General features: G+C 37.2%; 2 protein-coding genes across 2 annotated transcripts; one reads left to right on the top strand and one right to left on the bottom strand.

The window, feature by feature from the left end:
* The first annotated feature begins 16,714 nt into the window (after positions 1-16,714).
* On the top strand, positions 16,715-44,226 carry LOC144965796 (cyclic GMP-AMP phosphodiesterase SMPDL3A-like). Its single transcript, XM_078901522.1, has 7 exons — positions 16,715-16,934; positions 25,669-25,861; positions 26,686-26,933; positions 29,135-29,298; positions 38,298-38,478; positions 40,036-40,229; positions 40,546-44,226. Exons 1-7 carry the CDS (start codon positions 16,856-16,858, stop codon positions 40,879-40,881), a joined length of 1,395 nt encoding a protein of 464 aa, XP_078757648.1. The 5' UTR covers positions 16,715-16,855; the 3' UTR covers positions 40,882-44,226.
* Positions 44,227-48,352: 4,126 nt separating this feature from the next.
* Positions 48,353-68,765, bottom strand: LOC144965799 (uncharacterized). The gene is made up of 6 exons (XM_078901538.1): positions 68,622-68,765; positions 61,338-61,419; positions 60,553-60,680; positions 54,125-54,251; positions 52,799-52,946; positions 48,353-48,477 (listed from the first exon to the last, which is right to left on the bottom strand). The coding sequence occupies exons 1-5, from the start codon at positions 68,701-68,703 to the stop codon at positions 52,814-52,816; spliced, it is 552 nt and encodes a 183-aa protein (XP_078757664.1). The 5' UTR covers positions 68,704-68,765; the 3' UTR covers positions 48,353-48,477; positions 52,799-52,813.
* Positions 68,766-72,089: the final 3,324 nt, after the last annotated feature.

Raw genomic sequence — 72,089 nt, 5'->3', positions numbered from 1 at the left:
ACCACCATTACATCATCATCCCTACCACCACTACTATTACCACCACCACCACATCATCAACCCTACTACCACTACTACAACCACCACCAAACCATCATCCCTACCACCACCACTACTACAACTACCACCACATCATTATTCCTACCACAGCTACTACAACCACCACCACACAATCATCCATACTACTACTACAATCACTACCACATCATCCCTACCACTGCTATTACTACAACCGCCACCACATCATCATCCCTACTACAACCACCAAATGTTGTAATTACACTTTCAACTTTTGAAATTCCACCGAATTGTGTCAGAAATTGCTGCAAGACAAATTTTGGATCTCATCTCAGTAAATTTGAGTGAAATTCAAATTTATAGATTATGGTCGCATGGATGGGTCATGATCTTCACGATGAAAAATTTCCTCCTTTTTTGTGACCAGTCATTCTCACCCCTGTACTACTATTTACCACTACTACCACTATTACTACTACCACAACTACTACTACTACTACTACTACTACTACTACTACTACTACTACTACTACTACTACTACTACTACTACTATTACGACTACTACATCTACAACAACAACGACTACTACTACTACTACTACTACTACTACTACTACTACTACTACTACTACTACTACTACTACTACTACTACTACTAGTAATGGATGAAATAGAGGTTGCATATTTCTGTGCTTTACTACGTGGAAAAAAAAAGACAAATTGAAAGAGAAAACAATATTGGGTGCATCCTTTAATGACCCAAAGATTGCTCAAGGGTCAATTCCGTAGACTCTATGGTGATCTCCGATCTTATCTTATCTTAAAACGACTTTCTTGGAATCACCTCATTTTACAAAGGTGCAAATGAGTACCAGTTCGCTGATGAAAGTAATCTTTGACGGACTAGCATCATTCAAGAGGATAATAGAAAGTCAGCATGCTTCGTACCCGAAAGGCATCAGTTGAGTAAGTCACCTCGCCTAGCTCAATTTGCGGCGCTGCACTGCGGTTGACGCCTGGGTTATACCTCGTCCTAGCTAAATTTTCGGCGTTGCATTGCGGCTGACGCCTGGGTTATTCCAGTCTTCCTTGGAATAGACCCTCGAGAAAAATTTCCCCTATGGGATGAAAAAGGGAATTTTATTTTTTTAAAGTTTAAACTGTTATCTGTCTGCTCAACGCCACAGAAACATGGATAAGTTCCGGATTTATAAGCTTAGGAGGCAAGATGGCCCTTGGTTAGCGCGTTGTACTCTGGACTCAGAGGTTCTGTGTTCGATTCCGACCGAAGCCAATTTGTACTTTCTAGAGCAAGACTATTTACTCCAATTACTCACTCCATTCAGGTGTAAAAGGGTACCTGTCAAGCTGGGATAGTAATCTGCGATAGACTATAGACAAGCGTCCTGTTCAAAGGTTTTCAAACAAATAAGTTAATTGTCCGCTTCACGCTATTGAAACCGGAATAACTCCTGCACCATTGGCTACAAGGCTCTAAAGGACTTAATTTGTTTTACAATGAGTCCAAGTGGTTCTTGGCTTTTTAATTGTAATTCTAGAACTTTTTACTTTTACTATCCAATTTCTCCCTTTTTACTGGCGCTGATATGACCTAAATGTGTTGCAAGCGACTTAAAAAAACAAAACAATCCAAATATTCGTGGTCTTTGGGAGATTACAATTGTAGTCGCGATTGTTAACGTTAACAATCAATTTGCCCTCGCATAGATAAGAGTGTCTCTGTGTTGGAAGATTTATTTGATTTGCCATGTGCATGTTGCAAAAGATACATGCATGACATATCTACATTATATACCTTGCCATTTGCGGCCACGAAAAAGTGGGGGGAAAGGGAAATAATATGACTTTGGGCATTGAGCGTTTTATTTAAAAGGCAGTATGGGTCGGGCTTTGACAAAAGGCAGTATCTTAATTCTTTTTAAATTAAAAAATGTTGTTTTATTTCTAAATATAAAAATATAGGCGATACTTGGCAGCAAACCATGCAATAGAGCCCCGCCACTAGGGTAGGGGCAGAGTACCGTCAAATACTAATATTATTAGATAATACTGGACTAGGTGCCTGTTAATAAAATGAGCACTGGTTGAATACGGAGAGAAAATTAATGATCAACAAGTAATGGGATTGGGGGGTAACCAGCGACTTCTCATAAGTAGACGATGGGGGGTAACCATTAACATCTCCACAACCCACAAACGACCGAGGCGCTGGACGCAGGGAAGATCATGGTGATTCGAGATCAAAGAGAAAAAGCCGCCGGCTCTTGGGTTGTGGAAATGGTTGTTGTTGTTGTTGTTGTTGTTGTTGTTGTTGTTGTTGTTGTGTGTGTGTGTGTGCGTGTGTTTACGAAGACCGAATTGTCACGGGAAGCACTTCAGACTCGGGGTCCGAATTGCCATGGGAGGCAATTCAGACTCGGGGTCCGAATTGCCACGGGAAGCAATTCAGACTCGGGTCCGAATTGCCACGGGAAGCAATTCAGACTCGGGTCCGAATTGCCACGGGAAGCAATTCAGACTCGGATCCGAATAGCCTTTTTCTCCCCCCCCCCCCCCCCCCCCCCCCCGGATTTTCGCTGTTTTCACGTCGGATTCGTGATGAACGTCAAATTTACAATAAGCTTCATATCAAGAACTATGTTTTTACTCCAAATTTGATGAAATTAGAAATAAATTTTAATTAATAGTGAGGTTATGTGGTCGACAGAACAGTGCCCCTCCCTGTTCTGTGATGGGGCCTAGTGGTATGACTCGCTTTTCGATCGGAAGGTCCAGGTTTCGAGACCCGCTCTGAGTGGCGCAGAGTTGAGTCCGGAGTCCTTGGAAAAGGCTCTTTACTCACATTTTCTCACCGTACTCAGGTGTAAAATGAGTAAATGCTGTGTTATTATTTTTTTTACAAAAAATATTTTTATAAATTTTGAGTCAGGAAGAGGTAGATGAACAAAAGGTTTCGTTCTTGATCACCGTAAAATTTATAATGGATTTCATACAAAATAAAACAGTTTTCCGACTTTCGTAATTTCCAATGTAATTTCATAATATGACAGTTATTATCATTATTAACCTTTTTAATTTAATTTTTTTTTTTGGTTGTACTTCTTTTTTTTTTTTCTTTTCTCCTCGTTGACGCGACATCACGGTCGACCTTGACACAAACAAAATTTGGGATTGGCAGATGCTAAAAAAGCCTTGACTACGTGATGACAGGGGTGGGCATTGATACCAACGCACAAAATTGGATGTAACACCTTGAACAAACAACTGCCCCCCCCCCCCCCTCACCAAAAAAAAAGAGCTGCGTGCGTGTGTGTGTGTGTGTGTGGGGGGGGGGGGGGGGAGGGGGGATGCGAGTACCTGCCACGGGAGCACTGTCGAGTTTTTAAATAAATAAATAAATAATAAATAAATAAATAAATAAATAAATAATAATAATAATAATAATAATAATAATAATAATAATAATAATAATAATAATAATAATAATAATAATAATAATAATAATAATAATAATAATAATAATGATGATGATGATGATGATGATAAATAACAAATCTTTATTGTCCACAAAATGGAAAAATTTCCGTGGTCGACGTTGCTTTTAAAATTAAATCTGATTGCAAATTTATTGATGTTATGCGTATTGGAAAAATACTCACGACATCTCCATCGGGGTATAACATACTAACACACAAAACTGTGCAAAGTCGAACGTTTATAGTCTGATTGATATAATTTAGTGATAAGTTAATAATAAAAATGGCTGTCTAAAAGCAATCACAACGGGTTGACTAACGTCAAATTCATTGATGCTCTGTGTTAAATTAAAATACTCACAGAGTCCGCCAGCCGGAAATAACACCCCAGCCCAAAAATCTACATGGAACCTTGAACGTTTATAGTCTGATATATTTTGATGAGAACTAATCATAAAAATGGGTGTCTAAAAACAATAACAATGAGATGAGTGACGTCAATTTGGTTCCTTCTATAAATATCTAAGAACTTTACTCACTCCATCCGTTCTCTCCTCCTTCAATACATATGTATCTATTCTCTCATCACTTTCTTGTGCGGCTATGCATGTGGTCTTATGATATGACACTCGCCTTTGGATCGGACAGTACTGGGTTCGAGTCCCGTTCTGAGTGGCGCATAATTGAGTGATTGGAAAAGGCTCTTTACTCGCATTCTCTCACTTTGTTCACATTTAAAATGAGTACCTCGCTGTTTACAGCGTCGTCTCTGTCGGGAAACACTTGTAATATCGCTTTACAGTCATGTCTCGTCTAACATGTTTTTCTGTTGGCCAAAGACCCTTATAAAGTGATTTGAGCACCTTTATTGAATATAGCGGTATATATAGCGCAAATAATATCTCTCTCTCTCTCTCTCTCTCTCTCTCTCTCTCTCTCTCTCTCTCGACATGTTACATTATTATAGCTATTGCTACATATGATACGAATATCTTGGACGGTTATTGATTCTATGAGTTTAGATATAATGCTCACAACATTCGCCAGTCGGAAATAACGTACCGTCACACAAAACTACGAGTAACCTTGAATGTTAAAAGTCTGATTGATATAATTTAGTGAGAACAAATTACCAAAATGTCTGCCTTAATGCAATAACAAAGAGTGGAATGATGTCAATTTCGTTCCTTCAACAGTCTAATTGATATAATTTAGTGAAAAGAGACGAAAGATAGAATAGAGAGACAGAAACTGGGATCGGTTCTGTTGGCCTCATAGCCTCACTATTAATTAAAATTTATTTCTAATTTCACCAATTTTTGGAGTAAACACAGTTCTTAGTATCAAACCTATTGTAAATTTGACGCTGATCACGAATCCGACGTGAAAACAGCGAAAATCCGAAATAAATTGTCCACTTTTTTTCTACTGCCATGCCCCCGATCGCCGATCGTCTCAAAAAATATCTTACCGTGTGTGGGCAAAAATCATCTGCGATTAACGCAGGGAGCGGGTCACATCGACCCAGCAGTGCCTGTTCGGCGATCGACCCGCGATGAGATCTGTGCGTGTATGGGCCCATTTATAGTGTTTTCACCCACTAGTATCTCGTATGAAGATATTTTTGAGAGTTGATACCTATTACTATTACCAAAATTATAATTTGTCATTAAATTACATTATATCTAGACGGTCTAGTTGTGATTGTCGCAGATTGCATTAGACACTCAAACAATCCACATCTCCCCTCAAAATGCTAGGTGTATTGACTTGACATTATGGATGTGACGTCAGATCGGCTGTTCGGTGTCTCGTCTCATTGCAAAGCCAACGAATTTTGAACGTGCTCAGTGGCTGACGGGTTCCGAACAAAAAAACAAAACTGCTCCCGGATTCAGTGAAACTGAATGGGTACATATGTTATAAACTAACGAATAAAGGCTGAATTCCAAATGCAAAATTTGCCACACTTCACAAATTCAAGCAATTTTTGAGGCGATTACAAATGGATGCTGGAAGCAGAGTTAATTGTATAAAACATTTATTTTTATTAAAAAAAAAAATCATATAGCGCAATGAAATGCGGGCCACTAAACTTTCTCAACGCTATTTACAAGGGGTCCCAAGCCAACATCTGTACTTAGCATGTCGGACGAGACATAATGCCGATAAAGCAATCCTACACGCCCCCCCCCCTCCCCTCCAGGGACAAACAAATCTGTAAACGGCCAGTATTTTACACCCGGGTACGATGAGAGTGAGTAAAGAGATTTGGCGCTGGCTTCCGGCGACAACAGACGTGTTGTGAATGTTTACCTATTTTCTACACATATTTTTATTCATTTATCATTCAATCGTCGGAATTTACGCCTAATTTTTATTCAAAATCGATGTGAAGTATATATTGTTCCTGATTTTTATATTTATTAGTATATTTATAAGCATAAATGGTGTTTTAGCCTGTAATTTTGCTGCCAAAAGCCTATCGATAACTTATACTCCAGAGACTCTCCGATCCCTCCAACCCGTGTCACCCCCACCACCACTATTGACACATCGTTTATTAAAGTAAGAAAGAGGGGGAGAAAAGGAGGAATAAAAACAAAATTTAACAGACGGCCTTTTCGTCCATTTTTACCCTGTGTCGTGACAGGTAATGTAAGATCACTGAAAAATAAAATTGATGAACTGTTTTCACTGTGTCGTTTTAATAGTGACTATCGTCAAGCCTCCATAATAGAGTTAACAGAGACTTGGCTATCTCCTCACATACCATCATCATGTTTTAATATTGAACAATATTCACTATTTCGAGGAGATCGGACTAATGTAAATAAACGAACTGGGGGTGGGGTGTGCACATATATTAACAACAAATGGTGCCACCCAATAACTGTCAGATAAAGAAAATGTATTGTGACGATTATATTGAATTTATTACTGTTTCGTCACGACCATATTATCTACCCGGGAATATACTCATGTCATCATCATCAACGTCTACATTCCACCATCATCAGACAACACCACAGCGAAAAATATTTTGAGGAAAGAAATACAGGACATTCAAATTAAGTCACCCGATGCCGTATTGATGGTCACTGGCGATTTTAACCAATGTAACGATTTTACTCTCCCGGGACTTCATCAATACGTGGACTGCCAGACAAGGGACAAAAAAAACATTAGATTTATTCCTGTGTAATATTAAAAATAGTTATAAATGTTTACCCCGTGCCCCATTAGGTTTATCTGACCACTGCATGCTCTTGCTACTCCCCACCTACCGCCCTGTTTTTAAACGTGTAAAACCAGTAAAGAAAAGTGTACAGATCTGGAACGGAAGTGTGTGTGAAGATTTGCGTGGTTGTTTTGAATGCACTGACTGGAATGTTTTTATCGAATCATGTGATAGTGTGGATGAGCTGAATGACTGTGTGAGTGAGTATTTAAAATTTTGTGAACAGCTAGTGTCTTGTAAAAAAGAAATAAAATATTATCCTAACAACAAGCCTTGGATAACAAAAGATCTAAAACTCTTATTGAACCAAAAGAAAACTCTCTTACTAGTGGAAACAAAAAAGATCTGAAAACAAAACAAAAAGAGATAAAGAGGGTAATATCTAGTTGTAGAGACAAGTACAAAAATAAAATTGAAAAATGCTTTTCTTCTGGGGATATACGGGACACGTGGCGGGGGCTTAAAACTGCTGTTAACTATAATCCAAAGCCCACGATTATATCTGAAGATATCGAAATTGAAACTTTAAATAAATTTTATTCACCTTTCGACACAGCAAACAAATTTGATATTGAAAATGAAAAACATAAATTAGACAGGGCTTTGGAAGATGAAATGACTATTGAGGTCAGTGAAGAGGAAACGAGATTCGTATTTTCGAAACTAAACGAGAGGAAGGCTGCTGGGCCGGATGGATTGAAAGGAAAACTATTAAAAGAATGTGCCCATCAGCTTTCCCCCATTTATACACATATTTTTAACTGGTCCCTCCAATGCATTTCGATCCCTGAAATTTGGAAAACTTCAAAAATTATTCCTGTTCCCAAAAAAGAAAAACTTGAAACTATGAACGATCTCAGACCTGTTGCACTGACTTCAATAGTCATGAAATCTTTAGAAAAACTTGTTCTTGTTAAAATTAGGAATCAGTTTATGCCATTGAGTGATAGTCATCAATTTGCTTACAAACCAGGACGTGGCGTAGAGGATGCCATTTTGCTGTTTACAAACAACATCTACAGGCATCTAGATCACGCTAGGAGCTATTGCAGATTGCTTTTTGCAGATTTTTCTTCAGCGTTCAATACAATGCAACCTCAGTTGGTTGTTCAAAAATTGACTAGTCTGAATTTAAACAAGTATATAATTGCTTGGGTGCTCGAATTTCTTACGGAGAGAGCACAATATGTTCAATTAGGACAAAACAAATCTTCCTGTATAACTACAAATATTGGTGCTCCTCAAGGTTGTGTATTGTCACCTGTATTATTCACAATATACACGAATGACTGTAGAAGTCAAAACTTGAGTGTACCTTTAATAAAGTTTGCAGATGACACCACTCTTCAAGGCCTCATAACAAATGGCAACGAAGTGGCTTATAGGCAAGAAATTGATAGATTTGTGTCTTGGTGTGATGCCCACCACCTAGAGCTTAACATAAGCAAGACAAAGGAGCTAGTGATTGACTTTAGGAGAGTGAAGGAACCGATAGAACCGTTAAAATTAAAGGACCAATTCGTCCAGCGAGTTCCTCACTACAAATACCTTGGTGTAACGATTGATGACAGGCTCAAGTGGGATGAACACTTGAAAATAATTAGGCATAAGATGTGTAGACGTACATATTTTTTATCAAAACTCTCTCAGTTTAGAATAGATAAAACCCTCTGCACATTATTTTATAGAGCAGTAATCGAAAGTGTTTTGTCATTTTGTATAACAGCTTGGGGAGGCAATTGCTTAGCAGTGGAAAGGAACAAAATAAATTCAAATATTAAAAAATCCATTAAACGCTATATAAATGATGTTGACGATGTAGATCTTTTATACGAGAAAATTTGTATAAATAAAATAACTAAAATATTAAATGACCAGTATCATCCACTAAGACCATCAATTATTATGTCAGAAAGAAGTGGTCGCCCTTTCTCTATTTCAACGAAAACAGAGAGACACCGAAAATCTTTTCTGCCGTCCAGTATTAGGCTTTATAACAACAAGCAATAATCATTCTATATAATTATTTCTCATTTTTACTTTTTAAAAATAAAAATATTAATTTATTAATTTATTTGTTTTGCAATCTTTTCAATTTTCAATTTATAGTGACAGTTTTAACTATTTTACAGTGTTGAAATTATTCATATTATAAAGCGCAGCTCTGGTTATAGAGCTGCTCCTTTTTTATATCTATACATCCTATTTCCATTGTATTTTTATCTTATTGTGTAAATTATAACACGTCTGTACAAAAAATTTCCTTTTTGGGATGCAATAAAGTATTATTATTATTATTATTTTATATATTATTATTATTATTATTATTATTTATTATTTTTTTATTATTATTATTATTATTATATTATTATTATTATTAAGGACTCTACTTTGCGCCGCTCAGAGCGGTGACTCGAACTCGAAACCGAACCTTCTAGTCCGATGGCGAGTTGTTTCTATTGTTTCTATACACAAGCCCGGTATCGCGAGACATTTCCATTTAATACCAACATTTGGGTACAAAAAATTGCATTTTTATGGGTCACATAATTTTTAGACAGTCCGTTTGTGATATTTTTCAATAAATTATACCAGACTATGAACGTTAAAGGTTTCACACAGTTTTGACTGTTGGTATGTTTAATTTGGATGGCAGATTTGAGTATTTCACTTAAACGTATAGCATCAATTCCAGCATCCCCCCCTCTCTCTCTTTTTCTCTCTCTCCATGCCCATATCTCACCACACACACACACACACACACACACACACACACACACTATATATATATATATATATATATATATATATATATATATATATAAGAGAGAGAGAGAGAGAGAGAGAGAGAGAGAGAGAGAGAGAGAGAGAGAGAGCAATTTATCCTTCAATCACCTCGGGGGATATTAGAGATCAAGAGAGAGAGAGAGAGAGAGAGAGAGAGAGAGAGAGAGAGAGAGAGAGAGAGAGAGAGAGAGAGAGAGAGTCTGAATAATAGAATTTACTGAAAACTAGTGATAAAACATTGCTGTCTAAAAGCAATAACAAAGAGCTGAGTGACGTCCTTCTACGGGATTAGTGACACTCCCCTCACCCCCCCCCCCCCGGCCCCCTACAGAGCTCGCTCGGCAAACAATTCCGAAAATATTACAAAGATATTACGTAATTCCTATCTTTGTTTTACTTTTTTCTCTCTCTGTACTGTTTCTGTTCATTTGTTGTTCAATGACTTCTTGATTTCTTTGGGATGTTTATATTATACTATATCTATAATCTGCTGATTCAGTGGGTGTATGTCTAGGAAACACCCATGTGTGAGATAAGTTTTACATGCGTAGGAAACACACATGTGTGAGATAAGTTTTACATGCGTAGGAAACACACATGTCCGAGATAAGTAATACATCGAGGATGTAAAGCGGTGTGCCTGTATAGATTCACAATAAAACAATAATACGACATTACAGTAGTAAAACTCATAATGTTGCAATATTATTTTCATATTTTGTTGTTGTTAAATTGAATTCGTATCACGTTTCCTTCACACTTGTCTCACTGTAATATGTTTTTTTTTATATCAATGTAAAGCGCTTAGAGCCTGTGACAACGGGGTAAAGCGCTATATAAATGCCATTATTATTATTATTATTATTATTATTATTATTATTATTATTATTATTATTATTATTATTATTGGGACCATATTTATCGTAATCAAGGTTCATCTGATCAATTTTCAAGGAAATAACTTATCAAATCAAAATGAGTGACGGGTAAATGTCCAGTAGCCTCCCATGTCTATGAAAATTGACTGCGAGACTATCAATGATGTCTGCCTGTATAGATAAAACACGGCGCACGGAGATGGGGAAAGAAAGCAGTTTTTTTTTAAATCGTACCTATACCGAGTCATGTTTATTTAAATAGCTGGCGTACATCTAGAAAACAAAAACAAAACAGATAAACAAAACCCAAGACGGAAAATTAATCAAGCGAGTTTATCTTATCTGGAATCCATTTTGTCTTTATACATTAAATAACATATTATGATTTCATCATCGATAGTATGCGCTTGGCTCAGAATCTCACAACATTGCCATCCGGAAATATAACGTACCAATACACAAAACTATGTGTAACCTTGAACGTTTATCGTCTGGTTAATTCAGTTTAGTGAGAATTACTCATAAACGCGGATGGCAAAAAACAAAAACAAAGACCCGAGTGACGTCAACTTCGTTCTATCTATAGATAGAATGAAGATGACGTCAATCTGGTCTTTGTTATTGTTTTTTGCCATCCGCGTTTATGAGTAATGCTCACTGAACTGTATTAACCCGACTATAAACGTTCATGGATACACACAGTTTTGTGTGTTGGTCTGTTATACTTCCGGATGGCAATGTTATGAGCTTCTTCGCCAAGCGCATACTATCTATACCATCAGTGAAGAATGGTATAGAAGACAAAATTGATGTATCCCCATGTTTGTAGAAGGTGAAAAAAAAACCCAACCTAAAACAACTTGTATCTACAAGTAGTTCAAATGACGAATCGAAGAAGGGCACAAACGATCTTTGCAAGATTCATAGGAATCAGTGTAAAATTGTGCGAATCAAGGATGAAATCATCACATTTAGTACAAAGTATATTCGAACGAGATAGACTATTACTATGCTAAAACAGAGCCACCTTGGGAAATTTATCTGAATCCCTATAGATAGTATGCAGATGACGTCACTCAGGCCTTTGTTATTATTTTTGCCATCCACGTTTGTGAGTTGTTCTCACTAAACTGTATTAACCAGACAATAAAAGTTCATGGTTACACAGAGTTTGTGTGTTGGTCCGTTATACTTCCGGATGGCAATGTTGTGAACTCCTTAGCTAAGCGCATTCTATCTATAGAGAACTTGTATGATGGAATCGGCATTTAGTTTCCTCAGGCGCACGGAAAGGGGTGGATGTGGTAAATAAATAAAATGATGTTGAACACAATTTACATGTTGAACTATGTGCAATGTTGAAGAGTACTACTACTAGTACTTCTTCTTCTTCTTCTTCTTCTTCTTCTTCTTCTTCTTCTTCTTCTTCTTCTTCTTCTTCTTCTTCTTTTCTTCTTCTTCTTCTTCTTCTTCTTCTTCTTCTACTACTATACTACTACTACTACTACTATACTACTACTACTACTACTACTACTACTACTACTACTACTACTACTACTACTACTAACTACTACTATAATAAAAATAATAATAATAAAATAATAATAATAATAATAATAATATAATAATAATAATAATAATAATAATAATAATAATGATAATAATAATGATGATATTCATAATATAATAATAATAATAATAATAATATAATATAATAAAATAATAATAATAATAATATAATAATAATAATAATAATAATAATAATAATAATAATAATAATAATACGCTGTTTGACCACATGTTGATAATTTATCACACTTGACATAACTTGAACCTCTCCTCCCCTCCAACAATAAACAAATTCAGACTTAGTGATCGTGTCAAAATGTCATAACAGCTGTAAATGTGTAGTGCTATCTTGATAACACCGTGTACACTTGGCACATACACACATTCACTTTTCTCATCTACCACACTCATTTTAAAAGCAATGGGAGCGATCTATATTCATGTTTTCGTCCAACCAGGTCATCAATCACATGATTTGTTGCTCTCCAACGATTTGATATTTCTTAACAAATGTAAACACGCTGCTTTGTTTACAAATGTTATAAACATACGCATTTGTCGAACTGAATCAAATGACCAATCGTGATGTTAGATTTTTAAAAAAATCTGTGAACACTTTTCACTAAGTGGGTCATTTTGAACACATTTTACAATGTGACCAATGACCTCGAGCACATGGATAGTTAATATTGTAACGGGAGAGGTTGGGATAGGATGTCTGATAATCGATAAGCATCGAGTTTTGGTCATTTATTTATTTAGTAATTTAATTCTATATTTATTTAGTTGTTAAGCCTTCTAACCCGTTTGATGACCATAAATATAATTTATGTTTGATTTAAATATATAACCTGTTTGTATCTAAGTTTGGAAATTCATGGAATAAAAAATACCTTAACATTAATAGTTGCAGGTCATCGAATAAATGATTTTAAAAAAGATCCCTTTATTCATTCTATGTTTGTGATATTCTAAAAGATTCACTAATTTTTCTTTGGGAATTAATCTGTAATTCTACCAAAAAATACGTTAAACTAATATGTCTGTAACTTCTAGGCAATGTTCCCAAAATCCCATTCTTCTAGAACTTTAATCAACGATAGAAATGTGTTAAATAAGATAGAAAGGGGGTGGCTATTTGGAATTTCCCCGAAGATAAAGATCACCCAGACCAAAGCATTTTGGTACACCTAGTATTACTAAATGTCAATAACTTTATTATCCGAAACAGAATTACCATGATATAATTCCTATCTTCTTTTTGTCAACGAATGGGGTATAAGCGCCGTCCTCATTTACAAACACAATACTAGATATTATTGCTGTGGCGCTTCTGTTATTATTATTATTATTATTATTATTATTTTATTTATTATTATTATTATTATTATTATTATTATTTATTATTATTATTATTATTATCATTATTATTATTAATATTATTATTGTAAGTATTGGTGATATTACAATGTTGTATTTTTATGATTATTAATGGTATCATTTTATGCTTTGGTTTCTTTTACCTTTTTTTCTGACTTTCATGTATGTTGTCATCAAATTTTATGGCTTATTTTGACTATGGAACTGATACTTATCATAGCAGACCTGCCTACTTGAAATAGGAAAATTTAATACGTAGTTTTTAGGTTAAATAACATCGTAGACATTTTAACTACCCTTAAAAATCACCAGCTTGTCCTTATAATACGTGGGGAAAATGTTTTTAACTCCTTTATGTGATAGCTCTGGCACAAGAACTTTTAAAGAAATGGTATTTAATTAAAAACCTTTATTATACAGCTCGGGATTTAGCCGTAGTTCTACGGGAATTTTCGTAGTAGTAAGGAGGTCTATTGTGATGAGTATCAAATTAAAAACAACGAGAAAAACTGATTGGAAACGTAATAGCGATGGTGATGGTGGTAGTGGTAGTGGTAATGGTGGTGGTGGTAATGATGATGATTGTGGTAGTGGTAATATTATTATTGTTATTGTTATTATTATTATTGTCATTATTATTGTTATTATTATTATTATTATTATTATTATTATTATTATTATTATTATTATTATTATTATTATTATTATTATTATTATTATGATTATTGTTATTATTATTATTATTACTATTATTGTACGTATTGGTGATATTATGATTGTTGTATTTTTTGCGTGGTGTATCAGTTTATTTTTTGGTTCCATTTACCATTTTTTTTCCACTTTCATGTATGTTGTCATCAAATTGTTGATTTAATAGCGAAAGCCTAAGACTGAATAAACTTGTAAACTCTATTCCAAGGGAAGACTGGAATAGCTTAGGCGTTAGCCACACTGCAGCGCTGCAAACTGAGCTCGGGCGAGGTGACTTGCTCAATACCACACAGTGCAGCGGGTATTCGAACTCGGTACCTCTTGGGTAAGAAGCAAAGTCCGTACCGGAGGAGCCACGCTGACCCATACTTCAAGACACACGACATTTCTTGTTTCGTTGTTAGGTGCCAAGATGTGGACACTGTTTTTCAATCAAGTTCGCGACATGGCCACATATAATCTGTAGTGATTTATTTCAAATCCCTCCAAACGTTCTCAGAATTTTAAATAACTCATAGATGTTTGGTCACAGCGTCACCTACATAATTTTATAACCCCAACGCCCCTTACATAATTTTACAGCTATTAGATTGATATAAGTAATCCGTACCCTCGTTCACACAGTGCTTTCCGCTAAATAGTATTCCAAGTGTTGATCACTATAGCATGCTGGTTTTAGAGTAATGGAATGAGAGAGAGGCTGAGTTTTGGCTGATACTTGCTTTTATCGAAAAAATGATCGGAGTTGAGTCCATCTCAGAAACCAATGATGTTCTTGGATTTGTTAGTGCCAGAATTTTTCTGGTAATTTAGTCGGATCAAATCACATTTCGCGTATGCGAGACCTGGCTGGTCGGTCAGGTAATAAATAACGGCGTCATATTGCGTTATCTTATGGTACTGTTACTGCCGCCCTAAGAGTGACGCGATGCTAGGCGGCGTGCTTTGATCTAGTCAACAGGTAATAATTATGCGGGATCTGGCAGCCTTTTGGCCTCTCAGCTGGTCGTTAATTAATTCCGTGTTAGTGTTATAATTGGCTTCCTATGCTAGATAAAGCGTACCGACACACACAATGATGTGTAACCTTAAACGTTTATAGTCTGATTTATATTTTAAGGAGAACTAATCGCCAACTGGCGGTAAAAAAACAATTACACAGAGCTGAGTCACGTCAACTTCTGTCCTTCTCACTATACAAAATTACATACCTGAGGACATTTACTCATGTGTTTAAAATTTGGGAATTAAACGAAATTAACAAAAATGCATTATTTAATAAAAAGAGACATGAGACTATTTCTATGAAATTTGAATAATTATTGCATATAAAGACATTGAATTCAAATAATAATGAATAATAAGGTAAATCATTTATGTCGCGACTTTTCCATTTATACAAACTGCTCTAGGCGCCTTTTCTAAAGAATATAAATGGCACAATTACATATGCTACTTTAAAAAATAATGATATTTTAGATAAAGGAAATTCAACGCTTTAAGAAAAAATAAACCCGATCCAATTTTGTAATAGATAGCAAGCATGTGAACCGATATAAATCCTACCCACCCAGGACAAATAGCGTGTGTCACAAATTCCATGTTTTGATTGGTCAAAAATCTACTGGTTGATTATTGTCTTCTTTGACTTCGAGTACAAAGGTGTGTGTTTGTTTGTTTGTGTGTGTGTGTGTGTGTGTTTGTGTGTGTGTTTATTTGCGTCATTGATCCTTGATGAGTCCGTGTCAGAAAACATAAACATCATAAATGACTTTCGGCCTTAACTTTCAACACAGACAAAAGTATGAAAAGTATTAAAACATTTGTTTTCGATTCTCGCTTTTCGTACACAGATTTACACATACAAAGGAAGGGTGATGCGGGGCTTTTAGCAGACACTCATACACACACACATACACACACACACACACACACAGATAGAGAGAGAGAGAGAGAGAGAGAGAGAGAGAGAGAGAGAGAGAGAGAGAGAGAGAGAGAGAGAGAGAGAGAGAGAGATTCCAGTCGACATTTACTCGTATATGAAGTATTTACTGCTCCCATGACAAGTTATAACAACCAAGTAATATAGATAGAATGCGCTTGGCCAAGGAGTTCACAACATTGCCATCCGGAAGTATAAGGACCAACACACAAATTCTGTGTAACCATGAACTTTTATAGTCTGGTTAATACAGTTTAGTGAGAACAACTCACACACGCGGATGGCAAAAACAATAACAAAGGCCCGAGTGACGTCATCTGCATACTATCTATAATGTTAAATTTAGTTTGCATGCCTCTTTAGAATAAAGTACACGCGAGTCTATAAAACAACATCTGTTTCTTTGTCATAAAATCATTGATATCATGCATTGAATAGCGTGTGCTATTGCAATACACACGACGGCTTTGTGATTTTATTATTATTATTGTTTTTTATTGTTGTGAAATAAAAACAACAACATTATCATGGTGAATCATAATCGGGAAATCCCATTTCCTGAATAAATCAAATGTTTGGAAATTAAGGTAATACTAATACTAATAATAATAATAATAATAATAATAATAATAATAATAATAATAATAATAATAATAATAATAATAACACACTGAATCGATGAGACCGTCGCACTCATTATCGGTTGCATTGAATGCTACGTTTTTCATGTGCGTCTTTTTGAGTGTGTTGATTCAGAATGTGAATTCAGGTAGGATAACACGGACAGATACAGACGTGTGTAGACAGTTGTCGTGGTTCGTGATTTAATTCAATGATGGATGTAAAAATTACCCTTCGTCTGTTTATTGTTTTGGCGGTGTGTATTTTACACAAGTCTTCAGCCGAATCGGGTAAGTTTTTCAGAAATAGAATAGAGGTTTAAAAAAAAAAATTAATAAGGCAGTACCGTTGCCTTCGTAAACTAAAGGTCTGATAATGACCCAAAAATTACCTTCACAATAAAATAAAGACGATAATCACTATTGGTTATACCATCATGTTCAAAATTACCGGCCATTTAAAGCACGAAAATTATTCACAATTTATTTTTTGAAACCAGCGAATTTAAAATACTTTGTGTTATACGATATTACCCGAGACTAAAATGATAATATCACTATTTGTAATACGCTTCAACAGTCGTAACGTCACTTCCCTCGTAATGACGCATGTTAACTTAGTAACTGGCTCTAAACTATCGGAACAATGGCGGACGCCCTTATAAAATATTTCTCCGACGAACATAAAAGCGTATCCAGAGGGAAAAAACATTAAAAATCTGATCATTTTTTGACTTTTACACATTCTGATCACAAGACATAGGAAAAGTTCTAGCCAGCATGAAGAATAAAAAGTACCGATTTTCTTTGTTTAGAACCACGATGGCCGCCGTTGCTGGGCGACGTGACATCAGACTATTGAATCCAAATCCACTCATGATGACACCCATCTGACTATAGATAGAATGCGCTTGGCCAAGGAGTTCACAACATTGCCATCCGGGAGTATAACGGACCAACACACAAACTCTGTGTAACCATGAACTTTTATAGTCTGGTTAATACAGTTTAGTGAGAACAACTCACAAACGCGGATGGCAAAAACAATAACAAAGGCCTGAGTGACGTCATCTGCATACTATCTATTGATTTAGAGGTGTTATTAGTTGCATATATTAAGGGGCCATAATGAACGTTTTTTAAATTGGCACCGTAGTATCGAGGTACTGTTGACTGATGGGAAACTATGTAGACAATGGGAGATTTTACCCGCAATAATATCATTATATCGCTAGTTTCTTTATGGCATATTCTCGTATTTCAAGAGTCAATGAAATAATTAAATAATTTCTGATTTCATTCCAAAGTAATCTTTGTTGATTTGTATTTTCAAATGGGACGTGTAATCAAATAATTTTTGAACTTTTTATTTTGGTTTTCGTGACATGGTCTTGCTGCAGCACCAAAAACCAACACAAGCTCAAATGTGGTATATTAATATTGTGATAATTGCTCACAACCTGGAGGGCCTCGATACGGCTGGTTTGTATCAAGATATCTAATGGGCAAGGTGCACAGATTTGCATGCCGGATAACCGAGTGTAATTAATAATATTTCCGGTGGCGCTCAATGGCGACGCTTGGTTTTTCATTGCTCTGTTGTTCATCAGTAAAAGTTTGTATTCTTGTGTTATTATCTGCCATCGTTTTTGTATATGGACTTATTATTTGTAATTGGAATACAGGTATGACTATATTTAAATATTTCTATTTGTGGTACCTATTTCAATAATGTGTAGAGCATGAAAAGTTACTACGAGTGAACAATGTTGTTGTGTTCGAAATAAAAACAATATGGCGACCGTCGTCTACACAAAAAACGAATTGCTTGATATTGGACAAACAACAATCAAAACAAATGATCGAAAAGGTTTTATTGTTTCAATCAAGAAAAGAAAAAGAGGAAAACGTGGAGGCGTCAAGCAAAGAATTCGAAGAACTGGTAAAGTACCACTACCTATGATTATACTTTCAAACGTTCGATCTATCAGAAACAAAGCGGACAATATTAGCGCGTTGTGTAAATTTGATCCTGATTATGAAAACTCAAGCATACTGTGTTTTACAGAGTCATGGCTTTCAGACTTAGATACAGATAAAAGTGTAGAATTGGAAAATTTCATAATACATAGGCGTGACAGAGATAGCTCAATGACAGGAAAACAAAAAGGTGGTGGTATTTGTGTGTATGTCAACAAAAACTGGTGCAAAAGCTGTCGAACTACACGTTCATTATGTGAAAAGGACATCGAGCTCATTTCCCTCTCTCTTAGACCCCACTATTTACCTCGGGAATTCCCACTTATTTATGTCATTGCTGTGTACGTCCCTCCTGATGCGAATGCTAACACAGCTTTACGGGTAATTGAGGAGGAATCATTTAATTTTTTAAGAAAACATCCTGATGCCCCCGTAATAATTCTTGGTGATTTCAATCACTGCCCTCCTATAAATTCTTTTTATCAACACGTCTCTGTTCCTACCAGACGAGATAAAACCCTGGATCTGTGCTATACAAATATAAAAAATTCATACAGAAGCGTTCAAAAAGTAAAAATAGGAAATTCAGATCACAATAGTGTGTTGTTGATTCCAACCTACAAAACTAAATTAAGACAACATAAAGCGATTGTGAAAGAAACTCGTCTTTGGTCAACAGAAAATATAAACAAACTCCAAGGTTGTTTTGACTGCACAATATGGGATGAACTCATGTCTGATAACATGTCACTGGACGAGTGGGTTGATGTTGTCACGTCTTATATTCATTTCTGTTGTGATTTGTGCGTGGACACTAAAAGGATTAAAATATTTAACAACAACAAACCTTGGGTCAACAAACGAGTTAAGTTATTTATAAATATGAAGAAAATCGCTCATATGAGTGGGGACAAAAACAAGCAGCACGAGGCAGAAAAACAATTAAAGAGGGTAATTTATGAAGAAAAACGTAAATATAAAGATAAAATGGAAACAAACCTTAAAAATTCAAATGCATCGCAGGCGTGGAGGATGATTAAAGAAATGGGTGGCGTTAACAACAAAAAGACAGATTTTAACAATGACACACATATGAATATCGAGGAATTAAATAAGTTTTACTGTCGATTCGACACCATTGACAACGTACTTTCAAAAATTAATATCATAACAAAAAATACGTCTCCTCCGCCAGAAATCGAAGAAGAGGCGGTCATCAATGTTCTTAAATTATGTAAAAAGAAAAAAGCACCAGGTCCAGATGGACTTAGTGGGGAACTCATTTCAAACTGTAACAACCAACTAGCTGTCCCTTTCTTGCCTATTTTCCAACGTTCAATAGATGAACAGAAAATCCCAATTATATGGAAAACATCGACTATAATTCCAGTACCCAAAAAGAATCCACCAACTCAGCTGAATGATTATAGACCTGTTGCTTTAACATCAATTATTATGAAATGTCTGGAAAAGATTCTGAAAAGAGAGCTGTTGCAATTTATATATGACCAACACATACTTGATCCATATCAGTTTGCCTACCAACAAAATCTTAGTGTGGAAGACGCACTCCTCACAGTGATGCATTCAATATCAAATCACTTGGATGTTTCACCCGCCAACTACTGCCGAATCCTATACGTCGATTTTTCGTCTGCCTTTAATGCCATGAAAACCAACATATTAATTAGTAAACTGCATGCTCTAAACCTTCCCCATTACCTCATCAACTGGTATAACAACTTTCTCATCGATCGCCCCCAACATGTCAGAGTAGGCTCAAATATATCATCAGTAAAAACTCTTTCAAACGGATGCCCACAAGGGTGTGTAAGCTCACCTCTACTTTACATCCTCTATACAAACGATTGTGTGGCTAGCTTTGATAACTGCCAACTCATCAAGTATGCTGATGACACCGCAATACTCGGCCTGCTCAATGATTCCGTCTCCGAATTTAAATACACTGAGCAAGTTAGTAAATTCAGCAAATGGTGTGCCGATAACTGTCTAGAGCTCAATGTAACAAAAACAAAGGAACAACTGTTTGATCACAGAAAAATAGGAAAAAGAGCAAGACAAATAACAAAAATTAACAATCAGGCGGTTGAAACTGTTGAAACGTTTAAATACCTTGGTGTAATTATAGATAACAGTCTAAGATTTGAATCGCACACCAACAATGTCATCAAAAAATGTAACCAGCGCTTGTATATACTCAGAAAATTAAGGTCTTTCAATGTGAACAGAAAGACCATGATACAAATCTACAAGTCATTAATATTGAGTATCGTTTCGTTTGGCATCACAACGTGGTATGGAAGCTGTGGAACAAAAGAAAAATCCAAACTACATAGAACCCTCAGAGAGGCTTCAAAAATAATTAACACAGACCTTAGAAGCCTTGACACAACTTATATTAATGCAGTTGAGAAGAAATCTTTTAACATTATCAACGAAAAGAGGCATCCGCTGAACGAAAAATTCCAACTTCTGCGCTCCGGAAGACGGTATCTAGAAGCAAAATGTCGGACAAATCGACATAAGACAACCTTCATTCCAACCGCCATAAAATTAATTAACAAATCTTCTGTGGAAAAATGAGACAACCAATGAAAATAACGAGAAGCAGTGTCGTGAATCATCATCATCGACATTGCCGCCGTCGTTATCATCATCATCATCATCATCATCATCATCATCATCATCATCATCATCATCATCATCATCATCATCATCATCATTATCGTAGTCATCATCATCATCATCATCATCATCATCATCATCATCATCATCATCATCATCATCATCATCATCATCATCATCACAATCATTGCCATCTTCTTCTTAATATAAGACACTATATTTATAATATGGTTATCTGCTGTCCCAGCAAATATATCGTATCGTTCTATCTGTCTGTGTGTGTGTCTGTGTGTATGTATATATGTATGTATGTATGTATGTATGTATGTATGTATGTATGTATGTATGTATGTATGAATGTAGGCATGCATATACGATGATATGCTGGTTTGTATGTATGTCTGCATGTATGTATGTATGTATGTATGTATGTATGTATATGTGTTTGTATGTACGCTCATTTCTTTTGTATACACGTGTAGAAACAATGTGCAAGCGTGTATGTTCGTGTATGGCTGTGTCTGTATTTGTAAATGTGTTGATGTTCAAACCATGAACCAAACTGAGCATTGTTTACCTCACATGAATTGCCTTTAATTTGGACAATAAAGATTATTATTATTATTATTATTATTATTATTATTATTAAAAATATAATATATTTATATAGCGCCAATCTCGCGTTGTGCAGCTCAAGGCGCACATTGACAAGAGAGGAAATCATATATGCAACATATAACAATTACACAAATCTGATATTGACTTTTTAGATTAGAATATACACACAGTCCTGTTCATAACGTTATTGTTTTTTTGTTTTTTTTTTAATAAACAAAAAATTGGGACAGAAAATACATCAGATTTGTTTTAATGCACTTTTTGAATGTCACAGAAGTCGAAAATGTCTTACTTCTTATATCTAACGGAAGTGACTTCCAGACATTAAGGGCTGAATGAGAAAATGCCCTATCAGAAAATGTTTAAGAGCCTTTTTAGGTACACGGAGAATGAGTTGATTACTCGATCTTAAGGATCGAAGAATGATATAATGGTATAAAAGATCTGATAAATAGAAGGGTGTCGTGTGGTTAAAATGTTTCAAACACATAACTGCAAGCAAGTGTGGTGTCCGGAACATAGGTGTGACTTTATTGTTCTTCCTTTTTTTCAAAATCATTTTGGCATTGTGATTTTGTCTTCGTTGGAGCCTGTCAAGCGGATAGTTTTGAATTTTATACATTAAAGCATTGCAATTAATAATTAATCATTGAAAGTATGAAAGTGAAAGATGAATCAAGCGTTTTAACAGTCTTAATCTAAAAACCTAGCACATTGCCCAATTATGGTTCGGGTTGATTTAACATTGCTGTAACAGACAATACTTTGTGTCGTTTTGAGTGTGTATTTCCAATTTATCCATGATCCCATAACAATTTCTGTTAATTATAGGCAATGTTTTGCGTCGCTAATGGTCAATATACAGTGTATAATTGCCTACTGACTGAATATAAAAGCATGACGTTCGAATTCACTCTAGTGAAAAACACCAAGGCGATTAATAGACCGCGAGAATGTTAAAGGTCCTCTTAAAGGAAACGTTAGAACTCATATATGGCGGCAGCCAAGGAAATAAAGACAAGAACAATAATTATACAACTACAACAATCATAGCGACAACATCAACAGCAACAGCGAAAACGACAATTACAATAACAACAGCAGCGACAGTAAAAACAACGTCAACAACAATAACAACCATACCAGCAGCAGCACCGATAACAACAAAGGCAACAGCAGGAGCAGCAAAAACAAGAGCAACAAAACATTAACAACATCATCAACAGCTACAACCATGAAAAAAAAACACATAAAGAAAAAGCAGATGTTGATGATGTTGAAGAGGAAGAAGAAGAAGAAGAAGAAGAAGAAGAAGAAGAAGAAGAAGAAGAAGAAGAAGAAGAAGAAGAAGAAGAAGAAGAAGAAGAAGAGGGAGAAGGGAGAAGGGAGAAGAAGAACAACAACCACCACCACTACCACCACCACCACCACCACCACTACCACCACAACAGCAACAACAGTAACATGGATTAAAACACTTCACTAACTGATATGAAAATTTATCGTATTTGGCTCGAGCCCCGTGTACAAAAACATTCAACAAGTATTGAAAATTAATGTGCGTCATATGGCAGTATCTATGAGTAATTCTATTTTATCTTGTCATCCCGCTTGCTATTATGAAAAAAAAATTAAGTTCATTTACGGTTTATGAACGTACATTGCATGAATAGATAGTATGCGCTTGGCTAAGAAGCTCATAACATTGCCATCCGGAAGTATAACGGATCAACACAAAAAACTGTGTGTATCCATGAACGTTTATAATCGGGTTAATACAGTTCAGTGAGCATTACTCATAAACGCGGATGACAAAAAACAATAACAAAGACCTGAGTGACGTCATATTCGAACTATCTATATGCTTGTTCTAACATTGTTGTAATGGACAGTATTAAGAGTTGGTTTGAGGGTATTTTCATTACAACAAGGAGACCATAAAAGTTAAATTAGGGTTACCAGACTTGCAAAGAAGTGGATACAAGTTGCCTTTTGTTATTAATACCAATATATTTCTAAACGAATGTTAGAGCAAATTGTTCTGGTTAAAATGTGTCAACATCAAAAGCTTTTCTTTTGAGTGATCAGATGACTTATCTGTAACTCATATTGTCTGAGGTTCGATCCCCAGTCGAAGTCGACTCATTTTCTGGGATTGTTTTTTTCTTGTATTTTTCTGTCTGCCGCCTTTCATACACACTTTTTCCTGTACTTTATCTTACACAGATGCCCGCTCCTTAATTTATTAATTTGATGTTTTCAAAATCGATCTTGGCCCCGTTGCGTGTGAAGCGAATACTCTACCACGGGAAACCCTCTAGTCGTTATTATTATAAATTAGAGGTAAAATAATTCACTAAAACTATCGGATTTGTACTTGAGTCGGATTGCATTCCAAAATCTGAAAGGAAAGACTAACACCCTTTGTCCCCATTCGTAACACACACGATAAGAAAATAGGAATTCATGTTGGTTTTATGTGTATCCACAGGGTTCAACTTCCACGACTCTCGGGCCGTACACTGACAAAACACCTCTTTCTTATTTTTGGCCAGAAAAGTATTATTTTAATCGTCGTGAGATTAACCAACCAGTTAACTGTCGTACTCTGGAATCTCGTGTATTTGAATAATTGGCCAGAAACTTGTCTTCCAAATATCGCTTGATTTAAATAACCCTAATCTTGGCAAAAACTCTCAAATCTGAGATCTCAAGAGGTCATGAGGGTTATCATAATATATTTATAGACCATTGAGTACAACCTTTCTGACTAAAATGAGAAAGAAGTGTTTTATCAATGTTCAGCAGCCTACCTGACAACATTAAATAAATAGATGTTGATAACAACGAGAGGCTGATTAACCCTTAAATGGCCAAACTAAATTTAGCCCAAACAATAAATTCTGACCCATTCGTTTTAAACAAGAGAATGGTGAAAAAGGTTATGCAATTCCCAACTTCATTGTTTGTGTCACATCGCTGTTAGCACTACTATCTTAATCAAAACTTGTTGGAAACGATATCAGGTTAGAAAAAAAATACCGACTATAGAGGTTCATAGGAGTTATAAGGGAGGGTCAGACCATTTCGATTATGATGACATCAGAGGTCTCAGCCGCCCAAAATTAAATAAGACATGGTGCGCAAAGTTCCCTATGTAGACTTCAGAGTTTTTCATCCGCCGATCGTGAAAATCGGGACTTCAGAGGATTGATCCGCTGACCATCGATATGTTGTAGTAGTAGTTATTGTTATATCATCATCCCGGTTTCTATAACGTGAAACAGATAATAGCAATTGCTTGCTATCCTTTGTATGGGACGCTAGTCTATCGCAAAGTACTTTCCGCCAGTTCTAACGGGCTCAGCTACCCAATCACTGCTGGATGGACAGGGGGAAAATGTATCGATTTCACCCGGGACTAGTCTCGGGCCCTTTGCTTATGAAGCGAGTGCTTTACCAACTGATCTATCGGGATCCCCCCCCCCCATACTTTATTTAACAATGAATTATCATGACCCCCCTCCCCCCATACTTTATTTAACAATGAATTATCATGACCCCCCCTCCCCATCTTCAAAAAAAAAAAAAAAAATCTTGAAGCAAGCCGGCCATAGTTTTCCGACCATTTCACCCATCTGGTAACTTATCATACTTGCTTGATTTTGATACAAGATGAGCCATTGCACATATGAACCACCGACGTCATGGGTTGAATAATCCAAATTAAATGTTTAACTTGGATTTTGGTTTGTTTTGTTTTTCTTTCTTTCCGAACTAGCTTTCTTCTGGCACGTGACAGACTTTCACTACGACCCAACTTATTGGACCAGCCAACTGTCGTGCAATGATGTGGTGCCGAAACCCGGCATGTACGGGGACTACTGGTGTGATTCCAACTGGCGACTTGTGGAGGACAGCATATTCAACATGGCGGCCATCAAGTCGGATGTCGCTTTCGTCATTTGGACTGGGTAATGTGTTTATAATTTTATGTTGTGGACGATGTTTTTAAGAGCATTCACATTTTTTTATCCCCATGATGAAAATATCTGGATAGCGATGAGAACAACACCCTCGTTATCTAGGAGGAGGTGGCCTGCTTAAACCAAGGCCTCACATCCCGGATATGTATGTATTGAATCTGGACCCTTTTGGTCACGTGTCAAAGACCATATTCCTCAACAAAACTTCCAGGTCATATCAAAAACAGATTAAAAACAAACAAACATTTTTAATAAGTTTATAATTTTAAAATAGCACTTTTTCTCCTACACATTTTAATTTATTTAAAAGACAGCACCTCAGTTTTAAATTCCGTCTCCGATAGGATGTAAGGGACAGAGCCGTTAAAAAAAATCCAGTGTTCTCCACTTGGGATTCGAACCCAGCATAACCAAAGCCAAGAGGAGTGACTAGCTAATATTCTATCGGCTCACTCAGCTAGTTTGAACAGCTGATTGTGTCGATGTAAAATTAATGTCGATCAAAAATAATTTTTTTTTTAATCCGCTAGAAATTGATTTCTTTAGTCTCAAAAGGCCAGTGACAATTGTCTACTACCCTTTGGATTGGACGCTAATTTATCGTAAAGTATATTTCCTAATAGATCTAACAAACTCAGTTATTTAATCTCTGCTAGGCTGACAGAGGGATCAGAAAAAAATTGACTGCGCACAGGGCCGATACCGATCTCTTTTATTGTTAGGTGAGTGCTCTACTAACTGACCTATCTGGACTCTAATGGATATTCATATCGTATCATTAAGAATTTTCCCCCAATGTCTCAACTCTACAGAGATTCCGTCGCCCACATCCATGACAATGAAACGAGTTTGGCGTCTAACGTGGAAATCTTGCAAAATATCACGAACTCCCTCAAGAAAGTGTTCGATAAGAATGTCAGGTTTCTTCCATCGCTCGGCAATCATGACTTTTACCCTTCGGACCAGGCTGACGTGAAGCAGCACGAGATGTACAACAAGACGGCACAAGTTTGGCAGGACTGGATAACCGACGAGAAGGAACTCGAACAATTTGTCAAAGGTAGGTGATGTATATGTACGACTTTATGTTTTTGTGACGGCTTCAGAGATGAGTCCTTAGAGACTGTTCTTTACTCGCATCTCCCATCATTTTCCAGTGCAAAGTGAGTACCTGGCAAGAAACAGCGTTGTTTTTGACGAAAAAAAATTTAAAAAAATAGTGCCTTACAGGGCCATGCTTTTTCCTTCATGGGTGTTTTACTGTTGGCCTTAAAACCAAAAACAGCGCTTTGAGCACATTGTAGTTGGTATTGCTCTATATAAAGCCTCGCATTTTCTTGTGGACTGATGTTTGGCTGAAGGAACTTGAATGATTTAACCGAGGGAGGTAGTGTTTCGATTGTTGATCAATATTGAATGAAGAAAAGTGAACGATTTGTCAGAATTTGGTGGTGTTGTCATTGTCAGCTGAGTCAGAATGTAAGAACTCGAGTCGTTTTGTTATAGATGACCAACGTTGGAAGAAAGGAACCTGAACAAGTTGTCAGACGAGGGTGGGATTTTTATTGTCGTCCGACGTGGAATGTCCAAAATTTGTGGTTTCTTCATGCCAAACAAAACTATATTTTATTAGGATTGAAATCAAGCAATTTGATCATGAAATATAGGACTTAATTGGCTTCATAAAAATACTTTATATCACCTCATTTGCAGTGGCTAATAGGAAACCACTATTGATGGTATGTGTTTAGCCAAAATTCTCATATCTGCCAGCCACAAAACTGTGTGCAACCTTGAACGTTTTTCGTCTGATTGAGAGAATATAGTGAGAACTACTCATAACAATGGCTTGCTAAAAACAACAACAAAGAGCATTGCGTGACGTCAATTTCGTTCCTTCTATACAACCGTCACCCCAATGACCTAGATTTAACTTAAGTGTTAAGGCAAAAGTATAAAATGACTTGCTATTATGTGATGCCAAAATGCCTTTTTCTCAATTTGACCATAATGGGTCGTCTGAATAGAAAGCCATACAACAGAGCATTCATTCATCAGAGTCTGTCGAGCATTAAACAAAACTTTAAACTTATTTTTTTGAAATTATGATTGCATTAGAAGACATATTTCTATGAATTTGTAGAAAATAGACTAGGCTTGTCTGAAAAGTCTTTGCGTCTATTGAATAGTTCCGAGTGTTCTAGACATCAGAATGTGCGCAATTTATTCTTCTATTAGGTCGGCAAACTTTCTTCTATTCCTTGATTTCAATTTAGCTTTTTTGAAAGAACCTCTTCTCAACATGTCGGTCGAAGAAATCACACACAACGTGCTGTGACTGAGTTATTAACTGCAGAGAAGTGTACAACCGTAAACATTCATAAGCGACTGAAACGTGTTTATGGTGACTCGTTGGTATTAGAACAGTTCAAAGGTGGGTTATATGCTTTACTGGAACGGATGTTGTCTCCACCAACATTAATGAATAGGCACGCAGTAACTCAACCAAAGGAATTGACTAACTGAATTGAGATAATAGCTAAATAAAAAATCTGACATTTCACAAAGGCTTGGAATTTCATAGGGAAGAGATGGATATATCGTTCGAGAAATCCAGTTACAGAAAGGTAAGCGCCCGTTGGATATCCACAATGATCACACTAAAAGAGGACGTTTTCTTGAAGTCGTAGAACACTACCCCTTACAGTTCTGATTTAGCTCCAAGTGTCTGTTCCCCCCTTTTCTAAAGACTTAAGAGACACCTCAAGGGGTACATTTTGGCAATGATGACCAGGTGATGTCGAAGTTTGCCGCGTTAGTTCCTCTTCGACGCGATGCAATAAGTGGTGCGTCGTTGGCGGCTCTGCGTGGATGGGAACGGTGACTATGCTGGAATTTAAAATAATAGACGAAAAGGACCCAAACTGAGCTTTATTTTGATACCTTGTCAATTTCGCATCTATTATAGATTTGAAAATACAAGAGCCGCGTTAAGACTTTTAAGAATACCCTTGTGTTTAAGCGCTTAAAGTCTTCTATATTAGGAATAAGAGTGTCATACAAAATCCCATTGTCATATGCCAATAAATCAAGATGACAACCCACTTGACAAAAATTTTAAGATGTTCGACGTTTTATTTAAAAAGAAGAATAGCTTTCCCGAAGGAGACCTGTCAGTATCGAAGGGAGGAGATTGAGTCGGGGGGGGGGGGGGGGGGGGGGGGGGAGCAGCTTCCTAATAATATTTTCTGTGTTTTCCAGGTGGATTCTACACCATGGAACTCTCTCCTAAATTACGCCTGATGAGCTTGAACACCAATCTGTACTACACCAAAAACAAGATTACCAAGAACATGAAGGATCCAGCTGGGCAGTTTGCCTGGATGAAGAACGTTCTAGAAAAAGCCAGAAACGACAGTGAGAAGGTATGACCTCTGAAGGGAAAGGGACAAAATCTGGGTACGGCATTGCAATAACATCCGGATTTGCACTTAACCTTCGTAAACTTATAGCTGACACTGGCCAAAATATTAAATATTATTTCAACTTAAAAAGGCGATGACCACCAAAAGAAATTGAATAATAAGATGTATTCAATAAATAAACCTGTTGGATCATTTTTTCCTTAACCAGTTAACTTCTGGAGTCTGGAAAGACACATATTAAAAAATTTGGCCATAAAAATTGTCCTTCAAATATCGATCGATTTAAAGGTTCCTCATCTTGGCAAAAACTCTCAAACCTGGGGACCTCGCGAAGTCCCATGTTTGAGAATTTTTGCCAAGATGAGGGGCATAATACTGACGACAACTCACTTTTTACTTTCTTTCAGTGGTCTCTGCTTTGTACTGTATTGTAATTTATAGGGAAATGTCAGGCTATAAGTTAACGAATGCTATGTTTCGAGCCCCTCTTTCGGCAATTCGCTCTTTTTTTCTTGAGCATAGAATTGGCACAACTCCTCAGCAAAATGTCTTTAACGCATATCGTGTGCTCGGACCCTTACAATATACATCTAATAATAATAATAATAATAATAATAATAATAATAATAATAATAATAATAATAATAATAATAATAATAATAATAATAATAATAATAATAAGCATATTTATATAGCGCCTTTCGTCGAAACCTCAAAGCGCTTAAAAAAAAACAAAAACAAAAAACAAAAAACAAAAAAACAAAAAAAAAAAACAAAACAAAAACAATTCAACCAAAGTATCAAAACGATTAAGAGCATAAAAGGGCATCAATACATAATCAATATAAATTTCACATACAATACATTTAAAATTCAATTAAGTAAATATTTCCTGAAAAGATATGTTTTCAGGGCTTTTTTGAAAATGTCTATTGAGCTCGAGAATCTCACAGATTGAGGGAGATCATTCCAAATCGTGGGTCCGAATTTCATAAGAGACCTATCACCAAAATACTTAAGTTTAGTTTTAGGAGATGCTAACAATTTTGAATCGCGGGATCTAAGATTTTTCAGAGGTACGTATGGTTGGAGTAAGTGTTGAATATAAAGAGGGACAGAAGACTCAAATACACCAAAGCAGACAAGGGCTATTTTATATTCAATTCTAGCCCGGACTGGCAGTCAGTGGAGGATTCGAAGCATGTCCTGTGTATCATCGTAATGAGATTTTCCCAGGACTAAACTAGCCGCACAATTCTGTACTCTCTGGAGCTTAATTATTTCGTTATTAGGGAGACCAGCGAGCAGTGAATTGCAGTAGTCAAGACGTGACAAGACAAATGCAGAGACAATTATCTTCAAGGTGTTGAAAGGTAAAAACTACATCATCTGTGATATTCTACGGAGCTCATAGTACATAATTTTCACATTATTGTTTATATGCTGATCCATAGACAAAGAACTATCCAGAATGACACCTACATTTTTAGCCTTTTCAGAAATAGAAATATCAGAATCAGATATAGTTAGTGTAGGATTTGAAAATTGGAAAGACTTTAATTTTTGCTGAGTTCCTATCATATACATATTATCTACGTACATATTAACATCCTTTGGGCAATGATTTACCTTATATGCCCTACTAAATTCCCATGCTCTAATAAACTCACACTCCTTCAGATTTGAATAACACATCAGATGTGCATTATGTGATTATAGTCCGTTCCCTTAATGGAAAAATTGTGCAAATCGTGTAACCAGCATGAAATTTTCACACAAAATGCAGAATTTTATGAGGATTTCGAAAATAGGTGGCTACAAGTTGAAAAATAGCTGGAACCAAGAGTTATTGCCCTTTAAAGGTGACAAAATGCATTTTTTTTAAAAATAATTTTTTCCTCAAAATTTACAGTTTTATAAATATTTTATAACAATGTGGATATTTTGTTATTCTGTTGCGTACTCTGGACTCACAAATTATTTTTCCATTTGAATTTTATTGAAATATATTAGAAAATACGAAATTCAAATGGGATTTTTCTGGAAAGTAAAAAAAATATATATCTCCTTCCTAGAAACTGTTTAAATAGTTTAGAATCTGACATATATTTGAAATGCCACGCATTTCAAAAACATTTTTTAATCTTCACATCCTCTAAAACAAGCAATATTAATTTGATTAAAAAAACAAACAATAATAGACAATTCAACTGCCTAGGCAAGTACCCCTTCTCCTCCCGACACACACGTACAATCTCTCTCAAACATAAGAGTTATATGTATTTCTATCATATAGCAAATAAGACGTTTAAATTTATATATATTGTACAATACATATTTATTCAATGAAGAATTGAACCATTTAAAACATTTTTTCTGTGTACATATTTAACAGCGGCATTATTATTATTATTATAGATTTACATCCCTTTTTAATTACATAGTTTGTTGAAAACATACAATTGAAAAACGTGTTTAAAGTCAATCATTGTCTCTAGAACATTGACCATTGCAGGCACATAACAGATTACATGGAAGAGATGCCTTAACACAATTGCATCTTTTGGAGCATCCCTTTGATGAACAGTTACATTTAATCAGATTTTGTGAGGCATGTGTAAGGTCAGTCAAAGTGGACCACTTTGGCATCCCATCTTCTTTCCAACCAAAATCTGATTTGGAAGGAAGACTAGGGTCTTTAGCAAGAGAGCGTTTCCATACATAACCAGCTTCGTAAGCTGCTCGATTTAAATGCTGTTTGAGAGCTTCACAAGTTGGTGGCATGTTGTCTTGAAGGCGTGACTTTTTTTTGTAAAAAGTTCATGCCGGCATTCATTGACAGCAGATAAGTTGGTTGCTCTGTCAAACAACAGACAAATCTCTGGATGATGTTGAAATGGCTGGCTATATGTTCCTTAGAGGGTTGATTAGCAAGAGCTTTAAATGAGTCTGTAACATCATCAAATGCGGCCCAAACTGAACATGCTATTTTCTTTCCCTTCCCTGCAAATGAGCTGACACTGTCACACCCCGTAAAGGCACGGAAGAAGGATATAGCCAGAGATTTTTCAGGACCCAGGGGTTCAACAGTTGAGTGGATAGGTATCAGACTTCTATGTTTTCCTGTACCGTAGTTGACAAACAACTTTTCCATTCCCAATGCAGCAAACTGTGATATCAGAATGATAACCACATCTGTTCGTGTAACCCCAGAATTGAAGTGACACTCGCTTCCATTTCTAAAAAATGCAATTCACAATTTTCACTAATTTGTGTGGTACACTATTGACAATGCTATCATGATCTATATTGAGGGGTGATATGAATGTATGATTTCTTATTTCTGCTCTTTTAATATCAACTGCTTTTTTGTATTGCAAGATCATCATTTGAATCTAAATCGGCAATAGCTGCTTGTGAAATAATATTCCCCTCTTTGAAAGTAAGCAAGACTTCCCGCCCATCCCTGTATTCCATTAAAGAAGGAACTCTCGATAGTAAATTTTCTTTGAATCTAGTTTTATGTACATATACATCCGACAAATTTATGGCATTTAATTTTGACAAAAGTAAATTGTAGAGATCATTTAGCTTAAACACAACATTTGTGTCTGTGCGAGCTTGTTGTTGATCAATAAAATTGACAATATCCTGTGTGCATTCTGCAATGTGTGTTTTGTATTTGTTGTCTGAAGTATTTTTACATCTAAAATCGTCTGCTCTTCTGTGGAACAGTATAAGGCAAGGCTTATGATACTTTGCTTCCCCCGCAATAAGATCACCCTCCGCAAATACTCTAAGAATACTTGAATAAGCAAAAGGTAAAACAATGTTCGTGTGAATATTAGCGTGTATTTGCAGAATTATGTGTGGAGATGTTCTTTTTTTTGATCAACTGAGTTAATAATAAATTAGTTATCTTTTTTTTTTCTCGGGCAGCAGTATTGATAAACACCGTTATTCTATCATCAATCATCGACAGGCTAATCTATATCGAATCGAATCTAAAAGGGTCTAAATTTAGTACTGACATAACACATGCAACTTATATTATATTAAGATAGAAAAATATGTTCAGATCCAAGCATGGGCCATAATCTTACTCTATCTATTGCATCCTGGAGGCTTATTGTGTGTGTAGAATGATATTACTGTGACTCAGCTTTGATCTGACCCAATTCTTTTTTCACAACTCAATTCTTTTGTCATACGTTGCGCGATACTTATCGCACTAGCATGCGCATAAAGTAAAATAACATCACGATGATATAAGACATTTATAATAGATGAAAAAGATTGTTCCTTACCTTTTCAACGAATATCGATTGCACAAAATAAAATTGTAGTTTGTTGACATCGTTCAAAAGACAAAACTCATTCTCTCAGTTATTCTTTAGACAACACATGATGCCATTGTCGGTAGATGGAGCTGTCGTTATCTCGAAGGGAGAGGCGGTGACAGATGACAAAACCGCATTTCGATTTAGCATTATTGTACTGTACACACTGGTTGAAAGAAACATCTTTAACTGCTTTAAATATTTTTTTTAGTCTTTTGTTGTTTTTTTTTCGTTTACAGGCGCTAAGACATCCTAGTACATACTTAGTAAAGGATAGGTCGTCCTAATGACTCATCGTTTTGTTGCACGGGCAAAAAAGGACAATTTTTATTGGGGTTTTTGTCTGCGGTCAGAAGACAAAAAAATTGTTTTAAAATAATTAAAAGCTAGATTTTTGGTAAATAATAATGGAAAACATTAAAACAAAAATATTTCCACGATCAAAAACTAATCAAGATGTTCTTAATGGGTGAGAATGTTTGTTTTTTATACTTTTGTCATCGAGCGCCAAAACGTCACAAAGTGCGCGTTTTCACTAGACTTTACGACGAATTTTAAGGTCTTTTCAATAAAAATGGTATTTGGAGCCACCTATTTTTCGAATCTTCATAATTTCCTGCACCAATTTGTATACTTAGTTTGCTGGTTACAAAAAGTGCACAAAACGCACGGAACTTGCCGCTAAGAAAACGGACTATTGTAAAGGGGATGATGGATGACGACTGATAATAATAATAATTTTATTGGTTTTTTTTTGTTGTAAGGTCAGGCTACTCAATGTAGTGTTTACTATTTAGCGTTTTGTAAATTGTAATGGAAAGAATTATCTAATGCCACATTGATCAAACACAATTATAAAAAGATATTATAGGAAACTGCATAACATGAGTGTTTTATAAATATACTCTCTCTCTATTATCCCTGGATTTTCACGCGCAATGTGATTATATTTGGACATAGTATAGGGTAATGTAATCTCTCTTTCCTTAGATTCATCGCCAAGGTTAGAATTACAAACATTGACGCTGGTCAATTGTTTTTTTTTTTCTTGCTCATGTCACTTGAATATATTTTTTACAAAGGACGAGTCAATCTAATCTGCGCACAGACTTACATCTGCTTACACACCTTCACAACACATTTTAAAATTTTGACATGTTAACTTTTACTGCATTATATACAGTGGCGGTTCTAGCCTATTTACAGTGGTTGGGCAAAGAGGATTCGGTCATATATATATATATATATATATATATATATATATATATATATATATATATATATGATATATATTTTTTATTTTTTATTTTTTTGTTTTTTTTTTAATAAAATTTTTTTTTGATTTTTTTTTTCGCCTTTAAACAAAAAATATTTCAACCACCAATAATCACATTCACAATGAAATGACAATACCAGTAGATTTTAATTCTTCCAAACGTAATCAAAAATGAATCACGAAAGAGAATACAACTAAAAAATAAAGCGACGAGACATAATGCGACAACACCTTGACAATACAAGTCCATTTCCTTCACTCGAAAAATTAAAGAGATGCTTTAATCCCTCAACGGCGATATTAATATTGCTTTTACATATTTCTGGTTTTCAGTAGTACGTAGTAACCTTAAAGTTTTCATGGAGAAGCAACACCAGCGATATGACTCGAGTTTCATTCAGAGCTCAAATTGCATAATTTTTACTGCTGTCTTGGTGGTCAGAATGATTGTGCCGGTGGTGGTAGTGGTTGGAATAGTGGTAGCGGTGGTGGTGGTGGTGGAGGAGGAGGAGGAAGACGAGGCGGTGAGGGGTAATTATGGTAGTGGTTTTGGTGGTGCTGTTGGTTAGAATGATAGTTGTGGAGACGATGACGGAAATTGTATGGTGATGTTGATATTGTTTTTATTTCTATTGTTGTACTTGTTGTTAATATTGTTGTTGTTGTTGTTAATGATGATGATGATGATGATGATGATGATGATGATGATGATGATGATGATGATGATGATTATGATGACAACGACGATGTCGTCGACAATGATGGTTACCATACGATATTACAAAATTTATTCAATCTTAGGCTTTCGCCAATTAATCATACAATTTGATGACCACATACATGAAAGTGGAAAATAATGGCAAATGGGACCAAACAATAAACTGATACCATTAATAACCACCAAAAAAAAATACAACAATAGTAATACCACCAATACGTACAATAATAATAACAATGATAATAATAATAATAATAATAATAATAATAATAATAATAATAATAATAATAATAATAATAATAACAATAATAATAATAATAATAATAATAATAATAATAATAATATTAATAATAATAATAATAATAATAATAATAATAATAATAATAATAATAATAATAATAATAATAATAATAATAATAATAATAATAATAATAATATTACCATCATCATTACTACTACCACCACCGCTACCACTATACCACCATCACCATCATTATTACGTTTCCAATTATTTTTTCTCGTTTTTTAAAATTTGATATCTATCAAAACAGACGAAAATTCCGGTGATTTTTTTAAAGGGTAGTTAAAATATCTACGATTTTATTAGCCCTGAAAACTACGATTTTTATTTTCCTATCTAAAGTAGGCAGGTCTGCTATGACAAGTATCAGTATCAGTTCCATAGTCAAAATAAGACAAACAAAAACAACGTTTATTTAATATTAGGCTTTCGCCAATACTTCATACAATATAATTAAGACAAAATAATGTTACCAATCTCTCCTCATGTATTCGTTTGACTATCGTCACAATAATTACCGTGTTATCTTTGCTCCTTACCCAACCAATCCCTTGCTTCCCGCCTCTTCATCGCGAACCATCTTATGTATGTATTAGCTTCAGGACGGGCAAGTACGGAATCTGCCCACCCTTCCGTATTTCCTCTATAACTTAGAATTCAACTATCTCCTTACTCAGAAGAGTATTTCTCGTATACTAATTCAATTGTTGAGAAAACCAAAATGGTGGTTGTATTTTATATATTTATTTAGTCGTGACTTTTGAATAAAAGTGTTTTGTTTTATTAGAGGAAATACAATAGAAAATTACATTGTTTTGCAAAAATATTTAGTCTGGCAATAAAAATACAGCGGTAATTACTTTAAGAATAATAATAAAAAAAGAATTAACAAATTAATTTGTTAAAAAACAAAACAAAAAACAACAACAAAAAAACAACAACAACAACAAACAAATAAGAAAACAATTTAAATAAATGAGTTTTGAGAAACACTAAAGAAAACGAGGGGAAAAAAAAAGAAATAATTTAAATGGATAAACAAATATATTAAAACAACACAAACTAATACTAAATTGATATAATATTAGTAAATTAATAAATTTAATTCAATACTGGAACCTTCCCAGCACAAGTAAGGCAATAAATAAGAAAAAGTTCGTTTGCCAAAATCTCTATTTAGTGTACACTGGTTAATAAGGTGGGCTCATTTGAATTAGCCCGACCTAGTACTAGAGAGGCCAGACAGCAAAATCACCGTCAGGCGACGTGACGATGAGATGACGATGTGGGCGGAGTGGAGTGGAGTGGAGTGGTTGGGGGGGGGGGGGGGGATAAAAAGAACAGACAGGAGCTTATCCTGGTTTATGTATTACGGGATGCATGGTGATTCGCAATCTATCAAAAATACACACAAATTGATTTCAGTACAAAGTATCAATTTTAAGTAGTAACTTTTGAAATTATCTAATTTAGATTTGATTATTTCGGACCTGGTAATACAGCATATAACTTGAAAAAACAGGCTGGTATTTGCCCACCCTGCCCATTATTACCAGCCGTCCCTGATTATATACTAATAGATTTAAATGACCCCTCCACCCCCCCCCCCCCACCCACCACCCCAACTGCTACAAATTCTTAAACTCGAGAAGTCCAAAAAGTCCATTATGGACACTCAAAGAAGATACGGGTTTAATCATATTTTGACGAGATTTGAGTGATATTGGCCGATCGAAAAATGAAGTAAAAATTCTCTGGTCAAAGTGTAAAAGTGTATTAGCAAATGGCTATTCTACCGCACTATGAAAAAAATAAAACAACACCTACTAAAAATTTTGGCCCGAAAACTCGTCCTTCAAAAATCGATTATTTAAAAGGAACCTTTTGCAAGTCCCAGGTTTGAGATTTTCCCCCCAAGATGAGAGTCCTTTTAATCGATTGATATTTGAATACCGAGGTTTCTGGCCGAAATGTTTTTTTCTTCTTTCTTTAAAAAAAATCAGAGTACGGCAGTTCAGATGGTGACAAAACTATAAGTCGGCAGTGGTCTTTAAACTTTCTCAACATTTAGGAAGTCTAAACCGAATTTAGTCTCAACTCGGCATCTCTGCCTTGAAATTACACAGTAAAATTACGTTACCCGATAATGGCTCGCAAAAGGCAGTGACGGATTTTTGTTTACATTTTTTTCTATTAAAAGGAGCCCAAAAGTCGACAAGAACTCTTAGAGCTAGATATTTATGGTTCTTTGTGAATCGCCAGGGGCCTAAGTGTAGCATTAGAAAGGTAATTAAATGCGATAATATCGTGAACATGCGCTTTATAACTACTTATTTTATTTAAAAAATATTCTTTATCGTTTAGGTGATTGTGACTGCCCACGTGACGCCCGGTGTCCTCACCCCCAATTTCGTGTCCTGGATGTACTCCGACCACCACACAAGTTACGTGGACATTCTGACTGAGTACCATGACGTCATCGTTGCATCACATTACGGGCATGACCACTCCGATGGTTTCAAGATAATCCAGGACGAGAAGAACGGTAGGAGTATGAGAGGATACTAAACTGAACAGCAAAATAACTGCGCTACTTTTGTAGCCGCCATCATTTAATTAGAGTAATCAAATAACCAACAAATAAAATACAGCATATTTTTCTTTTAATCCAAAAAAGCTATGACATGATGAAAATCTTTGACTCTAAATGTTTGATATTCATTTAAGAAGATGGTGAATCAAATTGGCACATTTCATGATTTTAATATTCTGCTTTTGTTTTTTCATTTTTTTTTCATAGTGCAACAACGCGCCGTCTGAATGCACAAACACATCACTGATTTGAACAGAAGTAGCTTATAAGACAACGCCCAATGGTTTTATTTTTTAATGGTTTCAAGTTTTCTACTTATTTCTGAGCTATTTCTTGTTCAGTTTGTTTCACCGTGTAACCGTGACAAAGTGAATCGATTAACCGAATTTTAAAGGGACACAGTGGTAGGACTACACATCACTGGTTGGGAAAGTCATACAGATAACAATTTCTGTGCTTCCACACCTCTTCGTTTGTTTGGTGCCGAATAACACCACTTGCAGTGTCAACGAGAGAACTGGCTGCGAAAGGAAAACAATAACAACTAAAAATGAAGAAAACATTATTCATGAACGTATCCATCCTGACCCTTTTAGCTCAACAAGACTTAGGCCGCGTGTCCACCGCCACGGAAACGACCAATAAACGACTAATTTTATTTGTGTGCAGTAGCCAAATCTGGTCGGATCGTTTCTTTTAACCGTGTACACCGAGACAGAAACGACACAACCCGTTTATTGGCAACATGGTGGTTTCCTATTTTGTTCGAAACACTGACGACTTTTAGTGGCCCGATTCCTTACGATCAAGACACCGAGAAGACATTTAATAAAAGGACGGGTTAAATTATATTTTGACCCAGCAGCACCGACGTGTTCAATTTTTGGCGGTGTAAACCCTAGAGGGACTGTGTTTTGTTTCGATATTGAAAATTCTGTAATTGTTTGTAATACTATAGGTGTATAAGCATTTAATGTACATTTTTATTATACTCTTTTTATCACATGTTGCTATGATCCATTTCTATAATGTCACACACCGTTTTGTTAAACATGCTTTTGCACTCCTTGATTTTGATATTTTGTAATTTATATTCTCTTTATTGGCTAACCTAATATGTGAAAATAATGAAAACAATATTTAAATCTTAAATACATACCAGGGTTTTAACTTATTGTTTTCATGTCGGAAATTAGAACGATCTATTACTGTGTAAACTGTGTTATTAACTTCGTAATAGTAATAATATAAAAAAAATATTTACACATATTTACACTATACTTTTGTTGTTGTTGCTCTTCTTGTTCTTCTTCTTCTTCTTCTTCTTCTTCTTCTTCTTCTTCTTCTTCTTCTTCTTCTTCTTCTTCTTCTTCTTCTTCTCTTCTACCTCCTCCTCTTCCTCCTTCCTCTTTTAATTCTTGGCCTTCTTATCATTCCCTATTATCACTATCATTATGATCACTCTCACTGGTAAACCAATAACGTCCCATTACATCATCCAATCCACAGATTCCCAAGCAGTGCCCCAGTTTGTGGCACCCTCAGTAACACCTTGGCGGTTTCGAGTTGGATCCCTGACAGGGAAACCTCACAACCCCGGTATCCGTCTTGTAGAATTTGACAAAGCCACCGGCAAGCACCTCAACTATGTTCAGTATTACATCAATTTGACAGACTCCAACGAAAACAAAGAGACGAATTGGGTTGGTATAGTTAGGTCGTTGTCGCAACCGTCATCATCATCATCATCATCATCATCGTCTTCACTATCACCACCACTACCACCACCACCACGAGCAGCACCACCAGCACCACCAACACCACCACCGCCACCACCACCATCATCATCATCATCATCATTACCACCACCACCACCACCACCACCACCACCACCACCACCACCACCACCACCACCATCATCATCATCATCATCATCATTACCACCACCACCACCACCACCACCACCACCACCACCACCATCATCATCATCATCATCATCGACAATATCATTCCCCACAGACCAAGCTCTACGACTTCCGTAAGACCTACAATGTCACAGACATGTCCATCCAATCCATAAGAACGATTTTAGACAAGATGACACCAAACAACGAGGTCAGCAAGGCCTTAGCCCAAGCATACTGTAACAACGCCTTGGTTAGCAGCGCCAACAAAGAATGCACCGAGAAAAACCGGTTTGAAATTGTATGTGGCGGGAAGCATTATGACCTGGACGAGGCTAAACACTGTGTGGACGTCATGATGGCTGTTGGTGCTTCGTCATGCGTTAGAATTCATTTGACTTGCGTCATAATATCACTTCTTATGACAATTGTTGTTAAATTTGTGTCATAATATTTTACTCTTGGAGTAGCTTATATTTTTTTCTTCTTCTATGGATTGCTTAATTAATTACAGTACTTGTCCTGGAATTTATTATTTTGGGTTGTCCTAGACTTGAGGAGGGGGGAGGGGGGGGGGGTGTCCCAATAGTTCAGTTGGTAGAGCACTCGCTTAACACGCAAAAGGGACCAAGATCGATCCCTGGTGCAGTCGAGATTTCATTTTGGACCCCCTGTCCACCCGGCAGTGATTAGGTAGTTGGATCTGTTAGATCTGACGGAAAGTACTTTGCGATAGACTAGCGTCCTATCCAAAGGGTAGCAAGCGACTGCTGTTTAAGGTGAACTCAAATTAGAAATAGTAATGGGACACCCTTTGAATCTGCATCTAGTCCATGATTGTACACACGTACCCCATTTCTCTTCCCTTTCTATGGTGCTTTTAAATACAAACATATCATTTTTAACAATCCCATAATTTTTTTTTCATAATTTTAATTATCATCATCATTATCATTATTATTATTATTATTATTATTATTATTATTATTATTATTATTATTATTATTATTATTATTATTATTATTATTATTATTATTATTATTATTATTATTATTATTATTATTATTATCATTTTTATTATTATTTTTATTATTATTATTATTATTATTATTATTATTATTATTATTATTATTATTATTATTATCTGGGTGGGGCTTCTCATCTCCCATAGTGGGCAGGGGGGTTACATACTGTGTCTTCTATCCCCTTATATCTATTTTCCAACATGCTTTCTCTCTTTGTCTTGTAATGAGATTACTTGGTTTTGTCCTGGCCCTGGCTGGGAGGGAAACAGTCAGGTGCATAGTTATTGTTTTGAGAGATGATATTTATCTCCTTGTAAATCATGTCTCTGTTATGTATTATTATATTTGTTATTTTAATTTTTAATTCAGAAAAGTGAGTGGAGCAGGCACTTATGTTGGTAACAAGAAGATATGAAGTGAGTAGAAAAGTGCCAGAAGACAATAGAGAATAAAAATTTTTTTTTCCGCGGCGGTGGTGGGGTTTGAACCTGCGACCTTATTGGTACGACAACTCCGCCTGGCAGGTGAGAGCGTGGCTCTACCGTGTGAGCTATCCACCAACACAAAAATATTCGTTTCAAACTCAAAGTCATTTCTAGATCCCTCTCTCACCCAATTAAAAAAAAAAAAAATAAAAATTTTATTCTCTATTGTCTTCTGGCACTTTTCTACTCACTTCATATCTTGTTGTTACCAACATAAGTGCCTGCTCCACTCACTTTTCTGAATTAAAAATTCACCCCATACACCGGAGCATACTCAATGTCTCAATCGTTTCTATGTTATATGTTTGTGATGAGAATATTGGCTATTAAGCTTAACTGCTGGTCAAAATTACTTCGCAATGGTGGTGAACGAATCGGCGATCTCAAGAAGTGGGTGAGAGAGGGATCTAGAAATGACTTTGGGTTTGAAACGAATATTTTTGTGTTCGTGGATAGCTCACACGGTAGAGCCACGCTCTCACCTGCCAGGCGGAGTTGTCGTACCAATAAGGTCGCAGGTTCAAACCCCACCACCGCCGCGAAAAAATTTTTTTATTCTCTATTGTCTTCTGGCACTTTTCTACTCACTTCATATCTTGTTGTTACCAACATAAGTGCCTGCTCCACTCACTTTTCTGAATTAAAAATTCACCCCATACACCGGAGCATACTCAATGTCTCAATCGTTTCTATGTTATATGTTTGTGATGAGAATATTGGCTATTAAGCTTAACTGCTGGTCAAAATTACTTCGCAATGGTGGTGAACGAATCGGCGATCTCAAGAAGTGGGTGAGAGAGGGATCTAGAAATGACTTTGGGTTTGAAACGAATATTTTTGTGTTCGTGGATAGCTCACACGGTAGAGCCACGCTCTCATCTGCCAGGCGGAGTTGTCGTACCAATAAGGTCGCAGGTTCAAACCCCACCACCGCCGCAAAATATTTTTTATTCTCTATTGTCTTCTGGCACTTTTCTACTCACTTCATATCTTGTTGTTACCAACATAAGTGCCTGCTCCACTCACTTTTCTGAATTAAAAATTCACCCCATACACCGGAGCATACTCAATGTCTCAATCGTTTCTATGTTATATGTTTGTGATGAGAATATTGGCTATTAAGCTTAACTGCTGGTCAAAATTACTTCGCAATGGTGGTTAACGAATCGGCGATCTCAAGAAGTGGGTGAGAGAGGGATCTAGAAATGACTTTGGGTTTGAAACGAATATTTTTGTGTTCGTGGATAGCTCACACGGTAGAGCCACGCTCTCACCTGCCAGGCGGAGTTGTCATACCAATAAGGTCGCAGGTTCAAACCCCACCACCGCCGCGAAAAAATTTTTTTTATTCTCTATTGTCTTCTGGCACTTTTCTACTCACTTCATATCTTATTTTAATTTATAATGTAAGCATTTGAGTGTGTTCCTCTTAGTGGGGACTTGTGCTGGTGTCTTGATGAGACTTTTAGGTTATCTCAAACTAAGCACACTGATGGTGTGCTCTTGGAATCTACATCTGTTTCCTATTTGAACCAATTCCCCTTTGTCTTACCTTTTCTTGACTACTTTAATTGTAATTCTAGAACTTTTTACTATCCCATTTTATTCCTTTTTACTGGCTTTGATATGACCAAAATGTGTTGCAAGTGCCGTAAAACCCTTAAAAAACAAAACAAACAATTATTATTATTATTATTATTATTATTATTATTATTATTATTATTATTATAATTATTATTATTATTATTATTATTAGTATTAGTAGTAGTAGTAGTAGTAGTAGTAGTAGTAGTAGTAGTAGTAGTAGTAGTATGATTTATATTAGTATTGTTTTTATATAATCAGTAGAAGGGCTTTAAAATGGATCAAGTGCTCCTTAAAAGACCTTACAATGTAAGTAACAATATATTGGACATTTCATTATACATTGCATATTCGTTGAGAAAAAATATCATAAAAACGGGAGAAACAGATAAGAGCACGGAAGAAAATTTAAAAATGAAAAAAAAAACAAAAAAAAAAAACATCCTCTCTTATTGCTGACATGTTATGAATGCTTAGTCATATTATGTATTGAAACAAAAAGTTCCCTTCATTAATGTATTTAGCATTGTTATTTTTATTTTCGGACTGTCCCATGTTTTGGCAGTAAGGAAAATAAACGCATTCGTTCTAGATATTAAATTAAAATTGAGTATCTTGAAATAAATATTTTGAATTAGTCTTCACACGTGAATGTAATTGGAGAATAATATTAAAATTAGCTGTGTCTTCAATGCCACTATATCCAAATTCCTTTTTCAGGTATATACTGTCTTTGTCTTGGAATGAGATAATTTTGTTTTATCCAGGCCCTGGCTGGAGTAATTGGTTGAGGTAGAAATAGTCATATTTACAGTATTAGCTTTGGGGGATTATATTTTTCCCCTTGTAAATCAGCTCTCTATGTTCTTATAATGGGTGGGGTCTTTTGACCTCCCATGGTGAGCAGGAGGTCACTTGCTGAATCTACTATTCCCGACTTGTTTCTGTCCTTGTCTTGGAATGTGATTGCTTGGTTTTGTCATGGGCCTTGTCGGAGTCCTTAGCTGGAAAGGAGGGGGGGGGGGCAGTTAAATGTTTAATATTAGTTTTGGGAGATGGTATTTTTTCCTTGTAAATCGTCACTCTTTTACGTATTGTTAGTTATGTATTCTGTTTTGGATATAATCTGTAAATATTTGAGTGTATTCCTCTTGATGGGATCCTGTGCTGGTGTCGTCTGAATGAGACTTTTAGGTGAACTCAAACTAAGTACACCGATAGTGCGCTCCTATACTCAACATCTGTTCCTTTTTGAACTGGTCCCCTTTATCTTACTTTTTCTTGGCTATCCTCATTTGCAATTCTAGAATTCTTTCACTAAGTATCCAATTTTCTTCCTAAATGTGCCGCAAAACCCTTAAAAACAAAAACAAAACATTTACAAATAAAGTAAAGTTCTATTTTAAAAAGATATAATACTCGTATTATGTAAACATTTGAGTGTATTCATTTTAGTGCCATCCTGTCCTTGTATCTCAGACTTTTATTGATCTCAAATCTAGCACATTGATGGTTTGCTCTTAAGAATTTATTTTTGTCCTGTATTTGAATCAGTCTCCTTTGTCTTTCCATTATCATGTGCTTTTAATCGTACATCTAGAAATTCTTGATTTTCCCATTTTCTTCCTTTTAACGGGCGATGAAATGACCTAAAATGTCGCACGTGCCGTTAAAACCCTTAACTCACTCAGTCCTAGAGATTTTTGCTACTTTTCAAAATTGGAAAAAAATGTATTAAAAATGAGCATGTACATAGATCTAGATAGTTTTATTCAACTACCACTACATGTATAAATGAAAAACATTAACTTTGATACAACGCCTATAATTTGTCTCAGAAAAAATGAAATAAATAGGCTTGGGATAAAAATAACGCGGGTTATATACGGATATAGTCGGTGTTAGGGTTGAGTGAGTTAACCAATTAAATGAACTCCATAGCCAATTTGATAACTGTTTAAATCTTTGCTGTCTTTTCAAACCACTATGACACATGGTTGGCGAGGTGGATAGGAGGTCACTTGCTGTGCCCTCTATCCTCTTGTTTCTGTTTGCCGAGTTGCATTCTGTCCTTGTCTTGGTTGGGATTGGTTGGTTTTATCCTAGCCTTTGTTGGAGGCATTAGCAGGGAAAGAAACGGTCAAATCTTTATTATTTGTTTTGTGAAATGGGTTTTCACCCCTTTTTCCGCGAGGTTCCAGGTTTGAGAGTTTTTGCAGAGGCGAGGGTCATTTAAATGGATCGCTCTGGGTGGAGTTCCTGACCTCCGAAATTGGACATGGAGGTTACTTACTGTGTTTTCTATACCCCGTTATCTGTTTTCCAACTAGCTTTCTCCCTTTGTCTTGGAGTGAGATAACATTGCTTGTTCTTTCCCTTGTCGGAGTCCTTGGCTGAGAGGGAAATAGTCAAATGTAAAGCTGGGTGGGGTTCCTGACCTCCCATAGTGGGCATGGGAGCACATACTGTGACTTCCATCTCCCTGTATTCGTTTTCCAACATGCTTTCTATCTTTGTCTTGGAATGAGATTACTTGGATTTGTCCTGACCCTGACCGGAGTCCTTGACTGAGAAAGAAACAGTCAAATGTATAATTTTAGTTTTGGGAAATGATATTTTCCCCTTGTAAATTATCTCTCTGTTTGGTATTATATTTGTTATTTTGAATGTATAATGTAAGCATTTGAGTGTATTCCTCTTAGTTGGATCTCGTGCTTGTGTCCGGATGAGACTTGTAGGTAGGTAATCTCAATATAAGTACATTGTGGTATGCTCTTGGAATCTACATCTGATCCCTATTTTTTCCCAGTTCCCCTTTGTTTTACTTTTTCTTGTGTGCTTTAAATGTAATTCTAGAACGTTGTACAATCCCATTTTCTTCTTTTTTACTGGAGCTGATATAACTTAAATGTGTTGCAAGCGCAGTAAAACTCTTAAAATCAAAACAAACAAACTTCAAATCTATAGGTCCATTTTTGGGAGATGATATTTTTCTCCTGTAAATCACCTCTCTGTTATGTATTGCTATATGTGTTGTTTTGAATGTATATCATCTCATGTAGTTCCATATCTGAAGCAGACGTCGGAGGTCATCTTCCGCCAAGCTGATCTATCTCTTGCTAATTCTATTAAAGCAGCGCCACCTTTCTCAGCTTCATCTGTCCAAGTTCTTATCCCTTTCAAATACGTTATTCTTTGTCTTCCTCTTATTCTTTTTCCATTCATCTTTCCAGTCAAGGCGAGTATTTCCAAACCAGGGTGGCGGATAATGTGTCCTAAAAATTCCATTTGGCGTTTGATGATTTTTGTTATCAGTGATCTTTTTCTGTTTGCCATTTCTAAAATTTCTTCATTTCTTTTCCTTTCCATCCATGACACCCTCATTATTCTTCTGTAAAACCACATTTCCACTGCCTCCAGTCTTTTAACCATGGTCTTGTTTATGGTCCAGCTCTCACAACCATATAGCAGCACAGACAGTACATAGCAATCCAGGACTTTGATTTTTGTTTTCATGCTAATATTCCTGTTTTTCATAATTGTATGCAGCTGGTTGAATGCATTCTTCGCCATACCTATTCTTTTCTTTATTTCACAATCTGATTTTCCATTGGATGTTACATTGAAGCCTAAATATTTGAAACATTCAACTTGTTGTATTGTTTGTCCTCTGCTTGTTATTACACAGGCTGGTGGGTTATTATTTTTAGATACCGTCATACATTCTGTTTTAGATATATTCAGTTCCAGTCCCATATTTTCACTACTCCTGACTACAACATCCAGTAATTGAATGTATAATGTAAGCATTTGAGTGTGTTCCTCAAAATGGGATTCTGTGCTGGTGTCTGGATGAGACTTTTAGGGGATCTCAAACTATGAACATTAATGGTATGCTCTTGGAATTTACACCTGTTCTCTATTCAACCATTCGTCTTTGTCTTACTTTTTCTTGTAAGATTTCAAATGTAAGTCTAGCATTTTTTTTGACTATCCCATTCTCTCCGTTTCACTGGCGCTGATATGACCAAGCGACGTAAAACCCTTAAAAACAAACAAAACAAATAAACACAAATCGCTGGGCAAACTTTTAGAAACGTGTCTTTCTGGGGTTCGGCAATTAAATGGTTTATGAACTCGTTCAGGCTTAGAACAGAAAATTGCAGATCCATGGGTGACCTATTCAGGACTGAGTTCATCCAAAAGTTTCCTCCAAGCCAAGGACTCCAGCCAAGGTCAGAACAAAACCAAGTATCTCGTTTTCAAACAAAAACAGAAAACAACATTGAAAAAAAAAAAAACGTACATTTTTTCCGACAGATAAAATGCCGTTAACGATCAGGTACTCATTTTACACATGAGTAAATTAAAAGAATGTGAGTAAAAATCCTTTTCAAAGGACTCAACTATTCGCCTCTTAGAACCCGGAAACTTCTGATTCGAAGGCGAATGTCTGTGTTACCACTAGACCTCATAACATAGATACAGCAAACATATCTTACCCGCAAACCAAATAAATTACCACCCCACAATAGTTTTTTTTTTTAATTGTATATTATATTTTACATTTTTAGAGTGTATACCTCTCAGCAGGAATCTCTTTTAATTTGGTGGAGCATTTAGGTTGGTCTTAAACTGAGCACGAATGTTTTGGGTTTAGGTAGGAATGTTTTGGCCTTGGATTTACGTTTGAAGGAAGGAGGGAAGGAGGAGGAGGAGGAGTAGGAGGAAGAGGACGAGATGATGAGGAGTAGGGGAAGAAAAAGAAGAAGAAAGAGGCGAAGAAGGACCAGAAGTAGAAACAAAAAAGAATATCCAGAAACCCGTGGTAAATAATGTAAGTTTATTAAATCAAATCAAAATTTTAGAAATTAGACAAACTGGAATATTTCAGTTTTTTTATTGATTCTCTCTGATCGGTGATTTTCTCTCTTCGATAATTAGTGTTCAATTCTGTGAATGGAAGATAGAAAAAACAAGAGTAATATGAAATCTGTAGTCGTGCCGACGTTATGTTGCCATACCTGACAAACCATTTTTCTCCCCCACTGTGATTCAGTTTTACACAAAATATATTTAACACAGAAAGACCGGGAAAGGATCATTTGTATATACCCCACATAACATTACTTCCGTTCTTTTCATTATCAAGTTTAAGTTTATTTACATCCATCTAGCTTCTTACATCATCATCATCATCATCATCATCATCATCATTGTCATTTTCGCCCTGGGTTAGGGTATATTCCACAGACAAACAGTTTTCATCCCTCTCCATCTTGACCTAACTTTTAAAAAATCTCGTTCCGTGTCTTATTTGGAATTTGGACACCCTGGAATCCCTTCATCGAAAACAATTGAGACGAATTATTAGGGTACACTTGCCAGACAAAATCAGGAATGAGGATGTATATGACAGGTAGAGTGCAACCAGCCAGTACGCGAATAAAGAAACAAAGATGGAAACTGTTCGGACACGTGCTCCCACGAGAATGAAAATATTCCAGTACAAACCTCAATGGATGATTACTTCAAGCAAGGAGCCAAATACAGAGGACGTCACTTCCAACAACATTGGATCAAGATCTCAAAAAATATCAAATGATTTAGAAACAACAACCAAAGAACTGATTTCAACAACACAAGGAAACATCCAATTGCCTCAGCACCTTAACACACATGATTACATTCAAAAGCTAAGGACACTTGCATTGGAAAAAAAATATGGAAACAAATTACTAACTGGATATTAGAAACAGATTAACACATTCGAACTAACACCCACATCCACGACAAGCGTCCATAGAGAGACAGCGCATACATTCATACATTCATTCATGTATTTTCACTTCTCTGTATATCAGCTTCTTTAACTCTTCTCTATGTTTCCCGTGGCAATCCCATTGATCTTCTGTCCTAAGGGTTCCAGTCCAATACTTTCTTTGTTATAGTGGAGTCATTGTTTCTAATCCACCTCCAATGTCTTTTTCCTATTTCCTCTCAAACATGTTTCTGTTGTGTTCTTTTCCATACTTCATCATTCTTAATCTTGTCCATCCATTTTATTATGAGTAGCTTACACATTCACCCGTTTTACGAAAATCTGTATCCTCCTTATATATGCCTGCAATGTATTCCAAGTTTCACATCCATACGGTTTGACTGAATTCACGTTTGAGTTGAAAAGTCTTAGCTATAGTCGAAGGGAGATATCTTTAGTTCTCCATACTCTGTTCAAAGATATGAATGCAGCCTGTGCCTTTCCAATACGTGCTTTCACCTTTACTTCCGTGTCCCCAATCTGTCAATTATACTCCCGAGACAACAGAAAGTATCTATTTCCAAGTTCCTGATCTTTTACTTTGATCTACTCCCCTTGACGCATACTTATCCTTAAGACCTTTGAATTTGCAGGGTGCATTCTCAAATCAATGGATTCCGAGAGGCTGTTTATAATTGTTTTTGCTTGCATCAGGTCCTGGATGTGAGACAGAGGATCCAGATCATCTGCAAAATCCAGATCATCCAACTGTGTGCAGTGGGTTAACCGTATGCCATTTCTTGGCCCCTTGGCCGTTTCCTTCATTAACCAATCAATGGCAAGGATGAACAGGACTGGTGAGAGCAAGAATCCCTGCTTGACACCATTCTTAATTTCAAAGCTGTCAGTAAGCTGATTTTCATGTACAACCCTACAACTTGTCCCTTCATAAATTTCCTTGATGAGGTTTACCAACTTCCCAGGAATTCCATGATGTGCCAGACATTTCCACAATGTTGCTCTGTGAATACTGTAGAAAGCCTCCTCTTGATTCAGAAAGTTGACAATAAGAGGAGAGTTCCATTCTATGGACTGTTCCACTATGACTTGAAGAAAGGCAATCTGCTCAGTGGTTGAGCGGTTTTCCAAAAACCTGCCTGTTCGCCCCGCAATTTAGCATCTGTTGTATTTTTAATTCTCTAGAATAATACGGTTAAAAACCTTTCCTGGGATAGAAAGTAGAGTGATTTCTCTATACTTATTACAATTACTGAGGTTCCCTTTGTTTGGAAGCTTGACAAGAGGTTCTTCTTTCCAATCCTTTGGCAATATCCTCTCATTCCAGATTCTCTCAAACAGTGGTTAGAGCCTCAGGTGGAAGCTGATCTGGTCCAGCAGCTTTACCCCTTCTCATCTTGTTAATGGCACCCACAATCTCTGCTATCGATGGTGGATCACAGCTATTGTTAGCTCATTCATTGCAGGCAAAATTTCACGCGGGTTGTCTGGTGGTGGTCTGTTCAGAAGGCGGTTGAATTGTTCCCTTCATCGCTTAGATTGAGCCTCTTTTCCAAAAAATAGTTTTCCCATCTTTATCTTTGACTGGTACATCTGGTTACCCATATTTTCCAGCTAGTGTCTTGGTAGTTTGATAAAGGATCCTCATGTGTCCTGTCACTGCTGTTTTTGCTTTCTCTGCAAGTCTGTTCATGAATGATTCCTTGTCTTTCTTCACAGATCTTTTGACTTTCTTAGCTATGACTCGATACTGCTCTTGTGCATCCAGTTTTGAAGCCCTTGTTCGACTTGCATTCACTTGTTCCTTCCTTGTTCTCCTCTTTTCAATCAGCTTTAATATGATTAGACTTATCCATTCCTTATGTTCCGATTTCTTCACACCCAATACCTAGTGACAAATTGTTATGTAGACTTCCTCGATCTTTGTCTAATGTTACTATACGTCTATGTCCTCCCCAAGATCAGCTAGAGGATGGAATCTATTACTTAATTGCAGTTTGAACTCCTCATTAATTTCCCCATCTAGTGCATTCACCTGGAATTTTCTTCTTGTGTGTGATCTAGTCCTATGTTTTCTGAGTCGGAGCTTAAGCTTTGGTAGTCTGATAAAACATCTACCACTCTCCGTACTGTCACATCCACTAATGAACGTCTGAATCTTCGAGAGATACAAACATGATCGATCTGATTCTCTGTCACACGCATCAACAATACAATTTTAAACTGATTTTTATAAATGAAAAATATTATCAGGAGTATCCTTTTATACATATGTGTACCATCAGCATAAAAGTGGTAGTTTATACCACGATTATTGTAATTTTTAGAAAGAGACTGTGTATACATTTAAAAAACTAATAGGCCCGAGGACAGATACCTGAGGTACCCCATGCATGAAATAAAATTCTTCTAAAAATTTGCCATTTATTTTAACAGTTTGTGTTCTAAATCTAGGGTCTGATTGAAACCACTCTAGTGCAGTGCCTCTGTTTCCAAATGTATTGTTTAAACGATGAAGTAAAGTGTCATTGTCTTTGGTACTGATATAATATAAAAGAGTTAACAAGCAGACATGTTTTTGTTAATAGAATTAAGTTTAGAATTTGAGAACAGCTGCTTCTGTGCCATGTTGTGTTTTGTACGCCAACTGATCAATTCCACGTAGATTGCGTACTGTAACATGCCTTAAAAGTCTTAAAAATAACTGTTTCTAGTTTTGATTGAAAGGAAAGATTCGAAACCGTCTTATAAATAAAATAAATAAATAATAAATAAAATTCCCTTTTTCATCCCATAGGGAAATTTTCTCTATTGTCTCTTCCAAGGGAAGACTGGAATAACCCATGCGCCAGTCGCAGTGCAGCGCAACTTGATCTAGGGTGAGATGACTTGCAAAAAGCCACACAGCGCAGCGCCGAACTCGGTACCTTTCGGGTACGAAGCAAATAACGTACCGCTGAGCCACGATGCCCCTCAATAATAATTGTTAAGTTCATTCTCTTCAAGTGTACTCTTCTTCAATTGAGGTTTTCTAATCTTTCTGAAAGAAGTTGGAATTATACCAAAGTGGAATGAGTTATTCACTATCATAGTTATAATAGGCAATAAAACATAAAAACAGTTTTGAAGTAATGAGGTTGGGATGGGGTCAAGATTTGGAAGGACTCATCTTTATTATTTCTCGAATTTCTTATTCTGTGACTGGTGAAAATTCATCTAATGTGTCTCCTTTGAATGGTTCGTGTTTTTGGTTTTCTGCCGTCGCTTGGTCATTTCTTATCAAATAATTACCAAACTTCTGAAGATAGGTTTAAATCAACGTGCACATATTTTAGGTCTAAAGCAATTATGGGCATGTTTTAACATTGTTGTCACGGACTGTGTATTTTGCACTGGTTTTACAGTATTTCCACTACAACAATGAGATCAAAGCAATTTGGGTTATCAGACCTGCAAACAGGTAGACGTTGGTTTAAATTCATTCGCGTTTCTTACCTTAGAATCTGTTACTTAAGAGTATCCACACTTTCTTATGGATTCTTTGATGTTATTCAATGCCTCATTTATAGAATGGAGTGCTTCCTCTTTAGCACTGCATTTACTTTTCAAATTCTCCACGCAAGTCTGTGCCGGCTTGCCCTTTCTGAAATTTAAAGAATTAGAATTATTAGAATTTTACACTAAAAAAGTGATTTTATCAAGATTGTGATTCTATTAAAATTTACATTGCAGAAAAGGATTTTATTAGAATTTACATTTGAAAAAAATATGATTTTATTATGATTTACACTGAATAAAATGTGATTTTATTAGAATTTATATTGAAAAAAAAAGTGATTTTATTAGAATTTACATTAAGAGAGTGATTTTATTAGAATTTACATTAAAAAAGAGATTTTATTAGTCGTCGTGAAATCAGAACGAACAAAGGCTGATAATGTATTGATAAAATCTGAAAACCTAAATTATTTAGTCTCATGTTATAAAGGAACGAAATTGACGTCACTCACCTCTTTGTTATTGGGTTTTAGACAGCCATTTTTATGATTACTGCTCACTTAATTATAACAGTCAAACTATAAACGTTCAAGATTACACTCAGTTTTGTGTGTTTCTACGTTATAAACGGCTGGTGGATGTTGTGGGTATTTCACATTAACGCATAGCATTAATTTTGGGAGCAAAAAACCCTATTAAATCAATGCAAGACATTTTCCATAACAACAATTTTAAATAAAGGTAATTTACTTCCGGCTATCGGGATTGTTATCGAGACCCTACTTAAATTTTGACGATGTAAAAATTATTATATTGTTTAAAAGACATTTCGAGATTGTAGTATTCGTGCCAAATACTGTTATTATGTTGTTATTGGCTGCAGAAGAGTTTTGAGACGTTTCTGTTGTTGGTATTTTTCTCTTTTTCAAATCTGTTATATTCATTTTTGTTCATTACGATTTACGATGGACAATGGGATCCATTGTAAAGCGTTTTAAGCACTTTAAATAGATAATGCCCGATCGCACTTTTTAAAGAACAAAGGATAAACAAACATCTCTGCTAATACGAATCTTTCAATTCCAAAACTTGATGAGTATCTCTAAGTCAGTAAAACTTATTGAATATGAAAGTTGATGCCAGAGTTTATCATTTTAAGGAATTCAAAGTGTTATCTGATCATTGTGAGGGTAAATTGTTGATCTATAAAGTTAACTATAGCGATTTCTATTTTTATCTCCAAAAAAAAAATAAATACAAATCTTTGAATTTTCAAATAGGCAGCAGGTCTGGATAATTGATAAAATACTTTTATTGACTAACCCTTTGAGTGTGAGGCAGGGATCTTCCAAGACAATTTTCTGCATCATTGGAATTATTTCAATTACAAGCCAAATGTCCACTGTACATTTTTGAAGTTCTATTGACCAACACGTTTCTTCAGACAGACCTATAAAGAATAAATGAAACCTAAACATAAACAAGACAAGCCTTCGTTTTAGCAACATCGGACACACTTAAAACAGAGACAAAAAAATAAAAGTAAACTAAATCATTATCATTATAATATTTTGTTTTTACCAACAGGTTAAAACAGAAAGCATAATGGAAATATTTATAAACAAAAAAAAAAAAAAGAAAAAAAAAAAAGCGAAAAGAAATCCAAAAAACAAAACAATACAAAAACAAAAAAAACAAACAAAAAAAACAAACAAAAACAAAACAAAAACAAACAAACAAACAAACAGACAAACAAAACAACAACAAAACATCAACAATAGAATGGTTTACATCTTTCATCAGACAAGTTTAACCCAGGATCAAGGCCAGAAAACACAATAGGCCCCAAAAAGTGTTTTGTCAGAGGTCGAGTCCGAGACTAGATCTAAAGATCGAAGTGATTCGAACAAGGTTCAATCCGTTTGATCCGACTCATATGAGTAAATATGATATCAAAATTCAATCATCCATTTATTCATTCATTTCAATAAAAGCATGATATTAATTTCAGTAAGATCTTATAAATGTCAAGACTTTTAATTCAATTAACTAGTTAAACTCGTCCTTCAAAAATCGATCTATTTAAATGAAAATTGGTATTTGAAGAACAAGTTTTCTGCTCCTAATTTTAAATACGTATCTTTCTGGAGGACGGGAGTTAACTGATAGTCATATAAATCTTTTCCACATTTCCTTTTCATTTTATAGACGAAATCCAGTGATCATGGCCCATTTTCATGTAAGCGGACTAGATTTAGTCCTGAAAAAGACTTCCTGGTCTTAAGACTGAGCACATTATTTCGGTCAGTTACAATGCCAGGGCCCATTTTAATGTAAGTGGACTAGATTTAGTCCTTTACTAGTCTAGTAAAAGACTTCCTATTCGTAAGAATGGGCAAAGCAAGTGACTAAAAATAAAATCGATTCTTATGAGCGTTTTCTAGTCTCTGAGTAGGTTGGCTTTTGCCAGCAGCAGCAGCGCGGACATTAAGCCGATATGAGAATTCATCCCAAACGCGCCGCAGCATGTCACGGTCCACCGTGTTGATTGCAGATGATATTTAATCTTTCAAAACAGTTATTTAAAGTCTATAGTATTATAGTGGACAGGATTAGTGGTTATTTGATAGAACAGTTGTCTGAGTTTGATTAGATGTTAATTTCACCGCTGCCGTTAGTATAACTTCCGGTGTAACTGAATTGTGCCATCTTGGGATCAGAGCTTAGTTGAATGAAAACGTGCCTCGACGTTGGATTGGGAGGAGATGTGCTTAAGACGTTGCTCTGTGTGCTGGCATACCAGTCCCCCGAAGCTTACTGTGTGTGACTTTCCTTGTTAAAGACCAATTTTACCTACCATCGCTTCAAACAGGTATCGATGACTTGAAAGGTGGAATAACAACTACAATCAACACGGCGGTCCGTGACATGCTTCGGCGCGTTTGGGATGAATTATCCTATCGGCTTGATGTGGTGGCCACATTGAGCATTAATAAAGCATGAAATAAAAACTTGAAGGTATGTACTACACATGTGTCCAAGCGTGATCGTTTTGCCATAATATTCCCTTTGAATCATCCTGTATATTTAGGTCAATTAAAGTTTCACTGAAGCTCGAACAGATTGAACCAAAAACAAAAAAACAAAAACAAAAAACAACAAACAAAACAGAAAGTGTGTTTTGATGAATCATATCATTTAAGTCAGTTACAATGCCATCAGGAATAACTTTTGTCTCCATTATCTTTTCTAATCTTTTTTTTTTTCTTTGAAGCGACGTTGATTCTCCGTTCACTCACAACTCACGAGCCTAATTAAATCGTTTTTTAAAAATAGCTTTTACTCACAAAAATGTGTGCTTTCGACAATCTGTACTTTTCTTGCTTACAGTTAAAAAAAGCCAGAGTCAATAGCAACAGGATACTTTTGCCTCTGTCAATTGTAAGCGACGTATTTTCCCTCAGAATCGAAGCTCTCTATCTCTCTCAATCTCACAACAGCTGCTATCTTGCCAACGCTATGATGTATCCTTGTAACTAGTCAGAGACAAACGATAAAGTCCGATCCGAGCAAGGAACTAAAACTTTTCAGCAGCTCACACTACTATGTTATGACGATTAACCCAATCAGTAATTTCCGAACAGCACTCGTGCACCGTCGCAAACCAAACCGGAAGCTTCGTCACAACATACCGTTCAACTAGATGCTCTGCGGTTTCGGGCTCATTACCACAACGGGTACATGTTGGACAGGTGGCAATGCCCCACTAATGCAATGAGCGTGCTGTTAAGCAGGTTTTCGACCGAAACCAATTGCCGGTGGAAAAGCACTTCTCCCCCAGTTTCGATAAGTCGATGTCCCCACCCCCTCGAGGGATTGAATCCGTTTAAACCGACTTCCATCTCGTATATGCAGCTCTGTCCAAAGTCAGGGAATCTACATACAAGGGTTTCTGGGACTTATTTCGGCTGGAAACGGGGGCACCGTCCATTTTGCGCTTGATAGGGTTATCCCCACGTCCATTTTGCGCTTGATAGGGTTATCCCCATTTCCTCTCTCTTGGATCTTATTAATCCAATTCTTTATAATCATCTCCTGTCGGACACCGGGGGCTTGATTGCTGCAATTATCGGGCCTCATTCTCCAGGCGTTGTTGCCAGCGTTCCCAACACTATGTGCATGGACTTGCGAATTTTAACATCTACCTTTTCATCGTTCCTGCTTCTACCCCACACTGAAGCGCAATACTCCGCGGCGGAATAGCATAGTGCCAAGGCGGACGTCCTCAGGAGCGCTTGATTAGCACCCCAAGTCGTCCCCGACAACTTCCTCAGAAGACTTGCATTTCTCTATAATCCGGGCACTCCTTCGAGTTGTACCACCATAGGTAAGGCGGCGGTCCAGCGTATTTTGGACGAGGCTCATACGGGAGAAGCTGGTCCCCGACGAGAAAGTTCAGTTTACGGGTGTGCCAGCCACTGCAGAGGTGGAATGCAGTGGCCACGGTTTTCGAAGTGTTCATCTTCGGATACCACTTGTCGAAGTAGGCTTTGAGTCTGGTGACGTCTTCGCTGAGTACGCCTTCGAGTGTTCGGCATGTCGCTAATGTAGACATTAAACAACATTGGCGCCAGAACAGATCCCCGAGTGACCACACTCGTCAGTTTCCTAACTTTACTCATAGCGTCTCCCAGCGCGAGTGGAATTGCCTTTCCATAAGATTGAAGAGAACATCTTCAAGGTCTTTTTGCACCTTATGATCATTGCAAATTTGAGCATTAATCCTTCGCACAGACCGTTTCGTACGTCGCCGATAGGTCTCTAAATACAACACCAGATTGCTGTTTCCTCTCAAACCCAGCCTCAATATACTATGTAAGGGCAATGACCTGCTCCGTGGTGCACCTACCTTCCCAAAGCCCGCTTGCTCTTGTTGCAGGGCAGCGTCATCGGTTTAATAGAACTCGCTCCAAGAGTTTGTACAAGCAGCTCAGAAGTGATATGGGACTGTAAGTGTCGGCCTCCTTCGCCGGTTTCCCAGGCTTCAGGAATGGCAATTATATTAGCGTGCTTCCACTCTTGTGTGAGCTTTCCTTTTGCAAGGACGTCAGACATTGCCTGTTCCAGCCAGGCCCGTGCTCTGGGGCTCAGATGTGTCACCATATCGGGATATATGCCGTTTATCCCTGCTGCATTGCCGTTTTTGACATCGCTAATGGCAGCGCCCACTTCTCGGGGAATGAACGGGGATGTCTAGACGACTCCTCCGCAGGTAGTGAGTCCAGAATCGCACGGTATGCCTTGCGGACACCGCACTCGAAAGCCTGATTAAGGACCCGTTTGCCACAGTTCTTTATATTCCTGGCAATTGTGTCTGCTTCACATTCCGGCGCAGACTTCGCGAAATTCCGGTCCGGATCCAATTTCTTTATCAGTCACAAAAATGTGTACTTTCGACGATCTGTACTTTTCTTGCATTTTAAAAAACCCAGTGTCAATAGTAACAGGACACCTTTTACCTCTGTCATCGTAAATGACGTATTTTCCTTCCGAAACGAAGCTATCTCTCTCTCTCTCTCTCTCTCTCTCTTTCTCTTTCTCTCTCTCTCTCTCGTTCTCTCTCTCCCCCTCTCTCTCAATCTCACAGCTGCTATCATGTCGACGCTATGATGTATCTTAGTAACTAGTCAGAGACTATGGATAAAGTCCGACCCGAGGAAGGGACTAAAACTTGGCATAACTTAGTCCGAAGATGCCGTGGCCTTAGTCCGGGACTTGCTTGTTCAGCTCACATAAAAAGCGATTTTTTTCAAGTCCTTGACCAAAGTCAGAGACTAAGCGCTAGTCCTCACTCATAAAAACGGACCTATGTCAGCACGGTCCTTTTCTGTTGTTTCAGACTCGACACAAGAATCGATTTATATTTGATATACTTTTGATTGTTTTTCAACTTTTCTTTTTTATCTTATTATTTCATAATATGTGCCCAATGGCTAGATCAAAATATTTTAAATATTTGTTCACCACCTCTCTAATTACTAGTGCTGACATGACCTAAATGCGATGTAAAAACGGTGGAAAACACACAAAAGCAAAACATAACCGATTTAAGGGGCGGCGTGGCTCAGCCTTAAGGTCTTTGGTTCGTACCCGAAAGGTACCGAGTTCGGTCACCGAGTAAGGCTGTGTGGCCTTGAGTAAGTCACCTCGCCTAGCTCAGTTTGGGGTGCTGCACTGCAACAGAGTCCTGTGTTATTCCAGCCTTCCCTTGCAATAGGCCGTAGAGAACAATTTCCCCTCTTGGATGAATAAAGGGCATTTTATTTATTTATTATTTAATTCTCTCCTTTCCGGCCATTTTCAGGATTTTCCTCCAAACAGTACACCGAGCCAACACAAAAATAGATTTTTTTTTCACTCAAAAACAAAAAGCAGTAATTCCAAGCTATTGAGAGTATGCCGATGACGTCACGCATTTACTAATCACGGTTACTTACCTTGCACTAAGCGCACTGTAACTTTCTATCGCGTTGTTGTTTACATGAGAGAGAGAGAGAGAGAGAGAGAGAGAGAGAGAGAGAGAAAGAGAGAGAGAGTGAGAGTGAGTGAGAGATAGAGAGAGAGAGAGAGACAGGCAGACAGAGAGAGAGAGAAACACAGAGAGAGAGAGAGAGAGAGAGAGAGAGAGAGAGGTTCGTTATATCGTGTATTCATTGGGAATGTGAGGGAGGGTGGGGTCTTTTGAGACAATAAACAATGTGAGTGAACCCAAAGAAAAAGGGGAGGAGAGTTTAATAGCTGACAATTGACCACAAGGGGTTGTGATAGCGAGTGGCATGTCCTAAATAACTCGAGGTTGCAGCTCAAACAAGAAGATTCAATTATACGATTTCATGTAAGTCATTACAAATTAAGCCCTACCCCCTCCTATTCAAGCTGCGATCTGACTCAAAATGGAAACAATGCAACAAATGATTTTACCATTCCCATTTTTTAAATTGTAATCTCATTGGTCAATATGTTTCCCTTTGATTGACTTTGACTTCTTTTGAAACGAAGGGCTTTCTTATACTATCCCTACCTATTCTTTGCTCCACCCCTCCTCCTTTTCCCCTTTTCTTTATCGACCAGTCTTGCTCTCTCTCTCTCTCTCTCTCTCTCTCTCTCTCTCTCTCTCTTTGTCTCCCTCGTGTTTCTTTCACACATACAAACATACACATATTTATCCCGCCCTCTACAATGTACATACACGCAGTCTCTCTCTGTCTCTCTCTCTGTCTCTCTCTCTCTCTCTCTCTCTCTCTCTCTCTCCTCCACCCCCGTTCGGGGCAGTGGTCACATCAATAATAATAATAATAATAATAATAATAATAATAATAATAATAATAATAATAATAATAATAATAATAATAATAATAAGAAGAAGAAGAAGAAGAAGAAGAAGAAGAAGTGCCCACTGTGTTAAAAGGATTGGTCGCCATTTTGAAGAAATTTATGCTTCAATCAAGGGACTAAATCGTGTAAAATGTCAAAAATTAACTCCCTTTGTCTAACCGCATACTCTCTATACATTATTTTGTTCATCAAAACGAGCTGTGTTGACTTGTTGTAACTTAACAAAAATTCTTTATATTTTGTTAGAAAAATTAATTCAGAATGAGAAAAAAAAAATGTAGCTATATCATATTGAATGTGACGATTTTCCTATGTTATGTAAGCAGAGGGTTAATCGTACTGTTGGCGAGTATTACCTTTGCATTCGTTCTCGAGTTCTTTCTTGATGCTCTCTTCGTGGTTTATTATTATTTCGTACACATGATCATCCTCAGTGCATCCTTTTTTATACTTTTCTAAGCATTTGGTCATATTTCCATAAGGTCTGAGTGGAGAAATATGTAAAGGTTTCTGTTTGATACTGGGAAATAGTTTTTTAAAAAGTATGCATTCCAATTCCAGCTTTAATTCAGTAAACAAAGACAGAAAAATTGGACGTGTTTGTATCCCCCCTCCTCCTCTGTTAACAATGAATTCGCTTTTACGTCATCGAATTTTCATCTCACAGTGGTTTTTATTGTTTTGTTCATCGCCTTCTTAATTGACAAAGGGAAAAATCGAAAACGTCCATATCATTTGTCTTTGTAAAGAAAATGTAATTGAAGATTAAATTCTTCATTACGCAAAATTAAAAAAAAATTAAATTAAAGGCAAGAAGAAAAGTTGAAGCGTTAAATAAAATTACACAACTATAAAGCACGAATCCATGGTAATATGGTGCTAAATACCCTCCGCAATACTTCCTTTATTTTTTCAACAGGTTACATGCCACCAAATTTCTATTTCTATTTTATAAAATGTAATTTTTAAAATAAGTACCTTTTATTACCAGCTTTTGTAAAATATGATTATTGTTTATGCTGCATTGTACAAACGAAATACATGTTTTAAAAAATGTATAGAAAACATTTCCTTCAAAAATCGATAGAGTGCGAAAGTTTCAGTCCAGAGAATAGAGTGGAAGTACCCAATGTTTACTCACCTGCAACCCCGTCCACTATCAATTCTATAAATGCAATCATATTCGAAGGCATTGCAGACCAGCGACTCACACGAGCCTGATCCTGCAGGTGATAATTAAAATAAAAAGAAAATTTATAAATGACGTCTGGAAATTATGAATAAAAAAAAATTGGAAATTTTAAATAACGCCCTGAGATGATAAATGAACATTTTTTAAATCACGCATGGTTAGAGGATAAAAGAAAATGTACAAATGACGTAGATAAGCTGCCCCACTTTAAAGTCTCAAGGTATTCCATCCAACATTACAGTGGACGAAATAATTGTATAATAGACGAGGCTTACCTGTAAGGTGAAGTGTAATTGTAATCATTTCGTCCAGTAATGTTGCAGGAATAACTTGCCCACCCTCCCTCTCCATTGTTTGATAAGATATTATGTTATCAATTCATATTTTATGGGGCATATATCTATCATAGTTAAGCTTGTGTTAGTAAATTTGTGATGTGTGGTAAAATTAGTTTTAAAATGTTATCTTTTTCACTACTTCGATTCGAGTCTATAGCGACAGCACGCCCCGATATGTGACTAATTGAAGATCCAACCCGGTGCCCGAGTGGCCTCGACTCGGCCATCCCGCCTAGCCAAATACTAACGCGTTCGTGTCGCCACGGTCGTTAGCACGGTCGAGAAATAAGCGAACGTCTCAACACATCTTCAGCTGGAAAATGCGATAGTAGGTTTAGCTACCCGACGCATATATTTTATCCCTCAATATCCAGAGCCAGAATATTGCAAAAAATGAGCTTTTGTCAAAGCTACTGGCCGTCCATAGCGTTGGGATCCTCCTATTACGGGAGACCCATCTTTATTCAGGCGCGCAATCTTCTCGATTCCAGATCCCAGGCTATACGGTTGTCCAACGAGAGGACACCTCGAGGCTCAAAGGAAGGGCTAGCGTTTACGCTAAAGCGCCATCGAAGGTAAGGGTCATTAAGAGCGCAAATGGCAGCAACGGGGTGAATAGAATTTCCGTAGAGGTAGGTGGGCTGTTTTGCACATCTACAAACCACATGAGCGACTTGGACTACACCATCCTTCCATCTCTCTAGGAGACTTTCATAGCCGCAACCACGAATGAGGCTACCAAGACTGCAACGATGTGGGTAGACAACTCCACTCATGGATGGACTGTAGCGATCTACACATAGTGTACGATCTTACAGCCAAAATTTAATAATAAGGGGTGACGTTGGATCGCAGCCTTACCTATCGGGTGCATCTCGAAGTGGTTGCCCGGAAGATAATAAAACGCAACTGTCTTCTGAGGAAGCTGGCGGGATCGACCTGAGAACGTCTGCCCTGGCACTATGCTATTCCACCGAGGAGTATTGCGCTCCAGTGTGGGGTAGAAGCAGAAACGTTGAGAAGGTGGATGTAAAACTTCGCAAGTCGATCCACATAGAGTCAGGAACGCTGGCAACAACTCCTAGAGAATGGGGCCCGACAATGGTAGCGATCCAGCCCCCCGATGTCCGGAGGGAGAGGATTACGGGAAACTGGCTGAATAAGATCCGAGAGAGAGGGAATGGGGATACCCCTCTGAAGCGCATTATGGACGGAGCCCCCGTTTCGAGCCGAAATAAGTCCCGGCAACCCTTGTACGCAGCCTCCCTGACTACGGAAAGAGATGCATATACGAGATGGAAGTCAGTTTGGACGAATTCAATTCCTCGTGGGGGCGGGGACGTACACTCCTCTAAGCTTGGTGAGAAGTTGCCAGGCTTTGATACCAGTAAGAGGAGACACTTCGGTCGAGGAGCTGCCTAACAGCAAGTGCGTTTCATCAGTGGGGACTTTCCACCTGTCCCACATGTACCCGATGCGGGTTAGAACCCGAAACGGCAGAGCATCTCGTTGAACGGTGTGTTGTAAAGATGCTACCGGGCGGGTTCGCGACGGTGCACGAGTGCGGACCGGACTTTGCTGATTGGGCCGATCGTCATAACATAGTAGTGTGAGAACCATAAGAGGCTGCTTGCCTTCAGTGACACCCACCAAGAAGGATTATACTCCTGACCCTCACCCTCGTCACGAAGGGAGCGAACGGTGAACTGCTGCAGGTGAAGCGGGCAGTCCTCGGCGACTTCCCAAATAGCCAGCACAGGCGGCTTCTTGTCACAACGGGGGTGTCAATACCGAGGGTGCAGTCTCTCCCACTCTACAGATGGAACTTCCGGAAGACTAAATGGGAGGAATTCAGTTTCTATATCGAACAGGTTTGCCCTGCCATCCTCCCCCCCCCCAAGTCCGAGAACATAACCAGATTTAATAGGCTGCTGGTTAAGAGCGCTCACGCTCCATTCCACTGGACAAACGGACATTTTATACCCCATGCTGGACGGAAGAGTCGGAAAAGCTGTACAAGGAGTACCAGCAGACCCTGTCCCAGGACTTAGCCGATAGACTACTTCAGTCTCTGGCAGAAGGAAGGAAGCAACGCTGGCAAGAGACTAAAGAAAGTCTTGACTTTACACACTCTAACCACCACACTTGGCGACTGATTAAGAAGTTGAATCAGGACCGGAATTACGCGAAGACTGCACCAGAACTTCCGTTTGATTAAAGAACACAGTATGTGCTATTTGGTTAACATGGCATAAACTGTGTTTTAAAAAACAACGACAGAGAGTGTGAGGAAGATACAATTGCCAGGAATATAAAGAACCGTAGCAAACGGGTTCCTAACAGGCTTTTGAGCGCGGTGTCCACAAGGCGTACCGTGCGATTCTGGACTCGCTACCTGCTGAGGAGTCGGACTGGACATCCGTGTACAATCCCCGAGAAGTGGGTCCAGCCATTAGCGATATCAACAACGGCAAGGCAACAGGGATAGAAGGCGTATATCCCGATATGGTGACGCATCTGGGCCCTAGGGCACGGGCCTGTCCGGCAGAGGCAATGCCCTTGCAAAAGAAAAGTTCCCACAAGTAAGGAAGCCCGCAAATATAGTTGTTATCCTGAAGCCAGAGAAACCGGCGAAGTAGGCTGACAGTTATAGACCCATATCACTTCTGAGCTGCTTGTACAAATTGTTGGAGCGAATTATATTAAACCGATGGGGGCCTGTCCTAGACGATGCCCTGCTACCCAATTGGGCTGGCTTCAGGGAAGAGAGGTACATCACGGAATAGGTCATTGCCCTTACAGAGCATATTGAGGCTGGGTTCGAGAGGAAACAGCAAACTGGTGCTGTATTCATAGACCTATCGGTTGCGTACGATACCGTCTGGTACGAAGGATTAATGCTCAAACTTGCAAAGAGCATAAGGTAGTAGTATCGAATGGCTACACCTCTATTTTGAATCTTTTAATCCATTCTTCAAATTCTTTTCCTGCCTTATAGGCTGTCTCGTAGCCTCCTGATAGGCTTGTCACTGGGCAGTGGATGGCGATGTGGTCAATTGTCTCAGGGCCTCCTTGGCAATGACGGCATGCATCTGATTCTCTCAGATTCCATCTATGCATGTTAGCTGCGGTTCTGCCATGTCCTGTCAAAATGCGGTTGGAGGTGACCCAGCATTTTCGGCTGTTGCAGAGAAAGCCAGGTGTTCTTTCTGTTGGGTCGGGTATGATGTCGCCTCCCCCGGGGCTGTCTTGGTTCCACATCGACATCCATTCCTCTTTCACGTTGAAATGTTGTCTTGAAGTTTTAAAACGTTTCCTTGATTTCAGTCTTGACGTTGTTGGGGCTTCTTCTAGGAGCTCCTTCAACGGGACCCTGTCAGGGACCTCCTCAATTTTGGCATGCATTCTTTGGTTTAATTCTTGTCTTCTGATATCAGGCGGTGCTATGCCACTTTGTGTTGGGAGCCATTGGGTTAGGGTTGATTTGAGGCATCCTGTTATGATCCTCATTTATTCTCTTAGCTTGACATCAATCAGTTTGGCATGTGGGCTCCTCATCCTGACTGGAGCGCAGTATTCTCCCACGCTATAGCAAAGTGCCAAAGCAGATGTTCTAAGTACTTGTTGTGAGGCTCCCCAATTAGTACTTGCCAGTTTCCTCAGGATACAGTATCTTTTTGAGATCTTGTTTTCGTTTCCTTCAAGATGTTTGCGGTAGTTTAATTGTCTGTCCAACGTGACACCTAGGTATTTTGGGTTGTGGTCTGAGGGCAGTCTGGCATTTCCAGCTATGATGTTGATTTCTTTTTTGGCCTCTCTGTTGTTGAGATGAAATGTGGTAGATACTGATTTGGAGGTATTCGTTCTGAGATACCATTTGTCAAAAAAGATTTTTAGTTGTGCCGTGTCTTCACTGAGAGCTTTTTCAATTTCTTTCCAGTTGTTTGATTGGTAGGCCAACGCCCAGTCATTCGCATAGCCAAGTTTTAGTGATTGGCTGCTTGGCATGTCGCTGATATATACGTTGAAAGGTGTTGGTGCTAATACTGAGCCTTGTGGGACCCCATTTTTTATCTTTCTTGTTTTGCTTTTGTCTTCCCCCAGCATAACATGGAATTGTCTTGTGCCAATCATGGTTGATAGCAGCTTCAGAGTCTTTCTGCAAGGAATCATTTTTGCCAGCTTTAACATTAATCCACAGGTCCAAACGGTGTCATAATCAAGCTGATAGGTCAATCAGGACTGCACCTGTCTTCTTATTTTGTTCGAAGCCTGACTCAATGTAGGAGGTCAAGGCGAGGACCTGTTCTGTCGTTCCTCTTTGTGGTCGGTAGCCTGCCTGTTGGGGTCAATGTGGGTCAATGTATGGGGTAATTCGTTCCAGTATGATTCTTTCTAAGAGTTTGTATAAGCAACATAGGAGGGATATTGGTCTGTAACTGGATGGTTCAGTGGGTGGTTTGCCTGGTTTTAGACTAGCAATTACTTTTGCATGCTTCCATGTTTGTGGGCATGGTCCCTTTTCCAAGATGTCTGTCATGGCATTTGCCAGCCAGTTAATTGCCTTTGGTCCAAAGTGGGTGATCATATCGGGGTAGATTCCATCTATTCCTGCAGTCTTACCATTTTTTTATTTTCTTTATTGATTCAGTCATTTCTTCTGATGTTATTGGGGCAGTGAGAAACATGCCTTGTTCAGGTAAAGTTTTAAGAGTGCTCTGATATTCTTTTCTTATTCCTTTTTCAAATTGCTGATTTGTTGTATGATATCCTCTTTGCTTGATTTCTTTTGCGATTTCATCAGCAGTAATTTGTGATGTTGTTTTTGTATGGTGAGATTCAGGATTTAGCTTTTTGATAGTTTGCCATGCATGACGACTGGATCGACTGAGGTCAAGGTTTTCCACTACTTCGATCCATCTTTCTTTTCGGTTTTCATGCAGTGAATTTAGAAGTTCATCTGCTATCTGTTGGTCATTTGTCTCTTCATATTCTATCAGTAGTTGTTTGCTCTGTTCATTCCAACATGGAATGTACTGCTTACGGAAGCCTCTTGGGATGGTTTTCTTTGCGGCGGAGAGAACAAGTTTGTTAAATCTGCCAATGTTTTCGGCCTTAGCTTCAATCCTTACCTTAAGCAGGTTTTGTCAATTGTTTGTCCAAAAGCTTTCCAGTCTGCTTTTCTGAAATTCCATATTGGTTGTGGCAAGGTGTTCATCATTGGAATCTGAATTCCAGTTCTTATGAGGGCTGGACGGTGTTGGGTTTGGTGAAGTCTCCCAGGATTTCTCTTGTTGTTGGGAGTGGATTACCATTCACATTTTTTTTTGTAACAAACACGAGATCTGGGGTGTAGTCTTTGTTCCAGCGGGCTGATCTGAGGCTACCTTTATCTATGGGGTTGTAGATGAGAGTTAGATCATTTTGGCTGGCCCATTGCGAGGTTTCAATTCCTGTATGGTCATTTTTATTGTATCCCCAATCTGAGTGATGGCTGTTAACGTCTCCAAGTATTAGGGATGGGTGGGGAATTGCACCTTTTGGGGGAGTGACCCATTTGAGGTTTGGGGGTTTGTAGAGCATAAGGTACAAAAGACCTTGAAACTGTTCTATTTAATCTTAGGAAAAAGACAATTCCACGTCGCACGGGTAGACGCTACGAGTAATGTTAGGAAAGTGAAGAATGGGGTCCATCAGGGTTCGGTTCTGACACCGATGTTGTTTAATGTCTACATCAGCGACATGCCGAACACTATCTTCCTGATGCTGGGATACGCGGACGATTGGGCACTCGTTACTCAAAGTAAAGCGTGGACCCGTCTCGAGAGCGTACTCAGCGAGGCGTCACCAGACTCGTCCTACTTCGACAAGTGGTACCTGAAAATGAACACTTCGAAAGCCGTGGCCACTGCAGTGAATGGCACACCCGTAAACACCCTCTAGTCGAAAGGTGTGTTGTGACGATGCACCAGGCGGGTTTGCGACGGTGCACGAATGAGGACCGGACTTTGCTGATTGGGTCGATCGTCATAACATAATAGTGTGAACCATAAGAGGCTGCTGCTGCCTATGGGATGAATACAGGGAATTTTATTTTATTTTTTATTTATTTTATGTGTTGAACCCATGACCTCAAGAGGTCGGGATGAGTGGCACAAGATAGATATAGAGTTTGAAACCACTTTTTTTCAGAGTGGTGGATAACTCATACGGTAGGGTCACGCTCTACCCGGCCAGCTGGAGTTGTCGTACCAGTAAGGTCGGGGATCGAGCCCCCATCGTCGCCGCACTTTTTAAAAATTCTCTATTGTCTACTGACACTTTCCTGCTCACTTAATTTCTTGTTATACTACAACTACTACTACAACTACTACTACTACTACTACTACTACTACTACTACTACTACTACTACTACTACTACTACTACTACTACTACTACTACTACTACTACTACTACTACTACTACTACTACTACTACTACTACTACTACTACTACATTTTGGGGACAGAACAGACGCGTTGTTAGCAAAAATTACATTAAAAAATAAACAAAATGCTGCGAGGGTGTGGTGAAAGTGTGAAATTCGTGGTCGATCAACTTGGTCATCAATCCATTCAGCTATCAATCTATTATACTACTACTACTACTACGACGACTACTACTACTACTACTACTACTACTACTACTACTACTACTACTACTACTACTACTACTACTACTGCTACTACTACTACTACTACTACTACTACTACTACTACTACTACTACTAGTACTACTACTACTACTACTACTACTACTACTACTACTACTACTACTACTACTACTACTACTACTACTTCTACTACTACTACTACTATCAAATCAGAAAAAAACATCTTATAATTTAGACTCACCTATGATCACAAGAAATAAGGAGAGTACGATGCAAGAGTTGACAGGCGCCATATTGAAAGATAAAGACAGAATGGAATACATCTCGCCCTCAAATCTTGTTCATTATCTTTCATAATCTTTTAAATAACACGAAATAACACACACACACACACACACACACACACACACAAATATATATATATATATTAATAAAAATATATGACCTCTTTTCTCCATGTCCCTCTCTTTTGTACTATCAAATAGATAAATGATTTTTAATAATATGTTAATAATAATATGTTCTACCTTTCCATTTAGGCTACGCTCGAAATTTGCAGTTTTTGAGGTGTATAATTTTTTTCTGACGGTGGCCCTAATTTGGACAATGGGGCCCTAATGTCGACACTCTAGTGGCCCTAGTTTCGATACCTACGTCACAAGTTCTACACAGTGGCTATCCTAACTTGGGTAGAAGGTCCACTGCCCTATTCTCTCAGTCTTATTTCAATATATTATATTTTTACCTCACCAAAATTATAAAACATGACATAAAATGTGTTTCGTTTAGTATGTATTACTTCTTCTTCTTCGTCTTCTTCGTCTTCTTCTTCTTCTTCTTCTTCTTCTTCTTCTTCTTCTTCTTCTTCTTCTTCTTCTTCTTCTTCTTCCTCCTCGGCCTCCTCGTCTTCCTCGTGCACACATACATAATTTTATCTACGTGCGAATGGCCACAATATTTAATAGTGTTGCACAGGTTTTTTGTAATTTAACTGTAAACAGATACATCCATGGCCCTGTGTCCCAATGCGGGACAATGTCGGCGTGAAACATCGATTTTGAAGTTGAAATCCCAAAAGTTGATTTGAATTGATTTGGCCCAATAGAGAGAATGGATGTAGTTTATTATAATTTTTTTATAACATACTTTAGGCTCGGGGGTCCCGATAGCTCAATTGGTAGAGCACTCGCTTCACACACAAAGGGACCGTGATCGATCCCGGGTGCAGTCGAGATTTTATTCTGATCCCTCTGTCCACCCAGTAATGATTGGGTAGCTGGGTCTGTTAGATCTGACGGAAAGTACTTTGTGATAGACTTATGTCCTATCCAAAGGATAGCAAGCCATTGCTATTGTCCGTTTCATATGATAGAAACCGGGATAAACTCCGGCTCCATTGGCTCTAAGGGTTTAAACTAAGCTTTTGTTTTTTTTTCTCGTCGGTTTTTTCCTTTAAATTCAACTTTTTGAATTTGTTCATTCGGATATGACACCTAAGAGGAGGTGGTTTACATTTTTAGATATGTTTTGATAAATAGAAAAAAACTCTAATAGATTTGAACACCCCATCTATCTGTAGACGGACCCGCCTCAGCAGAGTGTTTAATTGTTGAAATGACGTCAATCCCTTCATTAGATTTGCACTTATGTTAAACAATGTGTAGAAAGTGTGTTTTAGTAAATTAAAAAAAAAATTAGATTCGGAACTGAAATGCAAGACATATGACATAGATCGAACAGAAAAGGCATCTGGAATAAAAGGATACTTAATTTTAACAAATGATCAGAAGTTTCTAAATCTGGAAAACGCCGACTTTTCCTGGAGTGTGTCGAAATTTGGGCCACCCCTTAACTTTTTACAAAATTGCGGGTGTCTAAGCGGATTTAGTGAACCGTAAGTTTACGCATGAAAAAACAAAATTTTCCATCCGTTTTGTAATCGGAAAGTGGGCTAAACAGAAAGAAAATTAATCGGCGGTTAAGATGAGATCAATCTTTTTGTGTCTGAAACAAAAAATTTGGGTGAAAAACAGGTATGAAAGCAGGCTCTCTAAGAGTGTCGATATATATATATATATATATATATATATATTATATATATATATATATATATATATAATATGGTGGGCTTAATGATTGGTGTGTAATCGGACTATTTCAGATATAAAATCCCCTTTTCCACCCTTTATCTTATCGGTGCGCCTAACCCTTGCGATTTTACCAGCCGGGCTTTCTCATGTTTGATGTAAATTGTTTTGTTTTTGTCTAAACGATTACAATTATTATTTATTGTTTGAATGAAAATATTCTAATAAAAAAAAAAACAACAACAGACAACCAAGGTAATAAACAAAGAAAGAAACAAACAAATAAAACAAAACACCAACAAAACTCCCATAAATGAATCTCTACTCAAAAGTTTGATATTATCCGTACTCTTGAAAGATGCGTATTTAAAAACGTGGCCAGAAAACACGTCCTTCAAATATCACACTCATCTATTTGAAGGACGAGTTTTCTGGCCATATTTTTAAATACGTGTCTTTCAGGGTACTTTAGTTAACTGGTTAAAACAGTTTTTGACTGTAAAAATGTGTAATACAATGTTGAAGTAAACTGGTAATGCCCATTGCGTTTAGAGTAAAAGACTTGGACAAGAAAACATTACGCATATTCATATTGCATAACTAAATAGTTTGACGCAACCCACAAAAATAAAAATGAATACATCTTTTCTTTCAAAATACTGAACTTTATGTCAAGCATTCAATGAGTTGATTATGAAGACTGTTATATTTAAGATCTATCTTTATTTGAGGTGAAGCAACGTTTACCTATATTCAGGTTTGATAACCTAAATAGGGTGATCTGAAGGACAACCATAAGATGAATTCTACGCACGCCGTCTTCTGGAACTCGGGATTTAGTTATCCATGGTCCAAAGTGTGGCAGAGCATCTCTAGGGTTATGGAGGAGTATAAATGATGAAAAACTGAGTCAGTCAACATGGATAAAGGAGAGCATTCCTTTCTTAATTTATTCTTTGTTTTTTTTGGGGGGGCATAATTAATGCTGTAGTAAAATAATAAAATCCGTGTAAAATGTTTGCAATAGATGTTGTATTTATTTACCTAAACCTTTATAATACGTTAAAGACTAAAGCAGTTATAATGGATCACTATATCTGAATTAAAAGCGTTTAAATGTTCTATAAATAGATTTCATGATATGACAGGGACACTTTTGGCTTTTTACACTTTTATGAAAGCGCTTTAGCTCAATACATTTATATTTTCTGAAAGAGTTTAAAATTTCCTTTCAGATGATATCAAATTCCGGAGGTTTCTATTGCTGATGATCTGTGACTAGTGTCCCAGGTTTCTGATTTCAAGACAATCGAGGAGAGACTAACAGATGCCCGAAGACACAATCTGAGTACTATTTGAAGAACTCACTAAATGCCAACCCAGCAAAAACTCAAGTGTGTGCCTTCCATTAAAAAATACTGCCAAGCCACAGGAAACTGAACATCTCCTGGAATGGGAACATATTGGAGAAACGACACATTTCCCGTGTATTTCGGTGTCACCTTAGACCGCACACTGGCATCTCCCTGCATATAAAGAAAACAAATGCAAAGTTGGCCACAAGAAACAATATCCTCCTAAGAAAACTGGTAAACACTTCATGGTAACAATCCAAACAGCCA

The sequence above is a fragment of the Berghia stephanieae genome, chromosome 1 (assembly GCF_034508935.2).
Source record: "Berghia stephanieae isolate SIO BIC M18660-M18661 chromosome 1, UCSD_Bste_1.3, whole genome shotgun sequence".
Taxonomy (NCBI): Eukaryota; Metazoa; Mollusca; class Gastropoda; order Nudibranchia; family Aeolidiidae; genus Berghia; species Berghia stephanieae.
This window is presented reverse-complemented; position numbering and strand designations above follow the sequence as displayed.

Excerpts from the sequence above, each read along its gene's own strand:
- LOC144965799 (XM_078901538.1), bottom strand. The coding sequence starts at position 68,703 with ATGTATTCCATTCTGTCTTTATCTTTCAATATGGCGCCTGTCAACTCT. Across the intron at positions 60,681-61,337 it reads GATAGTGGACGGGGTTGCAG|ACCTTATGGAAATATGACCA; the intron begins GTGAGTAAACAT and ends TTCTCCACTCAG. Across the intron at positions 54,252-60,552 it reads ACTCGAGAACGAATGCAAAG|GTCTGTCTGAAGAAACGTGT; the intron begins GTAATACTCGCC and ends TATTCTTTATAG.
- LOC144965796 (XM_078901522.1), top strand. The coding sequence starts at position 16,856 with ATGATGGATGTAAAAATTACCCTTCGTCTGTTTATTGTTTTGGCGGTG. Across the intron at positions 16,935-25,668 it reads CAAGTCTTCAGCCGAATCGG|CTTTCTTCTGGCACGTGACA; the intron begins GTAAGTTTTTCA and ends TTTCCGAACTAG. Across the intron at positions 25,862-26,685 it reads GCTTTCGTCATTTGGACTGG|AGATTCCGTCGCCCACATCC; the intron begins GTAATGTGTTTA and ends TCAACTCTACAG.